Raw genomic sequence first — 62,018 nt, forward strand, 5'->3', positions numbered from 1 at the left:
ATACAGCCATGTAAAAATTAATCAATCAATCAAAAACAAAACTGACTTGGAGTGAGCGAGAGTGTTTTCTTCAGTTGAAGAAACTTCATTTTCTTTGTATTTCATATAATGCACATTGGTAGTAAGACTAACGAACAGATTTTGGAACACTTTCAGGACCTTCTGACACACTATTCATCTTAATGCTGCGTTTTCCACTTAAACAAATAACAGATAAGCCATATAAAACCACATAAATGTAGTAACAAAGATGGGAAGAATAACAGTAAAAGGAAAAAAAGAGAAAAGAAACAAAAAGAAAGTTTATAGTTGTTTATTGATCAAACTCAGCCAGAAAAACAATACACATGAACTACAGGAAAAATGACTCTCAAAGAAATTCTGTGCAAAATAAAACATGAACCATTTATCACAGACCAGAAAGTGCCTCAGTACAATAAAGGATCATATTGACTCCAGTGGCGAGCAGTTGTTTGATTTTATGTATGCAAGCATTTAACATAAACCATTCCTATTGCATTTTCACTCAAATAAAAGGCAACAAAAAACCAAATTCAAATCTCACTGATGAATCAGGCCAGGATGATGCTTTAATATTTCGATCAACACTTTCGATTATCCAACATGTAGCAGTACAAAGTGGAAAGTGTTCCTTCATTAGTGAAGCTGCTGTTGCTTACTGCTGTTTTTAGTGTCTATTATCCCTTACATGCCCTCATATAGTAAAATATCATTTCTTACACTAAAAAGAACAATTCACTTTAAATAGTTATTAATGACTGAACTAGAGTACTGTAATCCCTTTGGCTCATTCACAACTAAACTAAAACTCTGTTTTCCAAAGCCATTAGTTGTGCATTTATGAATTCATATCAGAGCCCCCCCGATCAGTAGGTGTGAATCCATATAATTTGTATGTTTTTAAAAAAACAAAAACAAACAGTGGTCACTGGTCAGAATTAGGCACCTTGCTTTCTGAAACAGAATACATTCAGTTATTCAAACTTTGGCTTTGACCAGCTACAGCACTAACATGTTAATGTCATTGAGGCAAAATTTAAGGCCTAACATTTGATGGAATATATGAGCTCTGTTGCCTAGATAATACAAAAAATATGGATGATTTTTTTTTTATGCATTGACAAAACCCCACTGATGAAAACACTGCCAATATGTCCTCCCTGCTATTCTACTCTATTCTAACCCATGTAGGGTTAAAAGTTGTTAATCTCAAGATGCAAAAATGAATTAACAAAAAGGCAGGAAAAAACATGTAATCTTATCAACACTGAACGTAGTCATCCTGTGTTAAAATTGCAGCTGTTAAACACTACAGAAAAGGGTGACTGTAGCAGGGTAGTGTTCTGTTCTTATAAACCCCCATGACCTCATACTTTACACCAAGTGTGGAAGAGACAGCCACGATCTCAAAGCGAAGATCAGGACAAAAGGCAACGGCAGGACAAGGTTTTTAAATTCTTGCTTTCTGTCTTTACTTTAGTGTCTGCTGCAGCCGGCTTACGTGAGGCCCGAGATTGTTGAACATCGTCTGAGGGTCGAATTTAAACCTTGAAAAGATGAACAAAAGCCATAAGCGGAATTTCACTACATACAGCAGAGAAAATTACACCAGAAATACAAAAACAAATACATGTGATGCTATCCTTCATCTACAGGGCACAAGGGCTGATTTATAATGAGTATGAAACTGATATGAAACTTAAATTTTAATAGAATATGGTTTTCGCAGGAAGAATTTGGGACCGACCCGTTAGACTGTGTTCTCCATCACCACCGTCATCATCATCATCATCATCATCATCATCAAAACACCAGTTCAGGGAATATCTTTTGGAAGAACGTGCAGTTCCAGAGACTTTCAGAATCAATTCCAAAGTGCAACGAAGCTGTTCTGGCGGCGCAATACTAAGACACTATGTCGGTTTTCTCTTTATAATTTGTGACCCATTTGTAGCGGTCAGCTATTGGCCTCAAAATAGAACAGGGTCAACCACAATTCCCAGGACCTTATCCAGCCCAACACTGCCTCCCATGTTCCCTCGAAATGAAAACAAAACTACAGGCCACACTTCTTTTACAGTATAATTACATAACTTTTACATTCCAATATGTTCATTATGTAAATATATGAAATTGAATTAATTTCCTTAGTAAAGCAGTAACTGATTGAACATGACTCAGTTCAATGACTTGGAAGACAGATTTAAAAGCATAGAGCATGTGCCTGTGTAATGCAGGGATAGTATTATTCATATTCTCAAAGTAATACTCAGTATACAAGCAATAATCCAATTCAAATGTATATAGCACTTTTAATAATGGACATTGACACAAAGCAGCTTTAAAGAGATCTGGATAGAGATTTTGATTTATCACTAAAGAACAAGCCAGAGATGATGGTAAGAAATCACACCTGTTCAACTGAACATTATAGATATTATATTATAGTGTGTTAGACAATTCTTCACCATAAACATCTTTTTTTTTTTTATTTCAGTAGTTTTAAGTTTATACTATCCAGGTGAAGTTATTCGCTGTATAATGAATGAGCCTTGCGCATAATTTTTAGCAAGTACAAATCATTGGGCTGTCCAAGTAAGACCTTCCACAATCATCTTTAGGGTATCTGTGTGGTTTAAAATCGAGTTTTTCGGACAGGAGAAACAAGTCGGGTGTCAGTGAGCAGTAACAGGTGTCCTATACTGAACCTTATTGGCATGTATTGTTTATTTATTTATTTTAAATCTAATGTGTAATATTTTACTGGAATCCTCAGTAGTTTATGTTGCATGATGTGACTTGTTTAAGAAGCACTTTAGGTGTGGATCTTTTTTGTAATAGAAGGAAGTCAATGAATTATGCATTCTCGATATAATAATACAACCATACAAACCAGGCAGATCTGAAAGTAATTACATTACCAATGACTTGACTGGAGATGTAATCGTTAATGTTTAAGAAGTAAAATCAGGAAGGATTATATTCTCTCAGTATCTACTGAGAATGGTCAGGCATACAGAGTAAAGCTTATCATCGAGAAGAATGCATAGGCACATCACAAAACAATCATTTTAAAGAGAGCACGTTCTAATTTAGGATTAACAACAAAAAAAAAACAAAACAAAAAAAAAAACCCGTGTGAGGACGAGATTTACGACAGGCCAATGGTTTAAAAGCAGATTAACTGAGACTGCCCTGACATTTCCTAATTAATACCTTCAGCTTCAATGGTTGTCACATGATCTTAACCGGTTCCATGACGTCAAGAGTGTGAATCACACGGATATAAACGGCAGCGAATTTGCCAGCACCGAGTAAAACTAATGAACTCCTCTCTAAAATTCATGAACTCCTCATTAATTATGAAGAATATGTTTCATGTGTTAGTGAGGTTTAGAAGCACTAACCGTGAATCGTAGACCCCAGGTGTCCTGCAGGACTGTCCTGAACATGACTGCAGCATCATCAGCCGATGATTCATTTTCTCCAGAACTTCCTGATCTATGCTTTTGGCAATGTTTGTGAGCTGGAAGGGGTCTGCTGTCAGGTTATACACTTCCACAAACACCTACACGTCACAGAGACAGCAAGATGTGAGTACTGGCTGTGGAAGAGTATGTTTAACAATACACATGTTCTGTTCACCATTTAGCAAATTGTTTTTCATTTATTTAATTCTATACTCCTGTAAAATGTACTTTAAGCACACAGTTAGTTAGTTATGGAGTTATCACTGATCTAAACAACATTTCGAGAAACAGACAAAGCCCCAGCTATATTATTAGGAATCGCTCTCACCGTGTGTGAGTGCGAGAGAGAGGGCACAGTACAAATGGATGGAATATAACAGTGAATTAGGCCATAGAAACAAACAGGATTAAAAAAAAAAAAGATTTCTCATATTATCTAAAAAAAATTATGCTTGGCACACACAGCTTCTATCAATCATGTTTATATTATAAAACAACTTGAAATGGAGAATGTAACCAGGATCCATTACATGGCAATACCGCGGATCAGTTTTTCCTTATCTTCGAAACGATATGATCATGTCAGAGGCACTTCTAAAAACTAAACTGCATCTTTAAATGGATTAACAAAAATCAACAAAAAAACCATAAAGGTTCAGACAAATAATGAAGCATCAGCATAAGGTCTGTTAATTTCTGTTTACCTCATTATCATCAAACTCGCAGTACTGCAGGTTGGTAGTCTGGGAGAAAGTACGAACGCACGCATATGTATTGTTATATGCATCTTCACATACACAGTCAGGAAAACACTCCTAAATAAAGAAGATACACTACTGTAATTGAGACTGCTGGTTTTGGTCTCTGCATATACACACACACCCACTCGTGTACACAAACCCACCCTAACGGGTACACACCTACATCGAGACACGTATAAAAACACACACACACACCCACCCACCCACGTGTGTCTCCCACACTCACACACCCACCCATGTGTATCCCCCACACATACACACCCTTACCGAGACTCCTGGGCCCAGGCTAGGACAAGCTGGATCAGAGACATTGTGTCCTTCTCCCTCATACTCCACCAGAAAGTCAGTCCTCCATGTTGTGCTGTTCTCCTTCCCAATCTGAGGCACATTCGGAAAGAGATCACACACACACACACACACACACACACACACACACACACACACACACACACACACACACACACTTTTGAATTGACAAAGTAAAACCAAGGAAACTGCTCTGCTCTGTGCGTGTTTCTTGTACTTAAATGTGTCCATTGCTACTTACCATAACAGGCAGAAAGGACATCCCATCCATCTGGGTCTTATTGACATTATACCCTGCCATGTCCAGGATAGTTGGGCCCAAATCTATATTAGCTACAAGTAACTAATGAGGAAAAAAATTTTATTCAACCATGTCATTACATGAAATGTATAGTATCACTTGACTGAAATTATTTACTATGCTTTCTAAAAGCTTGTGTGGCTTACTGGACTGGTCTGATTGGGCTTGATGTTTGGTCCTCGCACTAGCAGAGGAACTCTGATGTCAAACTCATAAAGCTGACGCTTATCCATGGGGAGAGAAAACTGGCCTGAGAGAGAGAGAGAGAGAGAGAGAGAGAGAGAGAGAGAGAGAGAGAGAGAGAGGAGAAAGAGAGAGAGAGAGAGAGAGCATGCAAGAGAGAGAGAGCGCATGTGAGAGAGAGAGAGAGAGAGAGAGAGAGAGAGCGAGAAAGAGCACATGCGAGAGAGAGAGCAAACATTACAGAAGGACAAAAATGGATAGTGACAATTACACTCGTTTAGGATTTTTGTTCTGATGTACCAGTATGGTAGCCATTGTCAGAGGTGAATAAGATATACGTGTTCTCTAGCTTTCCTTGGACTTCCAGTTTCTTCACCACCTTCTCCACCAGGTCGTCTACAGACAATAGAGTACGCCACCTGGTGGAGGCGTACAAACCACCATAAGAATACATTTAAAATCCAGAAATGTGTCACAGTTAAATGCAGAACATCCAACACATACCTTTTTCTGTAAGCATCGTCAAGGAATTGCACTGAGGAGTTCGCCATTGGATTCTTTGCCTGTCGAATTAGCCAGTGCTTATCCTAGAAGAAGAAATGAATGGGGCAAACATACGGGTATATATAAAAAAAAAAAAAAACCCCACAAGCAAAGCATGCATCATAAAAATTAAAAACAGCTACAGTACAAAAGGTTTACACACTTTAACGCATGTCTATAGCTTAATGAGGAGCTGCACATCGAATCTCACTGTATTTGTACAATGACAATAAAAGGTATTTATATTCATATATCCTTCAGACAAAATAACACATTTACAGTGTTAGGTTTCATATTCATCAGATTCCTTCATCACAAAACTCAAATCAAATGAAAAATGTTATATGCTAAGATATTAAAATCTCAAAAAGATATCAGTGTAAAAGTTTCCAACCCCACTTCCGAATGCAACAAATATTCTCTATGAACCTGCAGGCCCTCTGCCTTTATACCTGCCTCCAACAGCATTTTCTCCCGACATCCATGTTATAACCCTACCAAATATAATGTGTGGTCTAGAGAACAAGAGTTTAAGGACTAAATTTCAATTACATCAAAACATTGTTCTGTGTATTCTGCTTCATGTTCTCCATTTGTAGTCTTACTTCAGGATAAAATTTTTTAATTTTATTCCCCCCCACCCCTATACCCCCAGAGAGATCAAGCTGAAATAGAGTACTACCTTCTCCTTAAAAACACCCATTACTATAGAGGATCCAAATTTTGCATATATACACCATGCAATATACCTTGCTATGGGTGTTAAAACTGGGATCTCTTGGGGCTTTGATGTTGGAAAACTGGCCCTCATATTGAGGGGCAGCTGTCCAGGGAGAGTGAGGAGCTGGCGTAGACACCATCATGAAAAATGGCTTGTAGTTAGACTTGTACTGGAGAAAGTCTAGTGATATGTTGGCCTAAGACAGTGAAAGGGATAGAACTCTGTTATTAAGGTGAATTAACATTAAATATAAAGGCACGTTTTTAAGTTCAATTCATCTTATTCATGAAAGTGTGATGTGTTTGGGAAATGGAGGAGCACTGCTCACCAGAACATCAGTAAGATAGTCCTCAGAATAATTCTCTCCATGCCTCTGTGCTTTACCATTTACTGATAACGTGTAGTTGTAGTATTTTGAGTTTCTCTCCTGTGAAACATCAGCAGAGAGAAATGGTCTGAGATGTAAAGAAATGTAAGGCTCAAGAAGATTGTAATTCCACCATTGTTACAAAATAAGTGTACACAGATTTGACATCTCTTCAATATTTGGCTAATCATTTTTTCAGCAAGAACCTATAACATTTTTCACAGACACAGGAGGCTGATAACCACAAGAGGCTAATCCTTCAGGCAGTAGAAGCACTACAGCTCTCTCAAATCTGTTTATGGCACGGTTCTAAAACAGAAAGTTTAAGTAATGTACAACACTTCTTTCTAAAATAAGATTTTCTCAGCGTTGAAGGCAAACATTGACCCCCCCCCCATTTCCTCCCACTTTCAACGGTGTCAAAGACAGAGCTACTGTATTCAAATACCCATAGATAAAAGACTAAAGATAAAGACTCAAGATTTACAAGCAGAGTTTAATCCTGCCGACAATGCAGTGGTGTTACATACTCAAAGCTGTGAAGGTAAATTATGTGTGCTTTGGTATAAAACGCTCAAAAACATTCATGATGCATTGTGGGCTTGTCATTGGGACATTTGCATTTCCTTACCAGTGCAAACCAGTAGTCCCAGCCTGGGGGAACATACTCCACTCCTCCAGCCTGTTTGTTACCATACTAAAACATAAACATTGAGTTACAGTCAGAGTTTACAACAGTTTACTCTACATATGGATTGTTGTAGTATCAAATGTACTTCTATGGAACATACTTAATGTGCATATTAATATACAGTGTAAAGAGTAAAACACAACAGGAGAGGTGTTATAGGACAATCATCAATGTTGGGTGATGTGATGACAGTAACACTCTACAACACCACATCCCAGAAGTGCTTAATTCCTCTTTAGCCACCACCAACAATTTTGTATGAAGTGATGCATGATGGTGAAGCAAACTGATGTAGCAGATAGTTAAAAACAGAAAGGCCACCTCGTTCATGTACTTCCCAGCGAAGAAGGTCTGGTAGTAGCCATATTTCTGCAGTAGGACTGGGAAAGCATAAGGCTCCTGGCTCTTCTGCCAGGCAGGACTGCTGCAGTTGCCTTCCAGCGTGTTGTTGATCACACGGTGGTTGTGTGGGTATTTGCCAGTCAGTATGGTTGCTCTGCTCGGACAGCACAGGGGACTGGCAACAAACTGATGAAGACAGATCAGAGTGATTTACGTGAGCAAGGAGATAACGTTCGGCAGTTTAATGTCCATGTCATGTTTCTCCATGAGTAATATAAGGTTTCTGTGCTTTTTATATTGGCATATACTATTTATACACAGATGAATAATTAGAAATGGGTTCATTTATCAGCTGATGATCAAGTCGCAAAGCTGGAAAATCAGGAGAGCTATTTTAAACAATTCAGATCAAATTATTACAACTATTGTGGCTGTGGCTCAGGTGGTAGAGCGGGTTGTCGGTTCGATTCCCGGCAACACACTGAACCCCAAGTTGGTCTCGATGGCAAGCTAGTGCCTTTTGCAAGGCAGCTCTGCTACCATTAGTGTGTATGTGTGTGTGTGAGAGAGAGAATGAGAACCAGTGTAACGCACTTTGTAGAACTGCTAAGGTTAAAAAAAAGCTATATACAAGTGCAGACCATTTACCATTCTGTAAGTTCTGCATACTTTTACCCCATAACATGAAAACATCCAGACTGAAGTCAGTCATTCACACACACACACACACACACACACACACACATACATACATACATACATACAGTGTTTGTAAAGGTTATTCCAGCATCCCCAACCAACTTCCTTGTTTTGTTTAAGGGAATCTGCGAACATAAAGAGGAAGAAAAACAAGATGACGCAAGCTCCAAAGGCTTTTCGCATGGAAATTAGTGAAGGATAATCACCAGAAACTTACCATGCCGCCGATGGAGATGTCCAAGTCATCAGTGAGAATCAACACGATGTTTGGTCCGTAGGAGGTTTTGGCCATCACGGCCAGGCTGCTGAACAGCACAGCGACCCAAATAAAAGTGAACTGAGATGTTGTGTGGAGACATAATCGAATAACCGAGGCCATGTTTACTGCCAAACCAAAAACACAAAACTATTCACACACAAAAATACTTTATTAAACAAAAAACAACGTGAAACCGCACTAAGAAAACGCTTCCACTGCAGGTACTACTTAAAAATCCTTCAGCTTTTACTGCATCTCAACTGGCTTCTTCTTCCCTATTGAAGTACACTAGTGAGGCCATGAAATAAATGATTACTACACCTTACGTAGTGCACTAGATTACCAATGGGAAGCCGTTTAGCGCTCTTAAGGTAACTTCCCGGTTTCACAGTCACGTGCTCTTAGAAACCGGAAGCTCCGGTCAGCTGATGACTGCTGTGCGCACGCTGCGCATTTGTCTCAAACCCGCCCACCTGTAACGCGACTGCTTAATGTGACAAGATGTGATTGGTCAGTGTCCAATGCCCGTCAGAGTTCTTATTACCGATTGGTCAGTATGTAAAGCCAGTAGAAAATAACCCCAAAACAATCACGCCTGTCCTTTTTTTTTTTTTTAAAGGGTTCATAGACAAAATAAAACACAATACCACAGTAAAGATATAATATATATATAGTACATAATATGTACATAATATATAGAGTTAATATAGTTCACAAACAGAAAAGTAATATATTTTAAGAAACAAGTGTTGCCATTTACAAAAGTTTCACTTACTAAAGGGGTCTACAGAAGGTACATAAGGCAAATAATTGAGGCTGAAGGGGTTCATCTGACAAAAATAAGTTTTGGAACCCCCAGTTTAAACTAAAGTTAGACTACACTACATGTTTGATTAAAAAAAAATTACCCAAATATTACATTAAACAGGCAAATATTTCTTATTAGAGGCTGTTTTTATCATTCTTCTTCTTATTATTGTTATTATTATCATATAACCTTCCATTTTGCAACGACCATACTCTTGAATACATTTCGCTGCATTACCTAGCCTATAGCCCAAACTTTCCGTTAAGTAATTTATCCAGATTTTTCTACATTTGTATACAACCCTACTTTCACACACACGTCTGAGAACAGCGCAAAAGTTCATACGTGTCTCTCACCATGCGCACCTGTGTACTTTAGTGGCGCGCACCTGCCGCTGGGAAACTTGTGGGAGGGGGGAGAAAAGTTTGGAAATAGGCTGGACTACACTGACTCTTGTAGGAGTGCAACAATCCGCTTCTCAGGAAGGAAACCGGAGCTCTGGAGAGATATCACACAGCCTAGAGCTCTAGGAACGGCACACACCCGGAACTCTGGTTCCTTCTTTCAGACTTATTACACTAATATCACCGGTTACACACGTGTATGCAGTTCATTCATTTTTTTTTTTAAACAAACAAAAAAACAACAACATTTGGACGTTGGCTTAATAAAATGTCAAGCATAAAAGTTCCTGAACTCGACCTGAGAGAAGTGGACATATGCGACGGTGAGCTGGAGTCCGAAGAGGAAAGCGGAGTTTTTGGAATCTCAGTCGGGGTGTCATTAGAAAAGCGTCCCGGATTACATGATGTACACGCACATTCAGAGTGCACTAACGGAGCGCTTCAAAGTTTCTCATCCAAACGGTCTCGGGTTTGTGACGGGGCAGTAAAGGAGTCTGTCTGTCTGTCGCCAGTGCGCCATGAAACCTGGACACGGTCTGAAGAAGACGATGGCAGGTCTGTGTGTCGGTCATCCATCGTGGACTGTCTCCTGGTGGAGCTTTATGACACGTACAGCAGCGGGAAGGGCCTCAGGAGTGTAGACAGTCTGGACAGCTCGACTGAGGCCTCAGGATCAGACGCGTTTCTGGGTAGAAGCAACACCGCGTCCAGCTTTCTGCAGGAACTACAAGAAAAACACACCAAGAGACACCAGAGGAATTATCTCGCCCAAAAAGGTCTGTTTCTGGCTTTTGTCCGTCACAAATTAACCTGATGTCATGCAGGATTGCAGGTACTATACACACAGGTTTCTCAAGAGTTCTGTAGAACTTTCCTCAGCTTCTTAAATAAGTTCTTCTTGGAACCCTTTCTGACAGGGCAGCAAAATCCAGGTAGTAAACGGACACTGGTCCACTGTCTGTTTTGCGCGGCTATAGTGTCCAGTGCTACACAATGTTGTGTCCATGTTGGAGAAACATTAACAAAGGAGCACTTTTCCTAACAGCCTTGTCATCTTGGGCCAATGTTGTCCCAATGCTGGCAAAGGTGTGCTTTTCAACAGACCCAGGCTACAAACTGACATTAGGCCAAGGTTGCTTTCCAACTTTGGCACAGGGCTATATATATATATATAGCCCTCTAAAAAGCTGAATGTATTTTACCACCTGGCTTTGGGTGCTTTCCAAATTTTGAAATGGGAAAACCACATACACATGGGGAAAAAAGGTTATTCAGTGGTTCTTCAGGTGGGTATCTTCTAGTTTTCTAAATGTGTTTTCCTTGAAATCTGTGTTGAAAGTGAGCTCATCTGTTGTAGGGTTCTACACAGATCTTCCCCAGAGGGACAAACCAAACAAGTCATTAGATCAGAGCCTCTTTTTTTCAATTTAGAGTCTTTTTAGGAACCTTTAACTATCCAAATAATCCAAAAGATTTTTCTAACAGACTTCAGATCAGAATGACTTCTTTGGAAGCCCTTAGTCATTCTTTTGCGTGTGTCTGTATGGACGAACCCTTAAACGTATAAAAGCCTATAACATAGTTTGCATTTCAGAAAAGGCGCCAAGTAGAACTCTTTTAGGAAGCATGGATTGTTAAACATTCAAAGAGCTCCTGAGGTAACACTTTTCCTGAGAGTGTAGTATAGTCATACTGTTTTAGGAATAGGAGCTGATCTAGCAGTATTTCCTTTTTTAGTCAATCATAAGCCCAGAAAGCCCTACTTGTGGAAAAACCATTTTTACTAATTACTTAAATACTTTTAAAATATGCTTGCAAATGCCATATCTTGTGAACTCCACTTTCTGAGGTATATTATGCGTCATGTTTTTCTTTATCCCATCAAATATATTTAACCTGAGTTCACTTAACTCTGGATTGCTACCAACGTGTATGTTAATAAAAAAAACAAAAAAAAAAAAACCGAGTAATTAATTTAAAAATAATGTGTAATTATTTGATGGCTACTTTCACTCATGTATAAGATTTTTAGTCACTTGTTGTCTTGTTGTGAACCAATACAAATTTACACAAAAATACATAAGCAAGCTATTTGGAGTGATCTTTGTTTCCGTTAACCAAGAATAAAAAAAATTCTCATTCATCTCAGACCTGAAGGAACCGTCGTTTGTAGTTTTGGACCCAGATTTGACCTGACTTTGTGTGTCGTCTCTTTTCAGATCCAGAGGAGCTGAAGTGGATCATTCAGGAGGTTAATTATCGTATCGGAATTCAGTCAGCTAAACTGGTACGGCAGCTGAAAAGGAAGGACAGACTAGATCACAAGCAGCAGAAGAAATGTGACATTGTCACTGCCTTCCTGCAAGCTGTCTCCCCGAAAAGAAGTAATTCATAATCAGTGTCTTCTTCTCTTTTTTCATCCTTCTCTTTTTTCTTCTCTTCCATTTCATCCTGAGTTTTCAGCATGCTCTTGTCAAATTGCTTTTAACGATTCTCTAATTTGTAGGAATCCTAGCTGTCATTTTAGTAACTCCGATCTAGTTTGTTCAGTGCACACAATGAGTCCACAAACTACAGGTGACCTACTTGCCCAGAAGTGAGTAGACTTCCTGCACATTCCTGTATATAAAAGGGTAACAACGCTATAAGCAGGCGCAATAGAATACTTTATATTAAAATATATTTGCTACATAACATTATTTAGTTACTTTGTAGGGAAGCCAGAGAGCCAAAACTTGGACCCTGAGTCATTTTGCATAATGAGTAAATGTAAACAAAATGTAAGCATACTCTGCTAGCTACAGTAGGTAGCATGCCAGTATTACTCTGCCAAATGCCCATGTGTTCCAGTTGAATATCTGCTACTCACTATATACATTCCTCTCTGCCACTCATATGATGTACAGTGGTGCTTGAAAGTTTGTGAACCCTTTAGAATGTTCTATATATCTGCATAAATATGACCTAAAACATCATCAGATTTTCACACAAGTCCTAAAAGTAGACAAAAAGAACCCAATTAAACAAATGAGACAAAAATATTATACTTAGTCATTTATTCATTGAGGAAAATGATCCAATATTACTTATCTGTGAGTGGCAAAAGTATGTGAACCTCTAGGATTATTAGATTAATTTGAAGGTGAAATTAGAGTCAGGTGTTTTCAATCAATGGGATGACAATCAGGTGTGAGTGAGCACCCTGTTTTATTTAAAGAACAGGGATCTATCAAAGTCTTCATAACACACTTGTGGAAGTGTGTAATGGCATGAACAAATGAGATTTTTGAGGATCTCAGAAAAAGAGTTGTTGAAGCTCATGAGCCTGGAAAATGTTACAAAACCATCTCTACAGAGTTTAGACTCCACCAATCCACAGTCAGATAGATATCAGGAATTTTAAGACCATTGTTACCCTCCCCAGGAGCGGTCGACCAACAAAGATCACTCCAAGAGCAAGACGTATAATAGTCTGCAAGGTCACAAAGCAGCCAGGGTAACTTCTAAGCAACTAAAGGCCTCTCTCACATTGGCTAATGTTAATGTTCATGAGTCCACCAGCAGGATAACACTGAACAACAATGATGTGCATGGCAGGGTTGCAAGGAGAAAGCCACTGCTCTCCACAAAGAACATTGCTGCATGTCTGCAGTTTGCTAAAGATCACATGGACAAGCCAGAAAGATACTGGAAAAATATTTTGTGAACGGATGAGACCAAAATAGAATTTTTGATTTAAATGAGAAGTGATATGTTTGGAGAAATAAAAACACTGCATTCCAGCATAAGAACCTTATCCCATCTGTGAAACATGCTGGTGGTAGTATTAGGGCCTGTTTTGCTGCATCTGGGCTGGGACGGCTTGCCATCATTGATGGAACAATGATCTGAATTATACCAGTGAAATTCTACAGGAGAATCTCAGGATATCTGTCCATGAACTGAATTTCAAGTGAAAGTGACTTGCGCAGCAAGACAACAACCCTAAGCACACACATCATTCAACCAAAGAATGGTTAAAGAAGAATAAAGGTTTTTTTTTTTTTTTGGAATGGCCAAGTCAAAGTCCTGACCTTAATCCAATATGAATGTTGTGGAAAGATCTGAAGCAAGCAGTTCATGTGAGGAAACCCACCAACATCCCATAGTTGAAGTTGTTCTGTACTGAGGAATGGACTAAAATTCCTCCAAGCCGATGTGCAGGACTGATCAACAGTTACCGGAAACGTTTAGTTACAGTTATTGCTGCACAAGGGGGTCACACCGGTTACTGAAAGCAAAAGTTCACATGCTTTTTGCTCACTCACAGATATGTAATATTGGATCATTTTCCTCAATAAATAAATGACAAAGTATAATAATTTTTGTCTCATTTGTTTAACTGGGTTTTCTTTATCTACATTTAGGACTTGTGTGAAAATTTGATGATGTTTTAGGTCATATTTATGCATAAAAACTTTCAAGCACCACTGTACAGTTGAGGTCATAAGTTTACATACGCATTGCAGAATCTGCAAATTGTTAATTACAAAAAAGAGGGATCATAAAAATTGCATTTAGTTTTTTATTCAGTGCTGCCCTGAATAAGCTCTTTCACATAACAGATGTTTACCTATAGTCCACAGGACACCATAATAACGGAATTTAAACAAATGAACCAGTTCAAAAGTTTACATACATTTGATTATTAATACTGTGTGTGTAATTCTTTCCTCTCTGAAGCAGCTACCTTATTCTCGTCACCTTCATCCTGTAATGAAAATGCATAATTATGGATACGGGTTACTTAAAGCTACTGGATAAAATCAAGGCAAAATAATGTGGGAGGGTTTGATGTGGCAGGTATTTTGTCAGTCAGTGTGGAAGGATGGTGCTTAGATTTCCTCAGTTAAAAGATGAGTGTATTCCAGCTGATTTAAAGGCAGTCTACTGGGATCTAAACTCTGCACCCCTTCAGTTCAACAACTGGCTAAAGAGTAAAGGAAAGCTCCATCATGAATTATATTAAATATGTAAATATTGCAATATTTTTTTTCATAATGATTCTGGTACTTATTTGTTGGTCGATGCTGTATTTTTGTTATTTCTGTGAGATGTTGGTGGTTGTGTGCCACTCTGACATTACAGGGGGAACATAAACTGAAGGACTAAACTGCTGCAGCATCACTCACTTTAAGTAGAGATAAATTCCCTTGGCCCCACTATCAGTGGACAGTTAAACGGCATTGTGGGTAATGTAGGCCAACGTGAAGAGTTCATTACAATATAAATCTTGGATGCTATTGAAGATTAATATATAGAAGATAATTATAAACATTAATATGCAAGTTGTTCAGGGTGGATTTTTTTTTTTCCCTTTCAATGTTGATTATGGTGTTGATGCAACCCCTGGCAAAAATTATGGAATCACCACACTTGCAGGATGTTGACAAATTAAATAATTTTAATTAATGGCATATTTTTTCCCAGATCAAGTAGAGGAATAAATTATGGAATCACTCAATGTTGAGGAAATAATTATGGAATCACCTTGTAATTTGCGTTTCTAAAACAAATACGAGCAATAAGTCTAAAAATGCAAATCAGTCTGCAGTTAAGAGTGCGCTTACAGAGACTTTTTGAAAGGAAGCATGGCCCCATCAAGTGTGTGGTCAATTGAAACAATGGAGAGGATTATAAAACTCCTTCAAGAAGGAAATTCAATGCGGAGTGTGGCAAAAGATGTTGGTGTTCCCAGCCAGCTGTGTCTAAAATTTGATGCAAGTATAAACAAAATGGGAAGGTTATAAAAGGAAAACATACGGGTAAACGTATGTTTACATCAAAGCGTCAGGATAGAAAACTCAAAGCAATATACCTTAAATAGAAAATGTACAACAAAACAAATGAAAAACAAATGGGCGGAAACAGGAGTCAGTGTTTGTGACAGAACTATAAGAAATCGGCTGAATGAAATGGGATTTACGTATAGAAAAGCCAAACGAAAACCAGCACTAAGACCTAAACAGAAGAAAACAAGGTTACAGTGGGCTAAAGAGAAACAATCATGGCGTGTGGATGACTGGAGGAAAGTGATATTCAGTGATGAATCAAACATCTGCATTGGCCTGGGTAAGACCTTTTAACCAACTTCATGCTGTTGAAAAAGTTCTATTTAAGTGTTGATTTGATTGAACAGGGTTTGCAGTAATCAGGCCTGGTTGTGTCTAGTCCAGTTGAACCCCATTATGAATGCAGTTTCATAGATTTGGAGAATAAGTAATTAAGGGGGCTAAATAGATTTTCACACAGGCCCAGTTGGTACTGGATAAAAATTTTGCTTCAGTAAATAACATTATTTAAAAACTGTGCTTTGTGTTTACTCAGGTTGCCTTTGTTTTATCTTAGATTTTGCTTTAATTTCTGAAACAATTTAATTGAGATATAGCCTACACAAAAACAGAAGAAATCAGGAGACTTTTTCACTGTACTGTGTGCTATACCATGTGGGTTTCCTCTGGGTTCTATAATTTCCTCCCACCTCCCAAAAACATGCCAGTAAGTGGATTGTGTATGCTAAATTGCAAAATAATGTGTGAGTGTGTGCGCATTGTGCCCTGCAATGGACACGCATCCCATTGCTACCTTTGTGCTCAGTGTTCCTGGGATAGTCTGCAGAACCACGTGACCTTGACCAGGATGAAGCAGTTACTGAAGATGTATGAATTTAAAAAATTTCCGTCTATTTTATACAGGCTTTCATCCAGTGTTCCGTATGTACATAACATTTTTGTTGCATTTCTTAATTAAGACTACAACAGAAGACTTCATACTGTGAATAACTTCTAGGGAATTTTGGTTTGCGTCACTGCACAGTGCTGAATTCAACACCAAGTTCAACTACTTATCTACTGTGTATGCCTACCTTTTTGCCTCCTCTGGACACGGCGCTATTTTTACCCCATTCCGCCTCCTCCCATGCGTCGTGTACGTGAACGCGCACCGCAGCCCATGCGCGTGGCCGCCGCTGAAGCACCTTGTTCTCAAATCACCGCGCGGCCTCCTTTACAAAACCAAACCCACGTTTTGCGTTTCTGGCGAATTTCCCGAGTCTGTGAAGTCGGACGGATCTTATTAATGATGGAGGATGAGGGATGATCGAGTGTTTGAATGAACAGCGCAGAGGACGGACGGTGCGAGCTGAGACGTTACCGGATGGATTGATTAGATCGCCATCTTCCATTACGCAGCGGCTGCGTGAACAAGATCAGATCATATGAGAAACAAAAGAAATCCAAAGGGCGGAAAAGGGCGCGTGCCAACCGTTGGGTGTGTTTTCGCTTAGTGACCAATTTCTCCTCTACAAATGAAGCAAGACAGGCTGGTCGCCTCTAAAAGGTCCAGGGTTTGTTTAAAGCGGCAGCAGCAGAACACGGCCAGCGGAGTCGGAGGCGTCATCAGCAATGTGCTCAAGAAACGCAACGGCATTTCCCGCAGCGCCCCGCGCCTCCTCTGCACGCTCGAGCCAGGTCATGCATCTCAAGCCGTCCGCTAGCATGCTTTATTATTATTATTATTATTATTATTATTATTATTATTCGTAGTAGTAGTAGTAATAGCAGAGGTGGTAGTTGTGTGCATCAAATGTACTGCAGTCAATCTGTTTAGACAAGTTGTTTTTTTTTTTTTTTTTTTTTACTTTGACACTGGCAAACATGTTTTGGGATCGTCTAGCAATATGTACCCCCCCCCCCCAAATAGCCTAATCACGCCACTCTGCATGGTGCAGCAAGCTTTTTAGGATGCTGAGTGTTGGTCCTAAGATTGCATTACGTCTATCCTTACACTATACTCATACTTAACATTGTGGCTCCGACTTAGTGAAAAAAAAAATCTGGATTAGTTGTAAGCACTTTTAGAAAACCTTAAGGTTTTTTGTGTGCCAGGAATAAAACATGAAGGGGCATGCTGTTATGGAGAAAAAAATCAACAGCAGGATGGGGTACAGTACAGTAATGCCCTGTTATCACCCTGAGGTCGATTGTTTTCCAATAACAGTATGTCTCAGTGTTTTATTCCCCTTAACCACAGCAATTTGCCAATAATTGCAATTTACAAATTTTGTTAATGAAAAACACGTCTTACTTTTTAAGCGCTTGTTTTTTTTTTTGTCTGCAAGACAAATTACTTCCTGTTACTTACATAGCCTAGGTTTAAGTAACAGGAACAGCTCTTTACAGTTATAAACAGTTTTCCCCTTAGAAGCCTCTTTTATTCTCTCTCTTTCTCTCTCTTTCTTTAAAATAATGACAAAAAAACCCTCCGCTTGTCATGTTACTGCGAAACCGACAGGCATACATTCCTCAGTCCTAAAGACTTTTCAGTGGCAGAAAACCTCCTGTTACAAATCACTGATACCTGAGACTGAAAAACATCTCCTTACAGAGAGCTTCACCATATCAACAATTGTAGGCCTACATTATTCTTTGCGAGACATGCTTTTTAATATTATTATTATTATTATTATTATTATTAGGCTAATATTAAGAGACGAGTTTGCCATACAGGTCACTGTTTAAGTTGTTCCTGTATAAATGTTAACTTATTAGAACTACAGCCATTAATATAAACCAGTGATTTGAAGTACAGCAGTATTGTCAGAGCTGCTATTATAGAAAATCAATCAGCACCTTCTGACCAATCAGATTTGAGAATTGAACAGTGCGGTGGTATAATTAAGCATTGTACAGGTCCATGAGTAAACTTTTAATAAACTTTTTGAGTTGTGGTGTTGAAATGTTTCTGCGTTAGGTTCATGGATTGTCTTTGTAAAGCAGGACTAGTTGGTGGTATTATGCTAAGGCTATAACAGTATATAGGTCTATTGTGTTGTCATTACCTCCCGTATCCCGTTATATTTTAATAGACGCGAATATATTATTTAGCGTGCAAACCTGCGCCATGATTTTATATGTCCACATTTTTTTTCTAGGGTTTACTTTTTAGCAGGTTTCCCCCCCTGGGAGAGGAGGAGTATTCAGAGATAATAATCGTGTCGGCTAATGCTAATCCCTCTGTAACTAGCACTGAGGACAGAGAGGTGGTCGAAATGTAAATAAACGGTGGCTGTTTGCTTTGGTGTTGCAGGAGACCATGATGGAGACAAGAGAAGGTTTGTGTTACAAATCGAAGCATTTTAAAAGAAAGAAGCGTCTTGTCATTAGGACATTATGTGGTATTGTGTTTCTTCTTTGCTATTATACCGGCTGCTTATGGGTTGATAACGACCGCTCATTATTAGCGATGTTAAACCGTTCAATGCAAGTACAAATATAAAACGATGTCACCGGAAATATTCTCTCGGCTGTATCAAAAACCTGGTGTTGGTTTTGTACCTAAATGACGAGGTAGATTAATACATCAGCACCACGGCGAACCGGACAGCAGCCATTACCAACGCCACTTCCGGGTTTCCCCATAGCTTTAGCATTATATTGTAAAGTGTTATTCGTCGCTAAATATGATCACATAGCAGGCCTAATTGTCGCATATGGTCACGTATATGTAGTTTTGATACGTGTCTGTCTGATAATGATTATATTTACTTAGTGATTTGTTGACTAAAACGTACATTCTTCACTTGTCCAGTTCAAAGCCGTGTCGATTTGTCCTTTGTAAGATTACATTAGTGAAGAGCAATAGCAGTTTTAAATAAAATGTAGCCTGAACAAATTGTGAGGTCATCAAAAATCCTAAGAAATGACTGGTGGGGAAAAAAGTGTCAGTAATGGATAGGTGTGTGTGTGTGTGAGAGAGAGAGAGAGAGAGAGAGAGACAAAACACACACACAGGATGAGGTCCAAATGTCTGAGACTACTCAAGAAAATGTTTGTTTGCCTTTCTTTTTCTATTTAACTTGCATGAAAAGTAGAATCTTAGAAATAGATTTATTTAGTATTTGGTATGTCCCCTTTTCCCTTTTTGCTTTAATGATGCTGTTCACTTGAGCTGACACCACAAGTTTGTGAAAAACCTGATGATCCACGATCAAATCCTTCAGTGTGTCATCTGAACTTGTGCTTCAGTGAAATGGATAAGACTCATGGAAAATCTGACCTTTTGTACAAAGGAGTTAACATGGTCAATATCTCACATTTTTTAAGCGACTCCTCTTGGAACAGGGTGTACTGTGTATTTGTGTGGCGTTTCTTTTACTGTTTTAAATAAACCCTTTTATGTAGGGTATTTTTTGCATTGTAGCAGTGAGTTGTTCATATATTTGTTTTCTTTGATTTAGCTTGAGAAAAATGCTAGGGGGAGAAAAGTGTACAAATCAGCAATTGAAAATTGTGTGCATGTATATGCTGCTGTTTTTAAACTCTGCTACAGTTACTTCACATAAGACAGCTTCCATTTTCATTTGTGATTGTTCCTTTTCTTTACCCCTCCACCCCCCAACCCGCTTTAATATACTGTCAGATTAACTCTATGGTAATCCTTGTTCTCTACAGGGGTGGATACCAGGTTGAAGTTTACTCTAGAGCCATCTCTTGGCAAGAATGGCTTTCAACAGGTGAGTGAGTTCAGTCTTTGCTGTTATCTGCGTTTTTTCTGTTCCAGTATATTATGGTTTGACAGACGCTACACAAAGAGTGTTTTATGTTGACTTATAATATTATAATTTGCATATTATTTAACACTTAGTGTTCAGCATTCTGTGTTTGGTAGTGGTATGATGCCCTCAAGGCAGTGGCTAGGCTCCCAACTGGAATTCCCAAAGAGTGGAGGAAGAGGGTATGTCTGCATCTCTTGATCTTTTACACGTGCAGTGCAATTTGTAAGTAAATAGGACAATTTTTATTCTTATGACCTCAGCACACTGTATTTGAGATTAACCTTATTTTGGAAAAGTTAACAATATTGCCTTGCAGCAAAAACACACCACTAAAATGTACCTGTTTCCTCAAAACATACATATAATGAGTATGTTTATAGTCTTAAGTATATTTTCTAGCACAGTTAAACTTTTATGCAAAACGTACCTTTTTCTTTGATATTAATGCTTTTTTTCTACATTTAAGCTCTACATTTGTATCTGTAGTTTTTCAAAGGAAAGAAAAACTGTAACTGCATTAAAAATTGAGTCAGTGTAGCTGAAAGTAAACAGAATAGTTCAGTAGTGTTGGTCCTGAGATGCATGCATTCTTAGAAAAACATTTGTTGGTTTGTCCGTCTCTGTGAGCATTTAAAGGTTCTATATAGAACCTGACCGTATAGAAGTTTCTTTTGTACAAAAGGTTCTAAGGACAGAGTCTTTTAGAAAGATAGAACCTTTAAACATGCTAAGAAGCAGGCACAGTTTAAGTAACTGGAATGAGTTTTTATTTTTCTACAATATTTTTCTGATGTTGAATAAAACTATTTAATAACAGTTTTTTTTTAGGACATCTACTCATCAGTGTGTCTTCCGGAAACCTTTATTATTTGTAGTGTAATAGACGTAGTTTTGATTATGCGTTATGTAGTCATGCATTTTGGTTGTTTATTGCTATCATATATACATATAACTCATATCAGTGAGTTTTCAGTAAACTCCATGTTGTGGATAGAGATTATGGATATGGATAGAGATTAGGTTGAAAACACAGGAGTCAGCATTGAAAGCCTGTTAGAATCAACAGAGAAAATACTCACCATGAGTCACAGACTTCACTGCCATCCAGTGTATAATAACAAAAAAAGTTTTTGTAGTTAATGTTAATCCAATTGTGCTTCTTATATGCATGCATAAGCTGAGATTCTTATGCATTTCACCCTTAAAGCCCCACATTTTATCTCCTAATCCTTCTCCGTTCAGAGCCAAGCCACCAGTAATGTTCACGGTTAAATTACTTACAGACTGCACTGTATATCAAACACACATTTCATTTAATAACAATAATACTTTTCATTGATGTAAATATCTTGTCTATGTTTTTTTTTGTTGTTGTTAAGGTATGGTTAACTTTAGCTGATCAGTACCTCCACAGCATCTCCATAGACTGGGAGAAGACCATGAGATTCGCGTTCAACGAACGTAGCAACCCAGATGATGACTCCCTGGGGATCCAGATAGTGAAAGTAATGATTACATATAGATATTTTAATGATGAGTCATTGTTTTAGCTGTAAGCATTGCTGTGCATCATGACCGTGTTACTGTTTGTTAAAATAGACCAACACTTCATTTGCAAGGCAATTCTCCAGCTCTCATACATAAGTATGATATTATATGCAGGAGGAAACGTGTTTTAAAAGCATATCAGTGACATGGTTTATTTGTGAAGACATGCAATTGTACCTTTCCGAGTGCAGTAATATGAGACAATGGTAACTGTCTGACATTGATATAGAGACACACACACACACACACACACACACACACACACACACACACACACACACAGCTAAAAGCAGCAAGCAGATGTTCTTTGACAGTGATATTTAATGGTAGAAAGTGTAATGTCTCTGATTAAATGTAAGATGGCCCAGCAGGATGTTTGCTCTGTGTAGGGCGCAAGCTCTTAGTGCATAATAGAACAAAGACGCCATTTATGCTCTCCTTCCCACCTCTGACGGCAAAGGCTCAATGAATCATCATACTCTTGTAGTTCATAATAGGACAAAGTCCACACTCATTCTCTCTCTGCCTTTCTGTCTGTGTGTATTTTCTTGTCCCTCTTGAATGTATTACTGTATTTTGTTATATTTTCCATTATTGCATGTGATGTAAATATGCCCATGTTCTCAGTTATGTGTTAATTAATTATTATTATGTTCACATTGTCTCCTGCAGGACCTGCATAGAACAGGCTGCAGTTCCTATTGTGGCCAGGAGGCCGAGCAGGACCGTGTGGTTCTGAAGCGGGTGCTATTGGCTTATGCCCGCTGGAACAAGACTGTAGGTTACTGCCAGGGCTTCAACGTGCTGGCCGCACTTATCCTTGAGGTCACAGAGGGCAACGAAGGCGATGCATTGAAGGTTTCCTTAATGTCTTTCTCCTTTGTATGAGTGATTGGAGTGAGTAGTGCTCATCAAATAATTAAGTCCTCATTATGAAACCAACTAATCGGTTACTAAAAGATTACTTGAAATTCACAGACAGTCTGACACAGGTGAAAGTTTAGTGCTGTAGTTACATTTGAGGTCTGAATACCAGTGCGCATAATTCCATTATTAACTTCTTACTATGCATACATAACTCAAGCACTATGACTATCACACAGTGAAGCAACATGTATGCCTGCCTACCTGCCTGCCTACCTGCCTGCCTGCCTGTCCCATGAATCCCAGATAATAATTCTGTTTGGCGTATAGTGCACTGTGTACAACACCACCATGTTATGCCCTATGTTTTGAGTACATATAATGGAAAAGAAACTGTTTTGGGTTTGTCCAGTGCTGTAGTTGCTTAGAAATACCTACTTAAAGATGTTTAAGTAGATTCTGGACATTAAAATTCATGACACTCATTTATATACATATCTGTTTTTTTCCATGATGGTAAACTGTGGTGTTATTATTATGTTTGAGATACTCCTGCTTTATTTAATTTATTCAATCATCTGGCTAGTTATTGCAAAGCACACACATCACCCTAATTGTAACATATTGACGTGATTTATAATGATATTCATTCTGTGCTCTTTCAGGTGATGATTTATCTAATTGATAAGGTACTTCCTGAGAGCTACTTTGCAAACAACCTGCGTGCTCTGTCTGTGGACATGGCTGTATTCAGGGATCTGCTCAGGCTTAAGCTTCCAGAGCTCTCTCAGCACCTTCACCACTTACAGAAAGTAGCCAATCGGACAGGAGGAGGTGAGGGTCACCAGCAAGCTGCTTCCACTTATAGTAGTATTATCATCCTTAACCATGAGTCAAGAATTTTATCATTTGAAATTTGAAAAGAAAATATGTAGTGCCATGAGAGAATAGATCATTTTAGCATGATGTGAGAAACAGTTGCTGATCAGTACAAGTGTGTTTATAATAAGGAAATGGCATTGAGGAACAGCTGCACTGAAACCTTCAGTACAATCCTGTTTACCTGCATTTTACTCAGTTAACTTTTTTACAAAGTTCACTTCCAAAATATAATGTACTATGTTATGTTATTTACACAATCACCAAGTTTTTTTTTTTTTAGCCGATTTCTCTTTGATGTATTCTGTATTGTTGCAGGAAGCTATGAGCCTCCACTCACCAACGTGTTCACCATGCAGTGGTTTCTCACCATGTTTGCCACCTGCTTGCCTCACCACACCGTGCTGAAGATCTGGGACTCAGTTTTCTTTGAGGGATCAGAAGTGCTGCTGCGTGTTGCCTTAGCCATTTGGGCCAAACTGGCAGAGTGAGTTAACCAGAGGAGTTTTTAATTCAGTTCTCAATCTTTTGGAACTTAATTCTTATTTAGAATTACTTTATTTCTTGAAAACAATTTGCACCCCCCTGCCGATCTCTCCACAAACCCCCGGCCCCCCTCCCAATAGGGTTTGTGCAACTCTTTCATGCAAAAACTGTGCTATTAATAGTAATGAATGGTCAGGCTCTTGGTGTTCACTTGTACTACGTATAGGAATGCAAGTCTTTTCTTTGTCACAAGGTGATGTATGTGTATCTCTCTGTCTGTCAGGAGGATTGAAGAGTGTCAGACTGCAGATGAGTTCTACAGCACTATGGGCTGTCTGACTCAAGAGATGCTGGAGGACAACTTGATCGACTCCAATGAACTCATGCAGGTGAGACCGCCACTAGGACCAGCACATAATTACACTTACATTTACATTGCAGGTACGTTAGTGAGAAGACATGTACACATACAATTCACACACTTGTACTTGAAAACAGTTCTGAATGTGAGTGCAACCTGGGAGATCGGCTTGCAGTAACTCATGTTTCTGAATTTACATTTTGTAATAGAACATACAGGTTTGGAAAATGAACTCTAAAATGCAATACTTACAGGAATGTGTACAATGTTACGAATAAGTGCTCCTAAGAGACATATTTTTAAAAAATGTACATATCATTTGAACAGAATGAGCTCAGTTTCCCTAGAGAAATTTTTACGTATTTGGGATAAATGACTTACCATACTTAAAAATGTAAATTTAAAATGAATCAAGTCCTGAGGGGAAGGAATATACAACCATTCATTCATTGTCAGTATCCTAGTGAGGTCATTATTAATAACAGAATTCTAAATTATTACTTTTGCAACCCCCACACTTTTTATTGCTATCAGATGAGCTCAGGATTATTTTGGTGGAGCTGAGCTCCCTATTCCTAAATAGACAGGGTTTACAGGAAAATATGTCTTATTGGCTGACAGTCTCTTTAATTCTGCCAAACACAAGCTCACACAGTCAGTCTGAGGAAAAATGGATAAAATGTTTATATGCCAATTTCATCATTTTTTTAAAAACCAGTAAAGGGGTTGAAACTGAAACAGTAGCATCCTCTCATGCTGAGCAGGAAAACAAGGTGTGTAAATGTCTATATGAATTTGTGAATATGTATAAGTTACGTGAACATGATCTGAGCAGAGCATAAGGACAGATAACGTACTCTGCATGGTTCTGTAGCAGCTATTCCAATACCGCGATAGCTTAGTTGTGCCTCCTCTTGGCTAGTGACACCAAACTAGACTATAGTCTCGTGTTAAATAACCAAAATGTTTTTTATTTTATCGGTCTGGTAGTCCTGCAAACAGTGATAACACCCCAGGCAAGTTTTATGATAAATCCAACTATAGGTCCAATTTTCAATTAGCCCTTACAAGCAAAAAAATAAATAAATGCATGCTAACGGGTTTTAAAAAAAATAAATTATGGAGAAGAATCTGGGCTCAGCCCTGGATGATTAACAGTTCAGCTAACCCCCCTGGGTTAAACAATAAAGACAGTTTTTCACAGGCATAAAGGGTGCCAATATGTGCCAGTATGAGGCACTGTATGTGGTACTCTGGGAAAACCAGTCATGTGTCATGTGTGTTTTCTCTAACAGACGGTATACTCCATGGCCACCTTCCCTTTTCCCCAGCTGTTTGAACTGAGGGAGAAATACACTTATAATATCACTCCATTCCCTGCTGCAGTCAAGGCCATTAGCAGGTGTGTAACCTGAGAAATCCTGCTTAGATTACACCATGTTGCTCTGTAAATGAGTTTGTGTTATCAGTAAGAGGATTGTATTTTGTACTATAATGTGCATGTGATGGTGTGAGTATACTGTATAATGGGCTTGCAAATATATCTATTGTTTGTAGGAGATATACATATATCTGCTGTATATGCATAGTAATCTAATTTGTAAATAGAATTTGTAAACATGTATTTTAACATGCTTGTTTAGGTTAAGAGAGGCAACCAGCAAGACCAAACTGATAAAATGGTGTCTGTAATATACTTCTGCAATTATCTAATTGGTTAAGCTCTGTTTGTGTTCTTACTATAAATTCCTGTCATAATGAGTTGTTGTTATTTTCTTAATTGTAGCCAGGGGCTCCATGGATGGGAGAGTGATGATGATGGAGACATGGATGATGAAGACTCTATAGTCACTGCTCTGGGATGCCTGGGACCGTTAGGAGGACTCCTGGCCCCTGAGATTCAGAGATACCAAAAGCACTTAAAAGGTAAAACAGCAACATTAATGGTTGTCCCTCTTTATGGGGTTAGAGTAGTTTGTGTTCTCTTCAATCCACCACTCTTGGCATTTTACTCTTCCCTTCTGCACCTACTGCTCTCGCACCATTCCTGCAGAACTGGGAATAGCAAAATATGTTGTGCACTAATCCAGTATTTAATACTGAACTAATATGGGTTGTATTTGAAAACGGGGGACAATTCAGGGCTTTGACCATATATGCTGTGACTCTTTCTTTTAAAAACATGACGCTGCAAGAATAACTTTCTTTTTAATGCAAAGTTGTTATTAGCTTAAATTGAATAATTGTTTCCCATTTTAATGACGTCATTAGCTGAATAAAACTAATGACCAGTGGGGGTAGCCACACAGCAACACTTTTTAAACAGATTTTGTAATTATTAAAGTGAAAAAAGTTTTATATTGGATCAGTATATGGCATTGAGTATTAATATTGATGTCTGAAAATGTAATTTTTAAAATTATTATTATTTTATTAATTCTTTTTTGGGGTGTCCATCCTCCTTCCAGATCAGCGAGGTGAGCAGAGCTCTCCCTGCAGCAGTATGGCCGAGCTGAGCCCCGGGGCGGTGGGGGCTGGCCGTTCAGAGCATCATGCCACCATCAACAGCATGATGATGGAGCGCATGAGCACAGACATCAGAGCACTCACCAAGCAGTACTATCGCATCAAGAGACGGCAGCAGCAGCAGGCCAACCTGCTCTACATTCACACAGGTAGCTAGTCAAACCACACTGCAAGCAGGATCACAAAGTAAGTTATGACAAGAGTCAGCTTTCAAGTACTCCCAAGCGACAGCAACGTTTGAACATGTCTGCAAAATAAATGTATTGATTGCATGTTATCTATGTATTTTTTTTATTATCTTGAAACATCATCAAATACATTTTATATTTGGATTTGAATCCAGTACCAAAAGGAAACCTTTTTGATATACAGTAGACAGTAAGCTCATCACAGTAAAAAGGTAAGCAGTACAAAATGCATTAAAATATGCAGGCTGTTGTTGTCTTGAGATCATTAGTCAGGTTATAATCACAGAAAATGTTCTTTGGAAGTGAGGGCATCTAGGATACCTTCTATTAACCCAAGGTTATAATTCAGCACCTAGCCACCTAGTTAACTGTGGTTTCGAAAACACACGGATATACAGTATTACTGACAAACCTGAGCAAAATACGGTGCAGTTAGAGAGCTCAAACCCTTTTTGTCTCTTTTTTTTTTTTTTTTTTTTCTTTTCTGTGTCAACTTCTTCACTTAGATTCGTTATGAACATTTTAGCCAGAATCTCTCCTTTACACCATGTATTTAAGTTTACAGCCTGTCTAATCTAGAGAAAGATAGAAACATTCACCAGCTCCTTTTGAGGACTATGTTTCCTCACATGCTCTTCTCAGGACTGCCAGTGGAAGCTGAACGTGTTGCTCCTCATCAGCCTAATAAAGGGAGGAGCCTTGACACCGGTACTGTCTACTTGGGCTTTTGTATTAGGACTATAATGGTAGAGGGCTGCTATAGTAATTTACTGGTCATCTTGGTGGTTTGGTGTACAATGCTGGGATTGAAGTTGATGAGAGGTGGTTTAAAAAAAAAATCATCTCTTTGCTTAATCTGGGTGTTTTAATGCTTCGTGCTGTGGCTTTTCCTTTTCCATTTTAGGGGACATTTGAATGAGGGCGCTCACTACTATTTTATTTGGTGCACTTTAATTTCTATGAATCACACAACTGCATCAAACCTTCTAATCTCTTCATTTCAATGAGCTGTGTTGATTTGGCCAGTGGGACTCCGTTGAACTAGGGCAGTAACTGTAATACTGATTGTAATCCGTTGATATATTGATTTGTTGTAGATAAATGTCCAGCCACCGGCATCTTTGCCTCCCAAATCCATTCTTCACCTGTGGTCAATCATCTTCTCCTGGGAAAGAAGGCCATAGCTGCTCAGCATCCTTACAGTGATCCTACAGGGCCACATCCCCGAGCCCAGTCCACCCCCACCCAGGATCACAGTCTTCAGTCCCCCTGGCGTGCCCATGTTTGTGCGCATCGCAGGAATCTGGCACGGGCCCGGGCCCAGCTGGGCTTTGATGACTCCTTGGAGCTAGAGGAAAACACCAGCCCTGATCACAAAACAAAGACAGAAGAGGGCGTGGAGGAGATGAAGGAAGAGGAAGATCAAGAGAAAGAGATGAAAGATGACCGTGAAAGCCAGGAGAAATGTGATGTGCCATTGAAGGAGCCAGTGCAAGGGATTATGGAGGAGGGAGTCTCAGAGCTTCAGCTTCAGGATGCTGGCTGTAGTGAGGAGATCAAGGAGATGGAACAGCAGCTATCCACTCTAGACCTGGATTCATCAGCACAAGCTCCGTCAGTGTTTAATGATCCAGAAACACCTTCTCCGCTTCCAGAGCCAGAGCTAGGAAATGATCCACAGCCACAACCCAAACCAAATGCACAGCCGTATGTCTCAGCAGTGGCGTGCTCCACCCGCCACGACTCTTCCAGCTCGGAGAGCACAGCTTGCTCTCTCAGGCAGAGCTCCTCTGTAGCCTCTACTCCAGAGATTCTTCCCAAACCACCGCAGATCTTCTCCCCTTTCCCCTGCGTCAAAGTACCCCGCAAATCCATGGCTGCCCGCAACCTGGGCCTCTATGGCCCCACCTCCAGAACTCCCAACGTGCACTTCCCACATATGAGCAAAACCATGAACCGAATGGGTGCTGGCGTTGCTGTGTCCACCAGGTGGTGATGATTAGCAGCTTCACTTATTCTTCACCTCAGCTCTGAATCTGAGCCTTTCAGATATTCAGAAGGCTTTCTCTTTCAGTATGCATAGAAGGTATAACAGTATACAGCACAGAAGCCATTGAGATATTGTACACAGCAGATGTATAACTAGAAATTAAGGAATTTCCTAGCTAGTAAACTTTATGTTGAATGTGGTGTTTTTTTGTTTTTTGTTTTCATCTAAAATTTTTTGTACGCCACATAAAGAGCCAAACGAGTTATTCTTTTCTAATATTATTCATTGCTGGAGTATGTGAAGAAGTCTTTAAATATGTTTGCTGCACGTCTGACCTTTTGGCTTTTCCCATAAATGTATTGGATATGACTATGTATTCGTCACAAAGATATATCATCTTCAAATAATAATATTTAAAAACAATTCAAATAAAGCCTATTTATTGACTAGTAAATGCCCCACTGGATAGAAAACTGAAGATGTACTGTATCTCATAATAACACTCACTCACTCCAAACATTTTGCTTTATTTGTTCTCTTATTATTTCTGGCAAATTTTCTCTCACAATTTATTGCATTTGCCTGCTGTTCTGTAGGTTTTGTCTGTCACATCTTTAGTTGGTTTATGCCGTCATTTCAGTTTAATAACCTTGAACAGAAATAACTTTGTCTTTGCTCTTCATTTAATAGCTTATGCTTTAAACATTTTGAACTTGACAGAGAAACCTAATATAGTGGATATAACGTCAGTGGAAATGAATGGATCATTGAATATTTACTTTGATGCTTGAGTTCTTTCAGTGAACAAAATTTCACATCTTTACATCAATAAAGAATTATACATGTATAAGAGATGACCTGAGAGTTTGTTTCTACATGTTTGTTTCCTGTCAGAAAACAAAAACAGTGGCATCATGGTGACCTTGCCACCTCCAGGATCCCCGGTTTGATCCTGAGCTCGGGTAATTATCTGTATTGGCTGTTAAATAAGTTCTAACTATGTTCATTTTAGCTTACTCAGAGTTCTCCGCTTTCCTCCCACACCCCAAAAACATGCCAGTAGATGAACTCAGTACTTTAAATTGGCTTTAGTTGTGTGTGTGCGCGTCCGCATGATGCTTTGAGATGGACTGGTGTCCCTTTCAGGGCATATTCCAACCTCGTGCCCATTTTTTTCCTGGGATAGGTTGCAGATCCACTTGAACAGGATAAAGTGGTTACTACAGATGAATGAATGAATGAATGTACAATAAAAAAAAGCCTAGTGTCACTACAGTGCTCCTGTTTAAAGAATAATCCATGATGAGTGTTGTCTATATTATTAAACCATTTCCTATGCTGTTTAATCATAAAATTCACACATCTGTTTCTTATATACAATTACATTTTGTTTCCGAGAGTTATGCAGCATATTGCCATGGAATCACGGCTATAGGCACACACACTGGTCTCAGAGCAAAGGGTTGCTGTGGTCAGTAGTCCATTGGAGGGCGCTGCTGTTATAACAACACTGTTTTGTTCCAGGAACTTGTCTATTTAAATGCCTATTTAAACAGGATTTCACATAAAACCAAATCCTTCCAGTTAAAGTGAAATTCAAAGCCTGGTCACGGTGATCACGGTAACTTCCTGTCAAGATAAAACATTACAAATATTGTGCAATGCAATGTTTTTGTCAGTAATTTGTCTTTTGTTTTTATTTTGCTGCTTGACCGTTTTCTCCTGTCCGTTTGAGCCAGTGGTTGAAGTTTTTCCCCCTTTGGTTCTATATGGTCTATTATCTTCATGTTCTTTTAATTGTGGTCAATTTAAATATGACAGTGTATATAATATGGATAAAACGTACATGGGTCTAAGTGAAACAATGATAATACAGGAAAAAATGAAACCGTATGAAAAAGCTATTGTTTTCACTAATATACAATATATACAGTGAATAAGAAAAAAAAGAAAGAAGTAAAATAATGTAGAAATTACTTTTTAAAGATATTTCATGATTTCTCCTATGTAATCATTTCTCCATCTGATGGACAGAGAGCAGTGTGTTTGGGAACACAATATTTTAAGTCAAGTAATGCAATCATTTTAATCATTTAAAAAGAAAAGCTAAGAATAACTGGTTACATCCGAAATAAAGAATAATGAGGGAAATTTCCTGCCATGTCTTTCCATACACCACTGAACATTCCGCATCAGTATCTTTCAGCCTCAAGGACATGGCTGAGAAATGTTTTTCTTAGAATGGTTAATGATAGATTGTTGGAGATCAGCACGTAGACACAAGTGAAGCAGTCCTCAGGATCGTGGCTCAGATGGATCAGCTCTCGCAAAACCCGAAATAGGCTGCCAGTGTCATTTCTGCTGGATGTATGTATATGCATCAGTGTGCTTGTGAGAAAATGTTGGACACGGATTTCTCAAGAGATCAGGGGGACGATATGTGTACTGAACGACTGGGCAGACGATTCTTCTGGGACAGGCAGAGGGCCGAGCAGCTTCTGTGTACTCCATGAGTGATTACCCTGGAGACTAATTTATCTCTTATTGCAGGGGGCAAGATTGGATGTCACCTATCCAAGAACAACACACACAACCTTGTTTAGACATTTGTTTAGATATTTTTAAAGTTCCTATGGCATATAAACTTCAATAGGTCCCTTCTACGTGGTTTCAAAAACAGAACTTAAAATGTGGAGGGTCGGATTTGGGATGTTAAGAATAATTTGACCTGGAAAAATCTTGGAAACTACAGACTCATGGAAAATAACTTGGTTTACAATAACAGTGAAAGCACAAGCTACCCTTTAACCCCTTTGACTCCAGGAGTCTTGACTTCTATTCCTCATTTTCCTAGCTACATACATTTCCTATTAGTTCACCTTTAATTACTTCATAAAGATATATATATATATTTCAATACTGAATATATATACACACCCTGTTAAAATGGCAGGTTTTTGTGATGAACAAAATGAAACCAAGATCAATCGTATCAGAACTTTTTCCTCAATGTGAAATTACATATAATACGTGAAATAAGTGAAAAACAATCAAACATTGTAGAGAAAAATTGGAAAAATAAAATAAAAAAAGCTACAATAACAAGGTTGCATAAGTGTGGACACTGTTATAATTGGGGATGTGGCTGAGCTCAGAATGAACCAATCACATCCAATCTCATGTTCAATAGTAATTATCATACAGCTGTCATCAATGAAATTATTCTGATTAACTCCAATAAAGACCTGCTGTTTCTGTAGGATTTTCTTCACATCTTTTTGGTTTCATCTGACTGCTGAAGCCATGATCTGCAAAGATCTTACAAAGCCTGTAAAAGGAATCGATCAGGAGAGGAGTATAGAAGAATTTCCAAAAACATTAGATGTACCATGGAACACCGTGAAGGCCATCATCAACAAGTGGAGAAAATGGAGCACCACAGTGATATCACCAACAACAGGAATTCCCTCCAAAATTTACAAAAGGACATGAAAAATCTTACCAGGGAGGCTGCCAAGAGACCAATGGCAACATTAAAGGATCTACAGGAATATCTGATTACTCTCAGATTTCTCGTAATCTTCACATGTCTGGGCTATGGGGTAGGGTGGCTAGAGGGAAGCTCTTTCTCACAAAAAACACCCAAACCCAACTAAATCACCCCAAACCATGTGGCAAAGTGTGTTATGGTCTGAGAAGGCCAATTCCAAAAGGTATAATAAATACATAATTCCAAAAGGTATGTTTGCTGCAAAAAAAGAACATCAACAAAAGAACACTGTACCCATGGTGAAGCATGGTGGTGGCAGCATCATGCTTTAAGGCTACTTTTCTTTAGCCTGAACTGGGGTTTTTATCAAGGTGGAGAGAATCATGAATAGCTGAAAAGACCAATAGATTTTTATGTAAAACCTTCAGGTGTCTGCTAGTATACTGAAGCTGAAAAAGAATTCTACTTTCAGCATGACAATGGCCCAAAACATACATCCATATCAACAAAGAAATGGCTTAACCAAAAGTAGATCAATGTTTTTGAATGACTTATAGCCAGAGCCCAGACCTGAATCCAAGTAAAAATCTGTGGAGTGACCTGAAGTGGGCTGTGCACAGGAGATGCCCTCACAATGTGATGGATCTAGAATGTTTTTGCAAGAAAGAGAGTGGGAAAATATTGCCAAGTCAAGATGTGCCACACCGATAGACTCTTACCGAAAAAGATTGTGTTGTAATAAATTAAAAAAAGGTGCTTCAACAAAGTATTAGTTTAGGGGTGTGCACACTTATGCAACTAGGTTATTATAAGTTTTTTTTAATTTTTCCTATTTTTGCCTAAAATGTTTGATTGTTTTTCACTTAATTTTTATACATTGTAATTTCACATTGAAGGTGGTTAACATTTATGAAATGATTGCTCTTGGTTTAATATTTTTCATCAGAAAAAAACTGCCATTTTAATAGGCGTGTGTAGACTTTTTCTATCCATTTTACGCTTTAAAATGAATAAGAGTAATACATGTTTAATAGTATTCCATCCATCCATCTTCCACCACTTTCTCCTTCTTCAGGATCGCGGGGGAACCTGAAGCCTATCCCAGGGAGCATCGGGCACAAGGCGGGGTACATCCTGGACAGGTTGCCAGTCCATCGCAGGGCGCAATCACATACAAACTCACACACCCACTCATACACTATGGACACTTTAGACACACCAATCAGCCTACCATGCATGTCTTTGGACTAGGGGGAGGAAACCAGAGTACCCAGAGGAAACCCCGGCAGCACGGGGAGAACATGCAAACTCCGCACACACATGGCCCCGGCGGGAATAAAACCCCAGACCCTGGAGGTGTGAGGTGAACATGCTGACCACTAAGCCACCGTGTGCCCCTGTTTAATAGTATTAATTAAGTAAATTCTTAATTTCAACAGGGGCCTAAAATAAGGAAGTCAGACACTGTCATAAAATGTACCATAAAATGTGGTAATGAATGTAACTTATAAGCAAAAAGAGAAAGAACCATAGATATATTTTGTTGTGTGACCTGTGAAACATATGATTTTCATGTTCCATGAAAAGAGGCTCAGAAGGAACAGCTTCTGAACAGCCTCCAAAATCTTACTGACCTTTGAACTGGACACCCAACATGAAAATATGAAGCATAAAATATGTGTCCTACGAATAGTAAATAGTGCCATAAAGAAAAAAACCCATATAGATCCCATTAATCCTGTGCTGAGGTTTCACCTTCTCACCCACTCATATAGCACAACAGGCATTAAACTGTACAGACGTGCAGTAATGCAAAAGTAATTCTTCATTTCCTTCAGCTAGTCAATTCTTTTCACATTTTCAAGTCCAGGTCAGCCATATTGTGGAGAGGAGTGGAAGTCCTTCCGTTCCCTCTAATTAATTAGGCTTGCATTAGTCACTGCGATTGTTGTTAAAAGTATCCATGAAATTCGTGGAAATTCTTTGGTCAAAGGACAGTGGCACTGCACAATGTGTATACATGCATACACACATATACAATTGCACACATTCTTCCATCCTGTCTCATCCCAGCACAACCCTGGCATAATCTCACACACTCTAATCCAATCTCATATACTTTTCCACTTCGATTGCACAATGAGGAAGTGGAGATGCATGAGATGTGATGACTGTGTGTGTGGTTGAATAAGCATGTGCATGTGGCTCTATGTACGTGATAGAAGTTGTGTGGGAAGAGAGGAAATGTCAAATTAATAGTGTTAGCATACCTCACTGTTCAGAGTTCCGAGGTACCCCTGAGAACAGCTGGGTTTGTACTCACCCTACATGTAGGAGGATGGATAGTACTGCAAATGGTCTGTACTCTAGTAGTTTCTTTCTCGTTCGTTATTATTCTCTGCTAAGTGTTTTAGCACACTGTCACTGATTATGTGCATTACTTGAGTTATGTTCAGAGGTGGAAAGTAGTTCAGTACCTCATCACAATGTTTAAGCATCATTTTAGAAGATTTGTACTTTACATGAGTACCCTTCAGTCACTGTTTTTAGGGACAAAAAAGACTATATTTTCATTCAGAGCTTGTAACAAAAGTAATTGTAACAATTGTCAACAATCATGACTCTAACATTTGTTTTATTTTGCGTAGCTAACAATTCAGTTAATAATTTTTCTGTGCCTATTAGTTTCATTTGATCTCCATATAGAAAATGGGAAAGATTCTATCAATTCAACAAACGTAGCTGACACTGGTTTCTTTCACAAAAATGAAGTGGTATGAAAAGGTACAAATGCTAACCTGCCCCTAACTCTCTAATGTTGACATTCAAACAAATTGAATCAAGGACATGGTTCCAAATTATTGTGTAATATAACAGGATATTTTATTCTAATTTCAGGTAAAAAATCTTTTTACTTTAAATAATTAAAAAAATCTTTAATAATTTTACTTTTACATCTTATACATTTAAGTGACTCTGGCATTTCGCATAAATAGAATTTTGACAAAAACACTGATAATATAAACAGTAAGCCTGAACAAAGTTCTTAAAGTGCTTAAATACTTGAATGGGTAGAGAGCAAACTAATGTTTAAAAATGTATTTGAAATCATTGGTAAATCTGCCAAAAATGGCATAAATACAGGTGCATCTAAAAAAAAAAATTAGAATATCATGGAAAAGTTATTTTTTTTTGTGTAAAGTTTCATTACACGTAAAGTGAAATATTGCCAGCCTTTTTTGTTTTAATCTTGAAGATTATGGCTTACAGCTCATGGAAATCAAAAATCCAGTATCTCAAAATATGAGAATAAAGAATTTATAATACAGAAATGTCGATCTTCTGAAAAGTTTGTTAATTTATGCACTTGAAACTTGATCGGGTCTCCTTTTGCATGAATTACTGCATCAATGCAGCGTGGCATGGAGGCAATCAGCCTGTGGCACTGCTGAGGTGTTTTGGAAGCCCAGGTTGCTTTGATAACGGCCTTCAGCTCGGCTTTATTGTTGGGTCTGGTGTCTCTCATAGATTCTCTATGGGGTTCGGGTCAGCAATACCATGGTCAGCAAACCAGTTACTAGTATGTATAAAAGAATGTATGAAAGTTCCACATTTCCACGATATTCCAATTTTTTTAGATGCACCTGTATGTCTAATTTGTGGCCCTAGACTCAAATAAAACACTCACACACACACACACATGTATTTTTCAGGCTTTCCAGCAACTATGCATACACATACTATCTCACAACAAGGAGACCTTTTTCTCAGTTACACTTTCACCAACAATCCTCTTTTTTATTGAGGAGTGGGGATTCCTGTAATATGGCCACCATGTTGAGTCGTGCAAGCTATCCCATTCAGACATTAACCCGTTTACCGCGTTAGTGAGCTTCAGCAGTCTTCTCACTGAACAGCTGCACAGCCTTCACTTTTTAGGAAGAAAATGGAGATTTATCTACATAAAATCAACTTTAACTTTGGAAAGTGTCAAATGTCAAGTTCAAGTCAAAGGCTTGCTCACCTCTGTTCTTCCAGTGAACTTTTTTTTTTTCAGAAGGTCTTCAGACGTAGACTTATTCCCCGAAGTCACAGCATGGTAAAAATATGATAAATGTGTAGTGGAATAATTTGAAGAGAAACTAAACTATTTCACTCTACTCCAATTAGAGTGTGTTTAGTCTCTCTGTATGACATGTGGTGCAAATTGTTGATGAGTCAGAGGAAGATCAGCACTATGGATATATGCAGATAACATGTGTTCCAAGCATGAACACCATAAGATAGAATTTATTTGTTATTTTTTAACAACCATGTTTTAATCGGATTGTTTGTTGATTTTGGATATTTGCATTGAGAAAGTCTTGTGGGCAGTTTCAAGGAATAACAATCATTCTGCATCCCCTGTGTGTAATATATTAACATAATGAAATACGTTCAGCCCCTCATTGTTCTGTGCAGAGCACTAAATTTACACACAGAAAAACCTCAACTTGTACTCTGTTTTCTATGCTGTACAAACTCTCCTGCTAACTCCTTTCTAGCAGGGTTTTTACAGTTTGGGACCCTGAGCCCATGGGCTATTAATGTTAGCTTCTGGAATGTTTTTCAATACAGATTACAAAGAACTACTGTAAGTGACTCTGGATAAGGGTCTCTGTTAAAAGTATGTGGACACCTGACCATCACACCCATGTGCCAAATTTAAAACCATGGGCATTAAGAAATATTTTGTCTCCCCCTTTGCTGTTATAATAAACTCCAGTCTTCTGGGAAGGCTTTCCACTATATTTTGGTATGTGGCTGTGGTGATTTCTGTTCATTCAGCCTCAAGTACATTAATAATGAGAATCATAATGAGTTCATCCCAAAGGTGTTCAGTGAGGTTGAGGCCACATGATTTCTTCTACATCAACCTGGGCAAACCATGCCTTTATGGATCTTGCTTTGTGAACAGGGACATTGTCATGTTTGGGCCTTTTAGTTCCAGTAAAGTAAAATTGCAATTGTTTGTTTATTTTGTGAGCATTTTAGAATTTTAGCATACAAAGAAATTGCATTTTAGGATAATTGTAGGGGGGAAAGTATAAACAACACTTGTGTGTTATTTTATGTTATTTTTTTTAATGACATTAAACATTATTTTTTCCTACATTATTGTGTGCTTCCAACTTTGTGGCAACAGTTTGGAAAAGAACAAAATATGGGTGTGATTTTAAGGTGTCTACATACTTTTGTCTATACAGCCACCAATATAGTACTTTATACCACAGAGCAGTTGAATTCTTGAATCTGATTTGTCAGTAAGTGTTGATTATTTTTCAGCAGCTCTGCCAGTTGTGCAAACTGCAGACAAATCACAGGTTTATTGTAACGTGCTTGTCCTATTATGCAATTGTTTCTCTAGTGACAGCTATTTCACAGGGACTTGTACTTGTGTTAAAAATAATTAACTGCGTGTCTAATTAGCGACAATAAGGTTTTGTGTTGCTTTCAACACAGTCAATGTTATATTTTTAACACATCTTTGTGTGGAAATATTTAACACATCATGTGTTCATTTTTAACACACCTCTGTGTCTAGTTAAAAACAACACATTTTGTGTTGCTTTCAACACAGTGTGTTAGTACATTTCCACACAAAGGTGTGTTTAACATAAAAGATTAACATAAAATAACACAGATGTGTTGTTTATACTTTTTTCTGTAGACTCACCAGGAAAATCTAGCTAACTTGCGAATGTTTATTTTCCAGTCTTTAGCACCTCACCACCATTTTTGTGCACAACCTGATTAAGTCAACCAACATTACAGAGATAGTGGAAAGCATTACACCCTACTGTAACCTCCAACCTCTCTTTTTGTCACATTAACGTTGTGAAGAACTTTTGGCTTCAACATTACTGAGTTAGCTAAATTCCGTTAGCCACTGACTGTCTGCACCTGTTAACCGGCATAAACATTCACCGCATACATGAAGAAACACAGCCCTAACCCATCCTCCTAATGCTAATTACTACAGCTTGCCTTGTCCAAAACACTTGCTAAATGTGGTTAACGTTAACAAACTCTCTGTATTACATCATGGTGAATAGCTGTAAGGCTAGGTTATCGTTAACTCTCACAAAGGTAATGGGAACGTCTAACATTAACGCGAACTGTATGCTAAAGTAATGTTATTACCTCAGGTGAGAGTCTGTTAGCATCACTCATTCCTCTACTGTGATCGGTGACAGCATCCAGCTAGCTAACCCTAACTCAGAGCCTCAGATAAGATGCAGACCCAGAGAATTATAGAATAACCTCAGTCCATATTTCACAGCCAACATAAACACATGACACTAGTAGTGTAACGCCAACACTGAGGAAGTAGTACATGATATTCACTTTTGTAGCTGTCACGATAGGTAAAGTTAATTACCACTTGCTGCGTTACTGTTTTCCAATGAATACATTTTTGAGAGTTCCCTGCATAAATATCACAAACTTGGCCAGGCATTTTCAGAAGCATTAACACTAAATAGTGTTGAACACTAACTTACCTGTGGTCATTTTGTTTCCCCGTCTCAAGACTCCGACTCCACCGTCACAATCAAAAGGTCAAAGCAACAAACGTTCACTTTGAGGTGAGTTCAGAGTTGGATGATGATGTCGGCAGTGCAGTCCGCAACGTGATTGGACAGTAATTTAACACATATTGTGTTGGGCACTTGTGTGAAATGTTTTTCTTTTTTATACACATTTATTGGATAATTTAACACATGTGTTGAAATAGTAATAACACAAAAAGTGTGTAGTATATGAACATTGTGTATTGCAGACACTCCACATAACCTGATCAATAAACACATAACTGTTGATATGGTTACGTTTTCAGACAGAGTGTCCGGTGTCAGCACTTTGTAGCAGTCAAAGGTCAAGCTGTAAAAAGCTGTTTTCTGACACTGTAATTTCTTCAGGAGGGAGGGCTTTGTGGCGTCTCAGTAACATGACAAGCTGCATTCTTTTCATCTGTATTATAAAAGGAATAACAATTTGAGGCATGCTGGACTCCACCCTTTACATAGATTATAACAAAAATAATTTGTACAGATTTATACACACACACACACACACACACACACACACACACACACACACACACACACTAGGGAGTACTAGCACTAGGGAGGACTAAGGAGTATCCACATTCATTTCAAACTCTACAGTATATGGTGTTATGTTATCATGAAGCTATTTTTTTTTTTAACACTAATAGATTGGTGATTATCAAACTAATACTACCTCAGTAGGAATGCAGCAAGCACCACTGACTAATAACCATCAAAGCTTGAGCCTGGATCCACATAAACCACAAAAGGAGCTGTAAAAATTTTCCCAATGAAAACCCAAATTGGATCAGGCCTCCATGTACTTCCCTTCACAAATCCCCATTCCACAGCTGTTAGCAACAGCAGAGCAGAGAGCGTAAGGAGTTCAGTACAGAGTGCACCATAGATGCGGCACACATTCATGGGAGAACAGACTTACACCGCCAGAGATTAAAGTGGATTCTTAGCACTCATGTATGATGTTAATGTTAGTCCCTCTGACTATTGCTCAGAATATTTTACTCTGTATGATTATTAGTTACTAACTGAACTATAAAATCACTGAACTAAAACTGTTATCTCTCTACAATATCCCTGAGTCTCCTGATGCCTTGCAGGATAAGTGCAAACCTTCCAGTGAAGAGTAAACAAAAATGATGCTAAATACTGTTGAAAAAGGTAATACTTACTATGAATTTGATCTTCACGATCCTTTATACCTGCCTATGTACAATTTGAAAAACAAAAGATGTGTATTGTTAGGGGGAATGAACTATAAATTGAGGTACAGATACTGTATCAGTGGTTTGCAACATTAGTGTCTAGACTGTTCTTATGAACAGATATTATAATGCATTATGCATTCTGACACTATAAAGTTACATACAGTACACAGTCTTTCTAGTGTTATAAATGTAACTATATATGTAACTAACTATGTGCTCTGTAACTATATAACTATAAGGTTATATATCTATAACTATAACATATTTTCTACACTGAATGTCTTGAAGTCTTCAACTAAAACCTTACAATGCAAAACCTTACAAAAAAACAACAACACTGTGATATACACTTTGTGTATTTACTGTATGTATGAATGCATTTATTTATTAATAAAGTTATAACACCCAGTGCCCCTGTGTGAAAAAGTGAACTCGACTTATTCTAGGCCATTACAAAATTGTCATTTTCATATTTTCAACTATTCTGATGTAGACTTGCTTATGTGTTTTGGATCATTGTTTTGCTGCAAGACCCAACTGTGTTTCAGCTCCAGTTCACAGACAGATGGCCTGCCTTTCTCCTGTAGAATTCTCCAATACAGAGCAGAAGTCATGGCCCCATCTATGACGGCAATGCGTCCAAGTCCTGATGCAGCAAATCATCCCCAAACTATCACACTACCACAACAATGCTTGACTATATTTGAAATAAAGTGTTTGGTTTTTGCAGACATAAAGGGGTCCATGACATTAATCTGCCCGTAGAAAATTGTTCCAGAATTCCTGAGGATCACCCAGTTGCTTCCTGGCAAATCTGAGACAAGCATTAATGTCTTTCTTGGAGAGCAATGGTTTCTGCTAATCTGCTATGGATCCCAGTGCCTTTCTGTTAATAGAGTCATGCTCAATGACTTTAGCAGAGACAAGAGATGACTATTCCAAACTTTCTCCATTTGGACAATATGGCTCTGATTGTGGTTTGGTGGAGCCCCAGACACTATTATTTTTGGTTTGTGTTTGTTATCTTTTCCAGACTGGTATCCTTCAACAACATATTTTTTGCAGACGTCTTAAGGAATTAATTGTCTTTCTGGCATGATGTGCCTGACTTTACAACCTGCATGCTGTCAAGTTAACTCTGATTATAAGGGACAGTGTTAGATTTATATTGGGCAGGGCTGGACTGATTGTTAACAAAAGCACTCAAACAGCTAATTCTAATTTACCCTTTAATTCGGTTGTTTTATTTGGGGGATTGCAAAATTGATACCATACACACCAAAGAAATAAAAGAAGCAACAAACTTATTTCGTCAGCTTTCCTGCCAGACTCTCTCACTGTCTACTAATACAATCCACAATAAAGTCTGACCAAATATACAATGAGAAAAATTCAAAAATTCAGACGGGAGAAACCAATTTCACAACACTGTACTTATAGTATTTGTACAGGCTTATGATATTTTAAGGTATTATTTTACAGGCATTTTAAGGTATTATGTATGACATGATAACATGTTATAAATTCATTTATAATTTATAATGAATACAAGATTTATAATGTTACCATTATACACTCATTAGCAAAAACGGCTATTTGAACATATCCTCATCCGAGACATTTTCCCTGAGAGTCAGTGCGGCTTTCGTGGGGGCTGTGGAACAACCGACATGATCTTCACTGCGCAACAGATTCAGGAGAAATGTCGCGAACAACATCGTGAGCTATACATGGTCTTCATTTGATCTAACCAAAGCATTTGGTACAATCTAATCAAGTCATTCCATGACCAGATGCTCGGCCACGTACTAGACAATGGTGAGACTTCAGCTCGGTGTGACGTTACGCATGGTACAAAGCAAGGATGCATACTTGCCCCATTGCTGTTCAGTATATTCTTCTCCATGATGTTATTGGTGGCTTTCAAGGACTGCATCCTTGGTTTTCCAATCCAGTTTCAGACTGATGGCAGTATTTTCAAGCTACGTAGACTACAAGCATGAACTAAGGTCCATACTGCAATACTATGTGATCTGTTATTTGCTGATGTGACTGTGCATTGGTAGCTCATTTTCAGGATGTAGCACAGCAGCTTCTTGACCACTTTGCCAGCGCTGCTCATCGGTTTGGACTCACCATCATTTTAAAAACAGTAATCATGTTACAGCTGGAAAACCTGCAATCCTACACCACTCCAACCATAAGGGCTGGTGACACCGTTATTAAAGCTGTCAGTAAGTTTTGTTACCTCAGTAGTGTTCTATCGTCTGTTGCAAACATTGACGATGACATCAGCGCTCGGCTGGCCAAGGCCAGTGCTGCCTTTGACAGTCTCTCCAAGCGGCTAAGGAATGACTGTGGCACGTATGCCATTATTAGCTACAAAGATTGAAGTCTATAGAGTAGATGTCTTGACCACTTTGCTCTATGGTTGTGAGACATGGACACTGTATCGACGGCACATTGTCAAACTAGACCAGTTCCATCTATGTTGCCTAAGGAAGATTGCACATATTAAATGGCAAGATAAGACTCCGAACACCACTGTCCTTGTACGTTGTGACATCCAAGGAATTGAGGCATTCATAATCACAGCACAACTATGCTGGATCGGTCATGTGATTCGAATAGACGACTCCAGGATCCCACAACAGATATTCTACAGTTAACTTATTGATGGCACTCATTCTTGTGGAGGGCAGTACAAATGCTATAAAGACACCCTCAAAACGAATGTGAACAGAACTGGAAACCTGAGTTGTTGTCAGAAGTACCTGGCAATCAGAGTGCAAACAAGCAGTCAAACAATCTGAATCTGATCAAATATAGCGTCTGAAAGAGAAGCGGCAAGAGCGCAACCAACATACTTCATGTTCAAACGAACAATTCAAGTGCGACATCTGTGGTCAGGCCTGTGGTTCAAGGATCGGCCTACTCTCTCCGAGGAGGACTTACTGTCAGTGATGGCGAGATTCATTGAATTGATGACTCAGTCCATATACACTCACCATCCACTTAATTAAGAACATCTGTACACCTACAGTGAGGGAAAAAAGTATTTGATCCCCTGCTGATTTTGTACGTTTGCCCACTGACAAAGAAATGATCAGTCTATAATTTTAATGGTAGTTGTATTTGAACACTGAGAGACAGAATAACACCAAAAAAATCCAGAAAAACGCATGTCAAAAATTTTATAAATTAATTTGCATTTTAATGAGGGAAAAAAGTATTTGACCCCCTCTCAATCAGAGAGATTTCTGGCTCCCAGGTGTCTTTTATACAGGTAACGAGCTGAGATTAGGAGCACACTGTTAAAGGGAGTGCTCCTAATATCAGTTTGTTACCTGTATAAAAGACACCTGTCCACAGAAGCAATCAATCAATCAGATTCCAAACTCTCCACCATGGCCAAGACCAAAGAGCTCTCCAAGGATGTCAGGGACAAGACTGTAGACCTACACAAGTCTGGAATGGGCTACAAGACCATTGCCAAGCAGCTTGGTGAGAAGGGGACAACAGTTGGTGCGATTATTCGCAAATGGAAGAAGCACAAAAGAACTGTCAATCTCCCTCGGCCTGGGGCTCCATGCAAGATCTCACCTCGTGGAGTTGCAGTGATCATGAGAACAGTGAGGAATCAGCCCAGAACTACACGGGAGGATCTTGTCAATGATCTCAAGGCAGCTGGGACCATAGTCACCAAGAAAACAATTGGTAACACACTACGCCGTGAAGGACTGAAATCCTGCAGCGCGCGCAAGGTCCGCTGCTCAAGAAAGCACATATACATGCCCGTCTGAAGTTTGCCAATGAACATCTGAATGATTCGGAGGACAACTGGGTGAAAGTGTTGTGGTCAGATGAGACCAAAATGGAGCTCTTTGGCATCAACTCAACTCGCCGTGTTTGGAGGAGGAGGAATGCTGCCTATGACCCCTGGAACACCATCCCCACTGTCAAACATGGAGGTGGAAACATTATGCTTTGGGGTTTTTTTTCTGCTAAGGGGACAGGACAACTTCACCGCATCAAAGGGACGATGGACGGGGCCATGTACCGTCAAATCTTGGGTGAAAACCTCCTTCCCTCAGACAGGGCATTGAAAATGGGTCGTGGATGGGTATTCCAGCAGGACAATGACCCAAAACACACAGCCAAGGCAACAAAGGAGTGGCTCAAGAAGAAGCACATTAAGGTCCTGGAGTGGCCTAGCCAGTCTCCAGACCTTAATCCCATAGAAAATCTGTGGAGGGAGCTGAAGGTTCAAGTTGCCAAACGTCAGCCTCGAAACCTTAATGATTTGGAGAAGATCTGCAAAGAGGAGTGGGACAAAATCCCTCCTGAGATGTGTGCAAACCTGGTGGCCAACTACAAGAAACGTCTGACCTCTGTGATTGCCAACAAGGGTTTTTAAACCAAGTACTAAGTCATGTTTTGCAGAGGGGTCAAATACTTATTTCCCTCATTAAAATGCAAATCAATTTATAACATTTTTGACGTGCGTTTTTCTGGATTTTTTTGTTGTTATTCTGTCTCTCACTGTTCAAATAAATCTACCATTAAAATTATAGACTGATCATTTCTTTGTCAGTGGGCAAACGTACAAAATCAGCAGGGGATCAAATACTTTTTTCCCTCACTGTACATGTTCATGCAGTTATCTAATAAACCAATCATGTGTCAGCAGCACAATGCCAAAAAATCAAAATGCAGAAAATAAACCCTGCAGACCCTCCACTCACAGGATGTTTTTTGTTTATTGTGCCATTCTGTGTAAACTGTTGTGTGTGAAAATCCCAGGTGATCAACAGTTTCTGAAATGTTAGTGCCAGCCTGTCTGGCACCAACAACCATGCCACGGTTCAAGTCACAGAGATCATTTTCCCCCAATTCTGATGTTTGATGTGAGCATTAACTGAGGCTATCGACCTGCATCTGCATGATTTTATGCATTGTGCTGCTGCTACATGATTGGCTGACTGGATAACAGCATAAATGAGCAGGTGTATATGTGTTTTTCTTAAAGTGACCGGTGATTGTAGATGTATGCTCATCTACAAGTTACTCAAAAAGTAAATTTGAGTATATACAAGGACAGTACAAACAAAAACAATGTTAAAACACAGTGATATTACTTTACTCTACCTTTCTACCACTGAAGATTGGTAGAATAAATGGGATTTTTTTTATTGAGAGCTTTGCAATAATAAGATTATAAATAACTTGAAAAGGTCAGAGGCATACCAGTACTTTTAGAGCAGTAAATGTGCAAGTTCTAATGGGGCTGTAGGAAATTACATTTAATTAAAAGCAGATATTGAGCCACAGCCTGAAATCTCTAAACCACCAAGCTTAAGCCTTTATAACAGAACCTGGAAAGTCCAGACAGTGGGGTGTCTTTTATTTATGTATTTATTTTTTTACGCGTTTAAAAAAAATATATAAATTAAATATTAAGTTAAATTTAATGTAGCTTGGGATTCAATCCAAGACTCTACAGCTTCATTTACTGTTATTCATCTAGCCCAGCAGAGGTTTTTTTTTTTTTGTTTTTTTTTGCTGTAAAACTCACCAAAACATATGGATCTCTTTAGACAGTAACACATTGGTTTCTTTTGTGGTTCATGATATTAACATTCCTGTTTAAATCACAAGTTTAGTTTAACTCAACTGTAATGGTGTAATGGCTGCCACAAACTGCACACATCATGCTAGAAATCCCCAGAGACATTTTATGGAAAACTAAACAGCAATTAAACAAACTCTAAATCACAAATCATCTACAGTAAATACAACCCCTAAAAACTAAAAAAAAAAAAAACTATTACACATTTCCCAAAGTGAAGTTCTGCACATGCAGTATCTAAAAATACAGACGCCATGTGAAAAATATTGTGGACAAAATCATGAGATGGAAATGGATCAAGATGGAGAATGTCTTTCTGTTGGTTTAGTGTATAGCTAAAGTCTGATTTATTTGTGCAAACACTGTCAAAACAGCTGTAAGAGCAAATGGACATTCATCTCCATGTCCAGAAAATGTATAAATAATAATTGCATCATTCACATTTAGAAAGGGAGACATGAAACGTTGAATGCTAAGTGAAGGCAGCTGTGTGTAATCCAAAATGAGTTTCTGCTTTAGGGTCAAATGTTGGGCCAACAGCAGGTTACCGTTGACACAGCAGGAGTGGAAGCAAGGACATTGCTAATTTAAGTCTCTCCATATGTCTTGTTCCTCCAGTCCTCATGGTGATAATTATAAATATTATGACATGGCTACTCTCAGACTCTGACCTAAAATCTCTCAGTTCTCTGAACTTTTGTCGAAAAACACTGCTTAGATGATAAATGACAAAACCAGGAACTTCTGAGGATAATAAGTGAATATCTGTTTTCCTGCACACCTGTTCAAATCAATTAGGTCAGTTTTAGGCACCCTATTTTATTTAGTACGAACTTTGTTATAGATTTTTGTATTTTACGACTTCTACATTATCAGTACAAAAACATTTTAGATTTCCAAACATTAGTTTTCTAGCACAAAATGAAATGTTACAGAAAAATGTCTGTATGTCATTAAAGAAAACAGCATATTATGTATAAGACACTTTTCAGACAAAACACACAATGAAGTTTTTCGGCAAAAATAAGAAGCAAGTGCGAAAGTCAACGTCTCCAGAAGACTGTGTCTGTTTCTGCAAGATGCTCAATAAAACTTACAGTTCATTTCCTCTTTAAACTGCACTAATTGTACCTCAAACTACTATTTTCATTTTTTTTTGTCACAACAAATATTAACTTTGTTTCATTTACTACTATTTACTGCTCTTTATGGTATTTTTTAAATGTAGAAACATTTAATTTCATTATTTTGAAGGCATCTTTGCTCTACAGCATTTCTTTGCATGTGCTTAAAACTTTTGCACAGTACTGTACATCAGCACATGCACCTATAGATGTCCTTGGTGGAATCTAAACGAGTCAGCTACCTTACATGCATCTTTGCTATGAGAAAAGAGGAAAGATGAACCACAGAATCAAGTCAGGAAGTCAGGAGGCACGAAAAGATTCTCTCTCACACACACAACACACTCAAGAGAGGAGCATGTACCTTAGCCCATGGAGAACAATGCAGCCTCTTCTGCAGGCAGGCACTTATTAGTGACTCTGTAAGCTTTAATGTCTGAGAATCTCTGAGAATCAAATGCAAATAATGTAAGTAATACTCCTGGGGTTTCCAGGTTTCCTCGTTTGGGCTCATGGAGGGCAAGGGGGGGGGGGACAGGGTCATGAGTACAAATGAGACAAAAAGAGGTAGGGGTGGGAGACAGAGAGACACATACACACAAACACATCAGCTAGTCTCACTCAAAAAAAAAACCCAAGTGGAAATACCTTGAACATCGTCAAATTTATCTAGTATTTCCAATTTGTAAGATTACTATAAACTAAATATAAGATTATTTCAAGCTTGAAATAGTGTTGTTTTGTTGGCAGATAAATTTGCATTTTTTTTTTTTTAGCATTTATTTATAGAAAGAAGCAAAATGATCTGCCAATAGAATAAGAACTTGATATTAGTAAGACATTTCTAGAAATTGGTTTAATAATATCTGTTTTATTGCAATCTTATTATAAGAACTGTTAGATAAGTTTGACCATATTCCTGTTATTTTCACTTACTAAAATGACATTTTTAACAAAATGAGATTAAGTCATGTCCTCTGATAATGTTCTTTCATTATTGTCACGGGCGCCAAAAACTGTAAAAGTGCCTGTTAAGGTTTTCTTTTCTCTTTGATGTACATATTTATATATATTTAATTTTTATAACAATATACTTAATTTAATAACTCTCATGCCTTAAGATTTACTTAATGGGATTATCTCAGTTGCAAAATTTGCCCCTCATTCTTTGTGGCATATCGGTAAACTCTTCCAGATGTCATACAATGTCTTCTTCAGATTATATCTGGAGACTGAGAGAATCATGGCAAAAGTTTGAATATATTTAGCTTCTGTTGATTTTGTTTTATGTTGTGGATAATTGTCTTATTGCAGCATTGCTAGTAACTGCTTGATCATGGTCAGGTTCATGGTGACTCTGGAGAATATGTCATAAACACTAGGTGTGAGGCAGCAATACACCCTGGATGGCCAGTCCATTGCAGAGCAACATGCACACACTCATTCACACACTCATTCAAAACCTAGGAAACAGTTTATAGTTGCCAATGCACCAGCATGTTTTTGGGAGGTGAGAAGAAACCGGAGAGCCCCGAGCAAACCCAGGCAGACATGGGGTGAAAAGGCAAACCTCTGCACAGATAAAAACATGAACTCAGGAACCAGGGACTCTGGAGCTGTGAGGTAGTAACGCTACCTACTACACCACTGTACTGCCATTTCATTTTTAATTTCTTGGAATTCTTTTTATTTGTGGATAAATTATAGAGGTACTTCACCCATAACCCATGGAAGAGGGAATGGTTGCAATTACAGTACCTGTATATTAAAGCATATTAACTGCATATCAAACAGCATTCAATAATTTAAATATTTATGCAAAGTAAGCTGGGTTTACTTTAAATCCTAATTCTTAACCACAGTTGAAGAATTACACCTGCTTCTGTCAGTGATCATTAGTCCATTATCACATAACTAGTTTAAATCTTTCAGAAGTTGAAATGCAAAAAAGTTGGCAGGGGTGTGTGAAGCAAAAACGAAACAACACTTTGACAGTATGAATAAAGCACTAAGATGAATAAAGCATTAAGACTAACTAAGATGTTTTTAACACTATGTGTGTTAGTCTATAAAGCCCAACCCTCTGGGTTTTCTAAAGGTAAACCTGCTTTCAGCTCCGGGTCAAGTCTAGGTCACACCATTGAGAGTTTTCAGGGCAGAAGACCAGGAAAAGCTGGTAATGTAGGTAAGGATATTTAAGCTTCATTCATTAATTGGAAATTACTTGCACATTAACTGAAACATTATAATAATTAGGAAAATCTAATTATAACATCTTATTTGAAATCCTATTTTGACTGTTCATGGTTGGCTCCAGTTTTGATAAGATCAGGACAAAGTAGAAACATGCACACTCCCAAAATCCAAATACTCTAGTACAGTATCAAAACAGCTTTAACCTGGACATGCAATCTTAATATCAATATTTGAAGTCCACACTTGGACAACTTGAACCATTAAGGACACACCTATACATACCATACATGAAATACAAATGCGATCTAATGAACTTTTTTAAATGCTTGGAAGAATGCAGTGACTGAAATATCTTACACATTCAAATGGCTTCAAGTAGAATAGATGTATCTATTATTGAGATAAAAAAAATGACCCAAACAATACCACAGTTCAGCTCCAGAAGACAAAATTCACCAAGACTTGTTGATAGTACAATCTGCAATTATTCAGAAGAAATATTCTAAATAATTCTGTGTCTGAAAAGACAACTGGCAGGTACATGGCACTACATTGAGGAAGGTAAATAAAAAATAAATGCTGGATACAGACCAGATTTAAGCTCTTGTTTAAGCACTTCCCCTTCAGGTGTCAGCTGACATTTTCATCCTGGCGTGTCATACCTACACTATGTAACGATAACACAATGGACACAATACTGAGAATGAAGCCCATTTCACAGGATTAGGGTGTTAGTGTTCTAAACAAAAAAACAAAAAACAAACAAACAAAAAAAAACTGGGCTTATTAGCATATACAACCAAACAGACTAAAATAATTCTAGAAAACACCCACTGTGGATGTGACAGAACATTACATAATTTTTTTTTCCATGCCCTATATACACTGTGGATGTAGAAAATAAGAAGATATTTAGAAACAAGCAAGTTGATGATAGAATATAGAAACTTATTTTGTATTTCAGGGATTGACGCTCAGATAGCATGCCCAATATGTCCAAGGGCATAAAGTAAGTCTTATATTTGCTGAAGATTTTTGTCAAGATTTTTGAGATAAAAATCATGCTTACATGTTGTCAAATAAGGTTCCATTTATGACATCTCAAAATTAGGGAAAAAAAGGGAGAACAAATGTAATTTTTTAAAATTGACCTGTCCAACAGATCTCATCCGTATCTATCAAGGTTCACCTTAAAGTTTTTCTTTTTTAGGCTTTTACACTTTCACAATGCATGTACAGACACAAGTGCAGGTGTTCAAAGGTTTATTTAAAGGTAGCAAACAAAACAGAGATCCAAGGCAGAGTCAAGATTCAGGAAAGGGTGAAGCAATGAACAAACAATGTTAAATAGGGCAGGCAAAGGCAAGTTCAAAAGCAAACAAGAATTCCAGAAACTACTGTAAATCAAAACCCAGAAAGACAATCAATGAATCAAAGACTTGCTATCAACTACTAGTACAGCTACTTCACAGTAAGTGCATGAAGTGAGAGTCCTTAAATACTGTGGTTGTAGCTGTGATGGTCATTGAGTCCAGGTGTGTGTGATCAATAATCAGGTGAGTGTGAACTTGAGAGAGTGTGGTGGCTGGGTGTTGTAGTCCTCAGTGGCCATGTTTGTAGGCCGTGTTATATTCTGGAAATTGTATTTGGACGCTAGTCATGTAGTTGGACATGACATACAATGCCTAATGTTAATTGCTTCAGACTGTCTCTGACTGCCGCCTGTACCCATGACCTTTTATAACGATGATTTTCTTTCTAGCTATTACACTGATCCCACTGAAGGGTCAACAGCAGCTAATGAGTATACATATTATTCGCTAATGATGATTTCACCCCTGCTCAACTCTTTCATTTTAAAGGAGCTAAACATAACAGCCACCATAGAGACTCTTTCCAAACCTACAAAGCAATTAGACTCTTCAGCTCATGTGAGTGTACATTACATTAAAAATGTAAAGCCAATATATAATCATTTTAATATATTTAAATATGTATATCTGTGTGTTTGTTTGTTTCTTGGTCATAATTACAATCTTCTCGTTAGCTTTGGTTACAGCTAAGATGGTTAAAATTTAGAAACACCCTAAGAGAATTATCCCAATCACAATTGATTTTTCCCTTGATGTCTTCACAAATACAGCTGAATACGAGTAGTTGTGTTTCTAGTAGTTGTGCTGCCCCTACTTCTTCTTCCCATGGGACTTCCCATGTTTTTAATGCTGCAGACCATAACACAATGTCTGGAGGGAAGCTGTGATAATCATGGCTGGAAATAGAAGCTGCCGATCAATGTCTGCTCTCACATTCCAGCTATTCCCTGGTGTCAGGATTGTTCTCTCCCTCAGGGTGGTATTCTGTGCTGCCCCTACTGGTCTGATGAAGTAGATTACCTGTTAACGACCTGATATGTTTAGAGAGTGGAAGTGGAATCAGCCAATCACGTTTGGATTTCTGGAAGGCCAAAACACATTACTGAGTATGAGCATGGGTGGACAATTTCTTCATTCATTCATCTTCAGTAAGCTATTTATACTGATCAGGTGGATCCCGAGCCAATCCTGGTAACACTGGGAACAAGGTGAGAGAATTCACCCCAGATGGGATGCCAGTCCATTGCAGGACACAATGCACACACACACACACTCACTCAGACCTACAGGTGATCTAACATAGCCAATCCACCTAGCTGTATGTTTTTGGACAGTGGAAGGAAACTGGAGAACCCAGATGAAAAGCAAGTGAACAGAGAGAGAGAGAGAATTTGTGAAACACCATACAGACAGTAACACAAGCTGAGGCTTGAACCAGGGACCTTGGATCTGTGAGATTGCAATGCTACCCACTGTACAACAGTGCCACCAATTTTTATATACAGCCAATTGTTGTATTTGTGATAAACGTTTCAGCAATGTGCTAAGTCAAAAAACTAGGCAGAAAGAGTCTAGCTGGATTTGATTTGGAATAAATGTAAGCAGCTGACTCTCAGAAAAGCTTCAGGGTTAAAATAAAAGAGTTCTGAAGCCCAGTCACTCATGAACACAAGCAGTGCATTACATTACACTCGTTTACTTCTTCTCAAGCAACCTGAAGGCATTTATGGATTTCCTCTGAATTTCACCAACAAACATACTAAATGTGCCAAACTCAAATCAAATCAACACGCTTAACCGGTTCACATGGAATTCATGTGACATTATTGGGGACATTTGGCTGGAGTGCTGACATTTTAAACTGTCATATACTTTGTAATAATGTTGCACGATATTGCTTAGATGTGTTGCATGATCAGGTTAGCTCAAGTGGATAACAGACCATCAAAGTGCTTACTGAGTGTATATGTCAAATTAAAAGGTGGACACTGTATATTTATTATAATTAGCATTATAATCTGAGACAAAATTCTACACATCATACAACTAAAAAACAAACAAACAAACAAATTATCTAAACAAATAATAATAATAAAAAGACGATGATGCAGTTTCCGCATCTTGCTAAGCACTATTTTTTATGAATTAATACTAATAAAGAGATGAAAGGAAACCATGAAGTCCTGATCTGTCTATTGATCCTGGTGTTAGCTCTGATGCACAAGGGCTTGTGTTTGCAGTTATCTCTTGTCCTGGATTATCAGCCATCTGTGGGCAGAAAGAACATACTAACCAAAAACAAGGGGGAAAAAAGGATATAAGCTGGGACTATTAATGATCCTTAACCTTTTCTGACCCACTCTAAAATCAAACAAGCCAGCTAGAAAAATAACCCTTTAAAATCCATAACCCACAGTTCCAAACATCTCAAATTTGACGATGAAGATGATCATAATTATGAACAATAAATTTCAGTTAATCCAAGTGTTAAATTTAAAGGTGTTAGGTTCAAATAAAAATTTCACTCATAGATAGTTCTTTTGGCACATACTGTAATCACTAAACCAGTGTGTTATTGGAGAGAGATTGAGATAGAAGAGCGATAGAAAGCAATTTAATATCCCCAGCCTGTTAGCTGACTTCAGGCACAGAAGTATTAAACAGAAATAGATATCAATAAAACATATAGTCATGCTAGATCTTATGGAATTTTTTTTTTTTTTTAAGAACTTGAATGAGTGAGGCAGATTAAAGGTGAGTTATTTGGATAAAACCGCTCTAATACACAACATTTCATATGAATTTAGTCAAATTCTTACAAATGTGCATGTGTGTCCATGTTAACTATGGATCATATTTGAACGCACAGCAGAAACATGGTTTGTATTAGGAACCCATTTCTGGTCCTTGGGATAAACAGTTAACAATTGTAAAATTTGCTTTCAGTTTCACTACATGAATGAATGTTGGCTACATCTTTGTCTGAACAGCTGCTACACCTCTATTTAATAATTAATTCATGTGTTTGTATAAATACTTGCACTCACTCTATGAACTTTTGCATCATATTTTAAGAAGTAGCAACCAGCAAAGAGAACTGTGGTTTCTGTATCAAAACCACTTAACATTGTATTTCTACACCACTTTGAGGGGTTTCCACCTGTTACACATCATAATTATCTCTCCTCACTTTAATCCAGAATAAATTTGCTTTTAAATCACAAAGCCCATAGATCTTGGCTTGGGGTTATAACATGCTCACCCTTAGGTCAGTGCTGCTATATTGGTTTATCAGAATTATGTTTGATTGTGAAATTTCCAAACACGAGAGGACACCAAATCCATTTTACATGTCACATAACTTGAACTTTCAAAGCACAGGGTTAATCACCATTCTGTCTCGATTAAAGGCCCTACTAGTTTAAGTTGGATACCCAATGGACCTTGCTGCGCCGTGAGGCAGAAAGAGAACATGGATTGAAATCGTGATGCTTGCCAAATGCTCATGCTACATTGTGAATAATAAGCCTTAACTTTGATGTGGAGTGAAACTTGAAGCTTTAAAAAGGGCTCTGCATAGTAGTTTGAGTAGCTCCAAGATAAATCTGATCATAGAGCCAGTTACAAGATAACCTTGATCCTAGACTCACATTACACAAGTTCCCACTCTCCTGTCCTGTCCAGGTAAAGACTACCTGCCCACACACACATACTGTATTTAGACACACAACCACAAACACTTGTTAAGGAAAGACACAGGGGACAGGTGCACTGTCACTGTATGTGGCTCCTGGAAAGTGTGAATCACTCCTTGTTAAGCCTGGATAGTGTAATTAGGGGAATAGATTGTGCAGACATTGTCAACAAATTCACTTGGTTTTGATGAATTCATGTAGAGTATTTAAACAGAATAATATGGTAACTAAATGTTATCACTTAGTTAATGTGCAGGTAATTTATGGTGCAGTTCAGCTTCTTGTTATGTTATCGCCAAGTGGATAGGTGGAATAAAATTTTTCATCATGCTTAACAGCACAGAGAGAATTCAACTACAGCAAGCGGTATTAGGCTGGCTTAATTTATTTCTTATATTTTATGACATACTACACGTTGTCTACAATAAGCAGCACCACATGCAGGTTACTGGGCTTTTTAAAGGGACGTTGTTTACCATATATGCTGATTTGGGGCATTTCTTTATAAAGTAGGATATTTACAATCGAAAGAATTAATTTGATGATCATTTGATTTAGGAGATTTGACATTTTAAGCATTTCCATTCACCTGAAACATCCCATCAGTCTACTGCAGTATGTAACCGTGAAATTCTGATACGTAAGCCATCAGGGACTTGCTGTTTATGGAAAAATTAAATACTATTCCCACAACAAAGGAAAACAAAGGAACAACAAAATCTTATTACACGTACATTATGGAAATAATTGTACCTCCTAATTAAATAATTGTACCTTCTATTTAAGTCAATCATGAAATATTGATGCTTTACCTAAAAGATCCAACTAGTTGATGCTTACAGAAATCCCCTTCCTGTTTTCAAGATAAATTTTGCCCAGCAAAATAAACCAAGCTAAGATTCCTCCACACAGCTCTAGACGGTGCGTTATCTCTGTCCTGTGTTGTAGCAGTATTGCTTAACAACTCCCATATGGTATTTGGCCCTTATCTCAGTGGGCAATCTAACCTGGCGGAGATTGCACTCCACTCCACTGTTGCTGGTGCCCAGGCAGGTAAGCTGAACCCCGAGCCTTGAGTTACGCTGCACTCTCAGGCTTGCTTTCCAGGTCAGTGCTTTGCTCTGTCTGACTCCTAAAGAGCACAAGAGGAGCCCTGTTTGCAATGGTGGGTGCATCACAGCCCCCCTGTAGTCCAGACCCAGTGCTGGAGCTCCCACTGCTCCTCAATGTTTGTGTGACACACAGCACTCAGGCCAGTTTGAACACAAGCACTTTAAAAGTGAATAGGGAAAGTTGAATGACTGCAAGCATTGCAACTAAAAGGAAAGAGGGTGAATGGTGGGTGTGAGAAGAGTAAAATTGAATTATTCAAAGAGAAACAAAGTTAATAAACTTACACAGTGTAAGCAGTGGTTGAGGTTCTGCACCAGAGATTGGAAGGTTATTACTTCAAATCTTAGCACTTTTGGGCCCTTGAGAAAGTACCCTTCACCAAAGTAACATAAGCAGTGCTAGCAAATGTTACCAGCAGGTTATCAGACAGAAGTAGGCCAGTAGTAAAGCAGATGGAAGATGAAGCAGATTGAGCTGTTGGGTCTCAGGTGAGAAGTGGTGTAGCCATTCAGTCCCTACCAATGTTAAAGCCAAATGTACGCATTGGGTCCAAAGCTTCAGACACATGACACTGATTGACCCTATTATGGACTACCTGACCTCATCAGGAATTCAGTGCCTGAGCTTAGTATATGTACAGGATAGTAGCATTGGGGAAAATCACCTAAATTGGACAAGGCCAAGCAAACCTATAAATGTGAAATTGTGCAGTTTGGATTTTATATGAGATAAAACAAAGGGGACGGTGTTAGTCATGAAGAATAGGGATAAATTGTCCTCTTTTCAACTGCTTCATGTGCTTAAAATATACAGAGTGATATGAATGTTTCTTCAAATGAAGCTGTGTACTGCTTTGTAGTTGTTTTGTTTTGTTTTTCTCCTCTTCATCTAGAATAATGATCCTTTGGCTCTTTGATGTATTTATGTGAGACGTAAATGTAAATACCGTAGCATGATGAATAGGGATAATTTAGGAACCAGCACTGTGAAAGTGAGGACAGGGTGAGAAGTTGTGGTAAGAGGCCCGACACACCACTGTATGTTTTAACTAAGTGGCGCATATGAATACTGTGTAAACATGGACGTGACATTTTTAATACAAATAAACACAAGTCAGCCAACCAAACTATTATTTCACGCTAGCTATCACAGACCAATTTGCAATGTACACAAGAGCTACAAAAGGGTGTGACATGTTTATTTGTCAGTTATATGCATTTGTGTGTGTGTGTGTGTGTGAGAGAGAGAGAGAGAGTGAGAGAGAGAGAGAGAGAGAGAGAGAGAGAGAGAGAGTGTTTATGTGAGTTACGAGGCGAAGATAAAAGTGAAAAGCTGTTCAGTGACCCGTGTAAACGGGTAGAAACCTGATCTGGCCAGGAAAGACAGCAGGCTTCCACCTCCTTCTCTCTTTTTTCTGCTGGTCCTTTCTTTCTTTGCCTCTGATGCCTGATGCCCACCTTTCCCTGCAGCCACAGTACACTGAGACAAGGGGCCAGGATCATTGCCTAGTCAGACCCTGAGGCTCAGCTGCCCAGGTGGGAGACTCCTTCCACATCGATCAGGAGGAAACAGGTGGGAGGGAGTACATTGTGACGGATTTGGAACACACAAGTGTCTTTAGGAAAACCGAACTGAGATTCAACACTGCACTAATCAAAAGGGTCATTGTTAAAGCAGGTGAAACCAGTAAATGCACTATGTAGGTAAATGTCAGTGCCATATTGTCATCAAAAATGCAAACAAAAGCACAATAGAATCTTCAATAGAACTTTTGGTTATATTTATCAGCAATGATTTGCTGACATAAGATTACATTTTTTTTATAAGGGCACATAATCAGCCTACAATGAATTCTGTTACTAACCACAGCTAAAAGTCCCAAAGACAAAAGATCAGGACACTATAATAATGCAATGTCTGGATGACATAATATATGAGGACTAATAACACATTTCTTTATGGTTTTGAATGCTGCTGAGCTCATTTCAAACCAAAGTAGTTTTCGGGTATTCTCTTTAAGGAGATAATGGTGCACCCCACTTAAACAAAAATGTGGGGTTCGATTAAGCTGCTGGAATTTGTATTCATCAAATTCTGCCACAGAAATGGTGGGTGCCCCCATCATACCCCAGCAGAGCTGGATGTATAGCTCTAGGATCAGAGATTCCCCTATAATATTGTGATTAGGTTTTTGCAACACATTGTAGAGCAGGTTCACTCCACCCACTACCAGGAGCTACAGTAGGGTCTGAAATTCTATAGCAGACTGAGTACCCTGTCATGAAAGTGTGACCCTAAATGCTTGCCTGCAGGGGGGGGTGATTAAATACTGCTTTGAAGTAGGTGAGAAACTGTTTCAGAGGTCACTATCTCTCTACTTTCAGACCATAAGGGTGTAGCCTAATCCCTTGCTCTTCCTGTCAAGAACAAGACCACAAAGTAAATTTTTCCAGTCTCTTTACAAAACATATCTGAGTGAGCTTGTACATGCAAGGACTGCATTAGGAAGCTGTGACACTGGTTAGGAGATCCACTGTATCATTTGGGAGGAGCAGCAAAATGTGTAGAATGAAGGGGAAGAAGTACCATGCTGGATAAATGTTGCTAGCAAATTCTTATGAATTTATAACTTTATAACAAAATGAACAGTGCACAAAAGAGAATCTGAGTACAAAAACAAACATAGTGCACAAGTGGGTTACAATAGCCAGGCAAGAAGGTAAAGAAAACAAAGTGGAATCAAATAAAACTATACTTTAAAATATCAAGTTGGTTAAGCAAGATGGGCATTGCTCACACAGGAAGACAGTGCAAAGAGAAGCTCGTGCGTGTGTTTGTCTCAGTCATCTCAGCAATAGCTGATAAAATCCGTTTGCTTACTTTAAGTCTAGCATTACGAGCATTCTGAATTCGCTTTGCTACCACTGCTCGTCTATTTTCCAGCATTTTCTCAGTTACCTCTTTAGCGAAGCCATACATCACAATCAACAGCAGCAAAGCCTGAATCTCCTCCATGCTTGTTGTTGTTGCAGTGTCATCAGATTTCAGAAAATAGACTGTCCATTTTTAAAACACAAACCTTTATCCAAAGATTTTAAAAAAATAATAATTCCCTGACCGGGAATCGAACCTGAGCCGAGGTGGAGAGAGCCTTTGTGTCAATGATCAGTTTGTTTGAAGCATAATTTGAGGCTTCGCATCCTCGCCAAGGACTTGTTGCGTCCCATCATATGTCACCAGACTAATTTGCCTAATCTTCACAGTAATTTTGACCTCGATGGAAATGCAGACAATAAAGGTCTGGAGGAACCAAAGGCTTCCTTGAAAAAAGTACCTGGGACTAATTGTTCCGGGTAATTTTGTTGGAAACACGGCTAAAGAGGTGTTGGGTGCCAAAAAACAGGAATAGGTTTCAAGCATGGCAGACTTAAATTATTTTTAACTCCATTAGACCTGTTATTACCAGCTGGAGAGGCCAGTGGTGAGGACAATAGGCATTCTATTATCTGTAATGGCAGCTTTCAGAAAATAATCCCTTGCAGTGGCATATGTTGAATAAAGGTGCTCCATGGTAATACAATGCTTTGGCATGAGGTTTTGTTTTTACCTATAAATTCCAGTGCGTCCTGGGCCAGACCTAGTACCAATCAGATCTTCTTGGATAGAGTGTTCAGGATCCTCTGAGCTCAAACGTACACTGACTATAACAATGGATGTTTGGTTGTTTAGCATTGAATAACCTGAACATTTCTCCTACAGTATTTCCAGGTTATTTATCTAAGCCAGTCTGCTGTTCAGTTTTTGCTATTGAGTTATACTTGAAATCATGTGTAAAGAGAGCACAGAAAGAAATTCCCAAAGATGCTAAAGCATTGCTGACAACCATTACTGATACATACTCCAAGAGCCACATGTGTCATCTTCATTCCTATTTATTAGACTAGTTCATATCTAGGACACCAGCAAATCGGTCATATCTGCCACAGACAATTCACTACCACAGCCCCAGAGGGCACCTTCCACTGAATTGTTTAAATCTTCTTGGTTGGTATTTTCGATTTCCAGGTTTGGAATAAAAAAGTACATTGACACTTACGCATAACATAAAGCCTTTCTGTTTGCTAGTTCAACCCAAGTAAGTTTCAAGCCATTTATATCCTGACTGATTTCTGTGTTTGGCCTTATTTTGCAGTTGTACTTTTCCTAGCTTGGACTGTCCTTTGTCCCTGATATCTCTGATTACCTGTGTGTCTACATTTGCCTTTGACTATCGACTACATGTTTTGGATCTGTTCTTTGGATTGTGTTTAATTGTGTTTAATTTTTGTCATGCAATGTGCTCTTATGTTTACAAGTGCATCTTCAATTTTTTCTAGGAAAGACAAAATCTATCAAGCTCTTGCTCTACTTACCTGAAGAGCACACACCTGGATGACCACTACCTTAAACCACAAGACATATGCAGAGTTTGAGAGAGAATTCCAAGAGGTGTTTGACCACCCTGAATCAGGGAAGGCTGCTGGAAAGAAACTTCTTTCCCTCAAGCAAGTTTAGCAATCAGCAGCTCACTATGCACTAATGTTTTGTACTCTTGCAGTGGAAAATGGATGGAATGAAGACCATATTTCACAAAGGCCTATAGGACATGCTTCAAACTGAGCTAACATGTAATGAAGAGTCACTCACATGCAAACAGTTCATACAATTAACCATCTGCACTGGTAACATCAAATATGAAGACCTTATACTCTGCAGTACACCTTAACCACCTTAACTGCCAACATGAATGACATTGAAGCCATTGGAATCACCAATGTCAATCTTCCAGCTGAGGAAAAAGAATGCAGTTGAAAGTTTGGGCTGTGTTTGCACTGCAGAAATATGGGATACCTCCAAGCCACATGCACACTGACACCTGAGAATCAATCATGAAACCAGGTGAGCATGACTATTATACCTATATGACTGAGAGCAAAAGAATAACCCTGCCTCTAAAATTGTTGTGGTGTTAAAGTGCAAGGTACTTTCCAGTACTCATTGACTCTGGAACAGCTTGTAACTTAATGGATGTAACCATGGCTAAAATGTACAATATTCCCCTGGTCCCTCTCACAGGCTCCTTAACTGTCAAGGCACTAGATGGCATGCTACTGGGAAGGGAACGAAATCACAGAACACACCATTCCCCTTCAAATGTGCACAGACATCTTACATACTAAAACTTTCTCATTTATGATAACCAAATCACATCAAAATCCGTTGTTCTAGGCACACCCTGGCTGATCATCCATGATCCAGTGATTTCCTGAAAGGAAGGTGAGTGAAATTCCTGGAGCCTCAGGATTTTCAGTATGGTCTCTCTTTACCCTGTCATACATCACAGATAGAAAGCTGCAATGTAAAAAAGGAAGTGCAATTCCCTGACCCGAATCTTGATCTGGCCGACTTGTTCAGCAAAGTGCAAGCTTCAAAATTGCCACCACACCATGCCTAGGACTGTGCCATCAACCTCCTGGCTGGTTCTGCACCCCCTAGAGATTATATTCTGCACCCCCTAGAGATTATACCTATTCTTTTTCTCACCCTAAAACAAGAGCTACGGAGGGTTACTTGAAAGAGGTTCTGGCACAAGTTTAAATTTGGCCATCCATAACAACTGCAGTGACTAGTTTCTTTGAGGAAAAAAGATGGTGGCTTCATCAGGGTTTGAAATCTGTCACAGTCAAGTAACCTCGAACAGGGAAGTGGAGCCAAGATTTTCATTAAGTTGTATCTTAGAAGCACCTACAACCTCATCTGTTTTAGAGAGGGTGATGAGTGAAAAACAGCCTTCATTGTAACTTAAGGTCACTAGGTATATTTGGTCATGCCATATGGCCTAGTTAGTGCTCTATTTGTATTCCGATCATTTGTGAACGAGCTCTTAAGAGAGTTCATGAACCGCTGTGTAATCATGTACATTGACAACATTCTAAAGACCATGTCCATCAGGTATAAGCAGTACACAAGTGTCTCTTATATAACAATCTGTTGGTGAATCTGGAAAAGTGTGAAGTAAAATTTCTGGGTTGATGAAAGAGGTGTAAAAATGGACCAAACCAAGGTCAACATAGTCACTGAAATGGTACCTAGGGTTTGTAATTTTTTATCGTTGGCTCATTTGAGGTTTTAGCAAAGTAGTGGCCTCTCTTAAAAAGAAGAATCACTCTTCAAAAGAAAACCCAAGACTCTCTTGAGGTCGCAGGAAGCCATTCAAGCTTTCCCAAACCT

The 62,018-nt window shown here is 38.6% G+C and overlaps 2 protein-coding genes across 4 annotated transcripts; one reads left to right on the forward strand and one right to left on the reverse strand.

The window, feature by feature from the left end:
- Positions 1 to 297: 297 nt before the first annotated feature.
- Positions 298 to 9,056, reverse strand: gnsa (glucosamine (N-acetyl)-6-sulfatase a). The gene is made up of 14 exons (XM_053649783.1): positions 8,623 to 9,056; positions 8,471 to 8,530; positions 7,686 to 7,892; positions 7,305 to 7,370; positions 6,635 to 6,733; positions 6,335 to 6,502; positions 5,547 to 5,629; positions 5,343 to 5,461; positions 5,006 to 5,109; positions 4,800 to 4,901; positions 4,520 to 4,630; positions 4,196 to 4,306; positions 3,429 to 3,589; positions 298 to 1,568 (listed from the first exon to the last, which is right to left on the reverse strand). Exons 1-14 carry the CDS (start codon positions 8,782 to 8,784, stop codon positions 1,493 to 1,495), a joined length of 1,629 nt encoding a protein of 542 aa, XP_053505758.1. The 5' UTR covers positions 8,785 to 9,056; the 3' UTR covers positions 298 to 1,492.
- An 847-nt stretch (positions 9,057 to 9,903) lies between these two features.
- On the forward strand, positions 9,904 to 31,173 carry tbc1d30 (TBC1 domain family, member 30). Of its 3 annotated transcripts, XM_053649771.1 has the most exons (14): positions 9,904 to 10,652; positions 12,096 to 12,260; positions 20,367 to 20,428; positions 20,584 to 20,649; positions 21,850 to 21,975; positions 22,691 to 22,876; positions 23,548 to 23,716; positions 24,080 to 24,248; positions 24,531 to 24,636; positions 25,904 to 26,010; positions 26,395 to 26,534; positions 27,077 to 27,283; positions 27,965 to 28,030; positions 28,420 to 31,173. In XM_053649771.1, the coding sequence occupies exons 1-14, from the start codon at positions 10,145 to 10,147 to the stop codon at positions 29,316 to 29,318; spliced, it is 2,976 nt and encodes a 991-aa protein (XP_053505746.1). In that variant the 5' UTR covers positions 9,904 to 10,144; the 3' UTR covers positions 29,319 to 31,173. The 3 variants fall into 3 exon arrangements, with proteins under 3 accessions (XP_053505746.1, XP_053505747.1, XP_053505748.1); XM_053649772.1 differs by lacking the exon at positions 27,965 to 28,030; XM_053649773.1 differs by lacking the exons at positions 9,904 to 10,652; positions 12,096 to 12,260; positions 27,965 to 28,030 and adding an exon at positions 16,982 to 17,384.
- The last annotated feature ends 30,845 nt before the right edge of the window (positions 31,174 to 62,018 follow it).

The sequence above is a fragment of the Ictalurus furcatus genome, chromosome 19 (genome assembly GCF_023375685.1).
Source record: "Ictalurus furcatus strain D&B chromosome 19, Billie_1.0, whole genome shotgun sequence".
Classification (NCBI taxonomy): domain Eukaryota; kingdom Metazoa; phylum Chordata; class Actinopteri; order Siluriformes; family Ictaluridae; genus Ictalurus; species Ictalurus furcatus.

Bases quoted from the DNA above. Each gene is read 5' to 3' on its own strand.
- gnsa (XM_053649783.1), bottom strand. From the start codon at position 8,784: ATGGCCTCGGTTATTCGATTATGTCTCCACACAACATCTCAGTTCACT. The intron at 4,631-4,799 runs GTAAGTAGCAAT...AATGTGCCTCAG, and splicing joins TGTCCTTTCTGCCTGTTATG to ATTGGGAAGGAGAACAGCAC. The intron at 4,307-4,519 runs GTAAGGGTGTGT...TTCTTTATTTAG, and splicing joins GCCTGGGCCCAGGAGTCTCG to GAGTGTTTTCCTGACTGTGT.
- tbc1d30 (XM_053649771.1), top strand. From the start codon at position 10,145: ATGTCAAGCATAAAAGTTCCTGAACTCGACCTGAGAGAAGTGGACATA. The intron at 12,261-20,366 runs GTAATTCATAAT...TGTTCTCTACAG, and splicing joins AGCTGTCTCCCCGAAAAGAA to GGGTGGATACCAGGTTGAAG. The intron at 23,717-24,079 runs GTGAGGGTCACC...GTATTGTTGCAG, and splicing joins AGCCAATCGGACAGGAGGAG to GAAGCTATGAGCCTCCACTC.